This window comes from Thalassophryne amazonica, chromosome 7, assembly GCF_902500255.1.
Source record: "Thalassophryne amazonica chromosome 7, fThaAma1.1, whole genome shotgun sequence".
Lineage (NCBI taxonomy): Eukaryota > Metazoa > Chordata > Actinopteri > Batrachoidiformes > Batrachoididae > Thalassophryne > Thalassophryne amazonica.
In genome coordinates, this window is record NC_047109.1 from 90,035,372 (window position 1) to 90,107,460 (window position 72,089).

At 41.0% G+C, this 72,089-nt stretch overlaps 1 protein-coding gene and 1 long non-coding RNA gene across 2 annotated transcripts in view; one reads left to right on the top strand and one right to left on the bottom strand.

The window, feature by feature from the left end:
- LOC117514520 overlaps window positions 1–11,355 on the top strand; it is an 11,831-nt gene extending 476 nt beyond the window's left edge. Inside the window, exons 2-4 of the long non-coding RNA XR_004561894.1 lie at window positions 3,068–3,072; window positions 7,970–7,975; window positions 10,397–11,355. This is a non-coding gene — a long non-coding RNA (uncharacterized LOC117514520). The remainder of the gene's footprint in view (window positions 1–3,067; window positions 3,073–7,969; window positions 7,976–10,396) is intronic.
- Window positions 11,356–12,474: 1,119 nt separating this feature from the next.
- On the bottom strand, window positions 12,475–51,598 carry macc1 (MET transcriptional regulator MACC1). Its single transcript, XM_034175021.1, has 5 exons — window positions 51,470–51,598; window positions 30,490–30,612; window positions 28,349–30,393; window positions 28,042–28,230; window positions 12,475–12,700 (listed from the first exon to the last, which is right to left on the bottom strand). Exons 1-5 carry the CDS (start codon window positions 51,537–51,539, stop codon window positions 12,497–12,499), a joined length of 2,631 nt encoding a protein of 876 aa, XP_034030912.1. The 5' UTR covers window positions 51,540–51,598; the 3' UTR covers window positions 12,475–12,496.
- Window positions 51,599–72,089: the final 20,491 nt, after the last annotated feature.

Here is a 72,089-nt window from a genome sequence, read left to right on the forward strand (position 1 = left end):
TGACGGCAGAGGGGAAGAAACTGTTCTTATGGCGGGAGGTTCTGGTCCGGATGGACCATAGCCTCCTGCCCGAGGGGAGTGGTTTGAACAGACCGTGTGCAGGGTGAGAAGGGTCAGCTGTGATCCGACCTGCTCGGCCCAGAGTCCTGGAGACGTGCAGGTCGTGGAGAGATGGAAGGCTACAGCCGATCACCTTCTCAGCAGAGGCCACAATGCGCTGCAGTCTGTGTCTGTCCCTGGCTGTGGCCCCGGCATACCACACCGTGATGGAGGAGCAGAGGATGGACTCGATGATGGCCGTGTAGAACTGCACCATCAGCTGGACAGGCAGCTTGGCCTTCTTCAACTGCCGCAGGAAGTACATCCTCTGCTGGGCCTTCTTGATGAGGGAGCTGATGGTTGACTCCCACTTGAGGTCCTGGGTGATGGTGGTGCGAGGAAGCGGTGACAGACCACAGTGGTGATGGGGCTGTTTGTGAGGGCGAGGGAGGGCGGGGGGGCTGTGGCTTTCCTGAAGTCCACGATCATCTCCACTGTTTTCTGGGCGTTGAGCTCCAAGTTGTTGCTGCTGCACCAGGTCACCAGCCGGTCCACCTCCCTCCTGTAGGCAGACTCATCCCCATCCGAAATGAGTCCTATGAGGGTGGTGTCGTCCGCAAACTTGATGAGCTTTACAGAGTCGTGGCTGGAGGTGCAGCAGATAGTGTAGAGGGAGAAGAGCAGAGGGGAAAGGACACAGCCCTGTGAAGATCCCGTGCTGAGAGCCCGAGTGTTCGAAACATTTTTTCCCAGCCTCACACGCTGACTCCGGTCCGTCAGGAAGTCTGTGATCCACCTGCAGGTGGAGTTGGGCACGTGGAGCAGAGAAAGCTTGTCCTGGAGCAAAGCTGGAAGGATGGTGTTGAATGCAGAGCTGAAGTCCACAAACAGGATCCTAGCGTAGGTTCCTGGGGAGTCCAGGTGCTGCAGGATGGAGTGCAGGGCCAGGTTTATGGCGTCATCTACAGACCTGCGGCTCTGTAGGCAAACTGCAGGGGGTCCAGGAGGGGGTCGGTGATGGACTTCAGGTGGGATAAAACCAAAAAAAAAATGAGGTGGGCTTCATAGATAATTGGCAAAGCTTCTGGAGAAAACCTGGTCTTGTTAGGAGAGACGGCATCCATCCCACTTTGGATGGAGCAGCTCTCATTTCTAGAAATCTGGCCAATTTTCTTAAATCCTCCAAACCGTGACTATCCAGGGTTGGGACCAGGAAGCAGAGTTGTAGTCTTACACACCTCTCTGCAGCTTCTCTCCCCCTGCCATCCCCTCATTACCCCATCCCCGTAGAGACGGTGCCTGCTCCCAGACCACCAATAACCAGCAAAAATCTATTTAAGCATAAAAATTCAAAAAGAAAAAATAATATAGCACCTTCAACTGCACCACAGACTAAAACAGTTAAATGTGGTCTATTAAACATTAGGTCTCTCTCTTCTAAGTCCCTGTTGGTAAATGATATACTAATTGATCAACATATTGATTTATTCTGCCTTACAGAAACCTGGTTACAGCAGGATGAATATGTTAGTTTAAATGAGTCAACACCCCTGAGTCACACTAACTGCCAGAATGCTCGTAGCACGGGCCGAGGCGGAGGATTAGCAGCAATCTTCCATTCCAGCTTATTAATTAATCAAAAACCCAGACAGAGCTTTAATTCATTTGAAAGCTTGACTCTTAGTCTTGTCCATCCAAATTGGAAGTCCCAAAAACCAGTTTTATTTGTTATTATCTATCGTCCACCTGGTCGTTACTGTGAGTTTCTCTGTGAATTTTCAGACCTTTTGTCTGACTTAGTGCTTAGCTCAGATAAGATAATTATAGTGGGCGATTTTAACATCCACACAGATGCTCAGAATGACAGCCTCAACGCTGCATTTAATCTATTATTAGACTCTATTGGCTTTGCTCAAAAAGTAAATGAGTCCACCCACCACTTTAATCATATCTTAGATCTTGTTCTGACTTATGGTATGGAAATAGAAGACTTAACAGTATTCCCTGAAAACTCCCTTCTGTCTGATCATTTCTTAATAACATTTACATTTACTCTGATGGACTACCCAGCAGTGGGGAATAAGTTTCATTACACTAGAAGTCTTTCAGAAAGCGCTGTAACTAGGTTTAAGGATATGATTCCTTCTTTATGTTCTTTAATGCCATATACCAACACAGTGCAGAGTAGCTACCTAAACTCTGTAAGTGAGATAGAGTATCTCGTCAATAGTTTTACATCCTCATTGAAGACAACTTTGGATGCTGTAGCTCCTCTAAAAAAGAGAGCTTTAAATCAGAAGTGCCTGACTCCGTGGTATAACTCACAAACTCATAGCTTAAAGCAGATAACCCGTAAGTTGGAGAGGAAATGGCGTCTCACTAATTTAGAAGATCTTCACTTAGCCTGGAAAAAGAGTCTGTTGCTCTATAAAAAAGCCCTCCGTAAAGCTAGGACATCTTTCTACTCATCACTAATTGAAGAAAATAAGAACAACCCCAGGTTTCTTTTCAGCACTGTAGCCAGGCTGACAAAGAGTCAGAGCTCTATTGAGCTGAGTATTCCATTAACTTTAACTAGTAATGACTTCATGACTTTCTTTGCTAACCAAATTTTAACTATTAGAGAAAAACTTACTCATAACCATCCCAAAGACGTATCGTTATCTTTGGCTGCTTTCAGTGATGCCGGTATTTGGTTAGACTCTTTCTCTCCGATTGTTCTGTCTGAGTTATTTTCATTAGTTACTTCATCCAAACCATCAACATGTTTATTAGACCCCATTCCTACCAGGCTGCTCAAGGAAGCCCTACCATTATTTAATGCTTCGATCTTAAATATGATCAATCTATCTTTGTTAGTTGGCTATGTACCACAGGCTTTTAAGGTGGCAGTAATTAAACCATTACTTAAAAAGCCATCACTTGACCCAGCTATCTTAGCTAATTATAGGCCAATCTCCAACCTTCCTTTTCTCTCAAAAATTCTTGAAAGGGTAGTTGTAAAACAGCTAACTGATCATCTGCAGAGGAATGGTCTATTTGAAGAGTTTCAGTCAGGTTTTAGAATTCATCATAGTACAGAAACAGCATTAGTGAAGGTTACAAATGATCTTCTTATGGCCTCGGACAGTGGACTCATCTCTGTGCTTGTTCTGTTAGACCTCAGTGCTGCTTTTGATACTGTTGACCATAAAATTTTATTACAGAGATTAGAGCATGCCATAGGTATTAAAGGCACTGCGCTGCGGTGGTTTGAATCATATTTGTCTAATAGATTACAATTTGTTCATGTAAATGGGGAATCTTCTTCACAGACTAAAGTTAATTATGGAGTTCCACAAGGTTCTGTGCTAGGACCAATTTTATTCACTTTATACATGCTTCCCTTAGGCAGTATTATTAGACGGTATTGCTTAAATTTTCATTGTTACGCAGATGATACCCAGCTTTATCTATCCATGAAGCCAGAGGACACACACAAATTAGCTAAACTGCAGGATTGTCTTACAGACATAAAGACATGGATGACCTCTAATTTCCTGCTTTTAAACTCAGATAAAACTGAAGTTATTGTACTTGGCCCCACAAATCTTAGAAACATGGTGTCTAACCAGATCCTTACTCTGGATGGCATTACCCTGACCTCTAGTAATACTGTGAGAAATCTTGGAGTCATTTTTGATCAGGAAATGTCATTCAAAGCGCATATTAAACAAATATGTAGGACTGCTTTTTTGCATTTACGCAATATCTCTAAAATCAGAAAGGTCTTGTCTCAGAGTGATGCTGAAAAACAAATTCATGCATTTATTTCCTCTAGGCTGGACTATTGTAATTCATTATTATCAGGTTGTCCTAAAAGTTCCCTAAAAAGCCTTCAGTTAATTCAAAATGCTGCAGCTAGAGTACTGACGGGGACTAGAAGGAGAGAGCATATCTCACCCATATTGGCCTCTCTTCATTGGCTTCCTGTTAATTCTAGAATAGAATTTAAAATTCTTCTTCTTACTTATAAGGTTTTGAATAATCAGGTCCCATCTTATCTTAGGGACCTCGTAGTACCATATCACCCCAATAGAGCGCTTCGCTCTCAGACTGCAGGCTTACTTGTAGTTCCTAGGGTTTGTAAGAGTAGAATCGGAGGCAGAGCCTTCAGCTTTCAGGCTCCTCTCCTGTGGAACCAGCTCCCAATTCAGATCAGGGAGACAGACACCCTCTCTACTTTTAAGATTAGGCTTAAAACTTTCCTTTTTGCTAAAGCTTATAGTTAGGGCTGGATCAGGTGACCCTGAACCATCCCTTAGTTATGCTGCTATAGACGTAGACTGCTGGGGGGTTCCCATGATGCACTGTTTCTTTCTCTTTTTGCTCTGTATGCACCACTCTGCATTTAATCATTAGTGATCGATCTCTGCTCCCCTCCACAGCATGTCTTTTTCCTGGTTCTCTCCCTCAGCCCCAACCAGTCCCAGCAGAAGACTGCCCCTCCCTGAGCCTGGTTCTGCTGGAGGTTTCTTCCTGTTAAAAGGGAGTTTTTCCTTCCCACTGTTGCCAAGTGCTTGCTCACAGGGGGTCGTTTTGACCGTTGGGGTTTTACATAATTATTGTATGGCCTTGCCTTACAATATAAAGCGCCTTGGGGCAACTGTTTGTTGTGATTTGGCGCTATATAAAAAAATTGATTGATTGATAAAACCAGGCGTTCGAAGGTCTTCATGACTACAGACGTGAGAGCCACAGGCCTGTAGTCATTAAGTCCAGTGACGTGTGGTTTCTTGGGGACTGTAAAATAATATTAGTCCTATCAACGTTCTGTTTTGGACTAATATTTTTAGAGAAGCTACATATATTAGCAAACAATGCTGAACAATGGACAATGTTATTTGCATTCTGGACTCACACGCCAATCCAGCAGGGGGCAGTAAGTCATCTATATATTAAAAAGTGTGAGTGTGTGATTTTATTTAGTAAGTTCAATGTAATTACATAATTGTAAATACAATAATACTGACAATAATAGTAGTGTGCAAATGATAACAAGAACCTAAACAATTTATAAATACATTAAGACAGTAAATTAACATTAAAAAATTATATAATTAACAGGAAATAAAAGGGTGAGTTCTTCTTCTATAAAATGTTTAGGTCTAATGCCTAAGGTTCTGAAAATGTTCTGGACTCACATGCCATTCCAACTCATTATAGAAACTTTGAATAATTTATTACCACCCTTGAACACTACCCAATCTAGAGCCCGTGGATCCCCAAGAGCAACGTGCTAGTAGTATTACACTCAACAAAAATATAAACGCAACACTTTTGGTTTTGCTCCCATTTTGTATGAGATGAACTCAAAGATCTAAAACTTTTTCCACATACACAATATCACCATTTCCCTCAAATACTGTTCACAAACCAGTCTAAATCTGTGATAGTGAGCACTTCTCCTTTGCTGAGATAATCCATCCCACCTCACAGGTGTGCCATATCAACATGCTGATTAGACAATGTGATTAGTGCACAGGTGTGCCTTAGACTGTCCACAATAAAAGGCCACTCTGAAAGGTGCAGTTTTCTTTTATTGGGGGGGGGATACCAGTCAGTATCTGGTGCGACCACCATTTGCCTCATGCAGTGCAACACATCTCCTTCGCATAGAGTTGATCAGGTTGTCAATTGTGGCCTGTGGAATGTTGGTCCACTCCTCTTCAATGGCTGTGCGAAGTTGCTGGATATTGGCAGGAACTGGTACACGCTGTCGTATGTCCAGAGCATCCCAAACATGCTCAATGGGTGACATGTCCGGTGAGTATGCCGGCCATGCAAGAACTGGGACATTTTCAGCTTCCAAGAATTGTGTACACATCCTTGCAACATGGGGCCGTGCATTATCCTGCTGCAACATGAGGTGATGTTCTTGGATGTGTATGGCACAACAATGGGCCTCAGGATCTTGTCACGGTATCTCTGTGCATTCAAAATGCCATCAATAAAATGCACCTGTGTTCTTCGTCCATAACAGACGCCTGCCCATACCATAACCCCACCGCCACCATGGGCCACTCGATCCACAACATTGACATCAGAAAACTGCTCACCCACACGACACCACGCACGCTGTCTGCCATCTGCCCTGGACAGTGTAAACCGGGATTCATCCGTGAAGAGAACACCTCTCCAATGTGCCAAACGCCAGCGAATGTGAGCATTTGCCCACTCAAATCGGTTACGACGATGAACTGGAGTCAGGTCGAGACCCCGATGAGGACGACGAGCATGCAGATGAGCTTCCCTGAGACGGTTTCTGACAGTTTGTGCACAAATTCTTTGGTTATGCAAACCGATTGTTTCAGCAGCTGTCCGAGTGGCTGGTCTCGGATGATCTTGGAGGTGAACATGCTGGATGTGGAGGTCCTGGGCTGGTGTGGTTACACGTGGTCTGCGGTTGTGAGGCTGGTTGGATGTACTGCCAAATTCTCTGAAACGCCTTTGGAGACGGCTTATGGTAGAGAAATGAGCATTCAATACACGAGCAACAGCTCTGGTTGACATTCCTGCTGTCAGCATGCCAATTGCACGCTCCCTCAAATCTTGTGACATCTGTGGCATTGTGCTGTGTGATAAAACTGCACCTTTCAGAGTGGCCTTTTATTGTGGGCAGTCTAAGGTACACCTGTGCACTAATCATGGTGTCTAATCAATCAAATAATCTTGATATGGCACACCTGTGAGATGGGATGGATTATCTCAGCAAAGGAGAAGTGCTCACTATCACAGATTTAGACTGGTTTGTGAACAATATTTGAGGGAAATGGTGATATTGTGTATGTGGAAAAAGTTTTAGATCTTTGAGTTCATCTCATACAAAATGGGAGCAAAACCAAAAGTGTTGCATTTATATTTTTGTTCAGTGTATAAAAGGTTAAGCTACAGTGTGTAGAATCTATGCAAGTTGTACTGTACATATAATTAAAAAACCCTTAAAAGTATGTAACATCCAATTAACATTTTTTTTTTATGTTAATGTTCAGCTTTCAGTTATCAGTTATTGCTCCTATTTGCAACTTGCTGAATAACTGTGCTCTGTCATGATTCAGCCGGGTTGGGCCTGGCTGTTATTGTTTTGAAGCCTTTTTTCCACGTTTGTGCTCTCCTTCATTCCATGTATCATTGTCATGCTTTTGCTGGTCTTGTTTCTTGTCTGGTTATTTTCCTTTAGTTATTTGTTGCACTCTGCCATTTATTTAGTGTTACTTTATTGTGCTTTAGTCACAGGGTTTTGTTACTATTTATTTTCAGTGCTTCTTTTCTGTATGTTCAATTTGTTATTTATTGCACCTTCTGTTTATCAGTTATCTTGCTCCTGGTTATGTTCCTTTAGTTATTTGGTGCACTCTGTTTGCCATTTAGTTTGTGTTACTTTATTATACTTTAGTCACAGGGTTTTTTGTTATTTACCTGCAGTGCTGCTTATTTGATTATGTTCCCTTCGTTAGTTATGGCATTTTCTGTTTATCTGTTATCTTGTTTATTGTTTGCATTATTCTGTTTTTCAGTTTATTTTGGCTGCTCTCAATTGTGATGTCTGTTACGCTTTTATGTCTGGTTTTGTTCTCATGTTCATGCTCTATTCTTGTCCTGTTTGATTTCTGTTGTTTGCCCTCACGCCCATCCGTCTTGGTTCATTTCACTTCACTGTACCTGCCTCACGTCTTTCACTCACACTCTTGCCACTAGCTCATGTGTCTTTGTCTTTTACATCACTCCACTCAGTTTCCCTTCCTTCACTATCTTGCACAGTGTTTACTCTTTAGCCAGAAGCCACACCCCTTCTAGATTGTTCCTCACGTGCACCTTGTTTACACCACCTGTCCCTCGCTTCTCACTAATTAGCCCACAAGTATTTAAGCCTCCACAGTCTCACTGCCAGATTGTAGTCTTTGAACTCTTTCCAGCGCCATTCAGGCTTGTTTTTGTCTTGCCTTGTTCTGAACATTGCTCTGTACCTCCAGCACGCCTTTTGCTTCATCCCGGATGTCTGAGTTTGCTTGTGCCTCTGAACCCTGCTCGTTTGTGACTATGCCTCAGCCTAATCCTGTTTGTACCTCTGCCACGCTGACTGATAACCTGTCGAAAACAAGCCTGGAATAAAGACCATGATTTCTCCCACACCAAAGCCTTGTCCGGGGGTTTGCATTGTGGGTCCAGCCGTCCCTGGTGACGGGCTCCTGCCCACCCTGACATGCTCATAGTGTATAAACATTATTAATGCTTTCTGGAGGATTTTCCTCTAAAATTAGCAATTTTCTGAGGAAAATGTATTTTTTAAAATAAAGTCAGGTTACATTTACTCTGCTTCTCGCTACAAGTCTGGGCTATGAAGTGACTGATCATAAACACTGAATACAATAACCACTGAGTATTACTGATAAGTCTTTTGTATAAAATTATCAAACTAGATTTATCTGTACCAGGAAACCGACGTACGGCTAATATATTAAATCATATCAAAGTCTGCTTGAATAGGTTCACTCAAATGTGTGATAGCATTTTCCTGACATAATTTACTTTTCCCGAGGTGAACTGTCCAAAACAATAGCAGGTTGAGACTCTGTGTTGTTTAATAGTGAACCACAGCATGAAACTCTCAACTGAAACTCGCTTAAACAAGCAAAGCAGGGAAAGCAAACAAATGACATAAATGATAAAGTCCACAGGGAAAAGAAAAACTATTTAATGGCTGGATTTAGCACTGGCCAAGAGCTGGTCTCTGTCAAATATATCCAATATGAAAACTTGATTTATTAACATTACAAAGTTGTGGAATGCACACAAATCTTATAATAATGCCCTCAGATGAACAACTGTTATTTCACATAGTTCTCTATTCATTTAAAGGCAAACAAAATATTCAAAATGTCACATGTCTCACCACATTTCAGCATCAAGGTTATCAGTTACTAGAGTTAGTAAAATCACTGAGAACATGGCACCACACAAAACACTGAGGTCTGCAACTGGCATTTAAGAAACAGTAAAAAAAAAAGAATACTAATAATAACATAACATCTAAAGTAGAATAACAAAACTCTGTAGAAAAGCAACAAATACACAATTTTCATAACATGAACTTCATGACAGATAGCTTTACAAAAATTATTACTGGCATCGTGATCATTAAAGCTTTATTTTTATTTGAGAGAAATTTCATACAAACCACATTATCGAGGGTTTGCAATGGGGTTGTACAAGGGGACAAGGGGTGTGGTGTTCCAAACGTTTCATAATTAAGCATTCCTACTAGCTGTTTAATTCACTCAAATATAAAAACTGTTTTGTTGTGTAACTTTCCAAAAGACTGTGAGATACAAAGAAAACAAAGTGGATTTCAGCTGTGACGAATGACAATGACCCCAATCTGATCAGCATTTACAGTCAAAGCTTTGTAACAAATTTAAGTTGTCATTGTGACAAATTAATTTTCAATAGGTCTGGCGTTATTGTGGTACAGAAAATTAGCACACAAGAAGGATAATTACAGGCATTTTTCAGCCTGACTTCAAAATATCATTAAAATGTGTTGGTCATTTTTGGAAGATTTTCTGTTGTTGTAATATTTGAAAATGTTCTGACGCTGTGATCACAGTGACGCTGTAATCTATTAAGCAAATTTAGAAAAAAACAAACAAACAAAAAACCATAACCATAGCTTTAACTGGATTCTGATCAGAGTCCAAGCAGCTGTCTTTTTTATTTATTTATTTTAAATGAAATTATTTTATGGCTTTCAGGTCAGATGGACAAACAGACTGCAAATTATATTTTGTTGAATTTGAATATTATTTCTGTTTACCTGGGAAAAGTGAGGCAGTTTCCCCAGCTTTTATGAAGTTTATTCAACATGTTATAATTTCTAGTGTAGGACAAGGATCTGCTCCACAGAAGCTTTATTTTTAAAATCAGAGAAACCCAAAGCTGTATGATCAAAGCCTTGACAGTGTGTTGGCATTTTGTATCATTCAAAATTACTCTTCCAAATAACATCTATGCAACTGAAATTTCCACAGCGACAACACTGTGAGGAAGAGTGATCAACAAACTTAGGTTTAAAATAGAGCATATGGCGTGACAACGTCCTGTGCAAATCCTCTACAAGTTAATGGAGTATCAGAATGCCTAAAACCCTTGATGATGATCACATTCAGTGGTTTTGTGACTCCTCCTTCAGTATGCATCACAAAACAAAGACCTCCAAATTCCACAAACATTAACAGGATCCACAAAGGTGACAGATTTTAGCAGAAAGGAACTGAATGTTTAAGTGGACTCTAAATTTTGCCATTTAAAATAATTTAAGAATGATGTGAAAACATGTTTTAAAAACCTGGAAAGGGTAGTCATGTGCACTGTCCAATTTGCATTAAGAAATGAGCAAAAGTAAATAATTAGCTGTGTCCTGCTCTTTAGGTCATGTTGAACAGCATAAAGATTAAAGTTGTTGCATAAAGATTAAGTGCTTTAATTAACTACAGCTGAAATCACTGATACTCTGTAAAATTCAGGCTGGTTTTAAGTATATGTAACTATTAACAGCATTTCAAAAACTGAAAATGACCTATCAAAATTCAATTCCACATCACATCTTAGTGACATTAAACAAATAAAAATGATGATTCATATTTCACTCTTTTCAAACTCATGTTTGTTCACAGCTCAAACATTTTGGGACTAAAAGTGAGATCTAAAAGTACAGTGCACACATCGTACTACAGGTGTAATTGAAGAAACATTTATCTGTGTGTCTGTCTGTTCCATTAAGTCCCCAAGGTTCTAATTTTCACCAAACTTTCTGGCTGCATGTAGACTGACCTCTGAATTACCCATAAAGGGCTTGTTTTGGCAAAGGTCAACGTCTCTGAGGTCAAAATAATGGTTTATCTGTCTGTTTGTTCCCCTAATCCTCCCAGGTCTGAATTCCAACAAACTTGTGTAGTTGACAGTTAACCCAAGAATTGCCCTGAATGGGTTTACTTTGGAAAAGGTTAAAGTCACTGGGGCCAAATTTGCCACAGATATGGAGCTGGATTTTACAGTTGCCCAAGCAAGGTCAAATTTGCCAAAGATCAGCAAATGGGATCAAGGTCATAGGGGTCAATGGTCTAAATTATGATCCCCCCCCACTCCACTTGGCACCAAAATAGGCACACATATACGAGGTCTATTAGATAATAAACCGACCCTTTTATTTTTTTTTTAACTATATGGATTTGAATGACGTGCGATTACACCAATCATGCTTGAACCCTCGTGCGCATGCGTGAGTTTTTTCACGTGTCGGTGACGTCATTTAGCAACCCGTCTAAACTGAGGGATCAGGGGAGAAGGGCCTTAGTCAGGGAGGTGACCAAGAACCTGATGGTCACTCTGTCAGAGCTCCATCATTCTTCTGTGGAGAGAGGAGAATTTGCCAGAAGGACAACCATCTCTGCAGCAATCCACCAATCAGGCCTGTATGGTAGAGTGGCTAGATGGAAACCACTCCTTAGTAAAAGGCACATGGCAGCCCACCTGGAGTTTGCCAAAAGGCACCTGAAGGACTCTCAGACCATGAAAAACAAAATTGTCTGGTTTGATGAGACAAAGATTGAACTCTTTGGTGTGAATGCCAGGCGTCATGTTTGGAGTAAAGCTGGCACCATCCCTACAGTGAAGCATGGTGGTGGCAGCATCATGCTGTGGGGATGTTTTTCAGCGGCAGGAACTGGGAAACTAGTCAGGATTGAGGGAAAGATGAATGCAGCAATGTACAGAGACATCCTGGATTAAAACCTGCTCCAGAGCACTCTCGACTTCAGACTGGGGTGATGGTTCATCTTTCAACAGGATAATGACCCTAAGTACACAGCCAAGATATCAAAGGAGTGGCTTCAGGACAACTCTGAGAATGTCCTTGAGTAGCCCAGCCAGAGCACAGACCTGAATTCATTCAAACATCTCTGGAGAGATCTGAAAATGTCTGTGCACCGACGCTGGCCCATCCAACCTGATGGAGCTGCTGCAAAGAGGAATGGGCAAAACTGCCCAAAGATAGGTGGACCACGTTTATGGCATCATATTCAAGAAGACTTGATGCTGTAATTGATGCCAAAGGTGCATCAACAAAGTATTGAGCAAAAGTTGTGAATACTTAAGTACATGTGATTTCTTTATTTTAATAAATTAGCAAAAAAAGAAAAAAGAAAATACATTTTTCATGTTGTCATTATGGGGTGTTGTGAGTAGAATTTTGAGGGAAAAAATTAATTTATTCCATTTTGGGAAAAGGTTGTAACATAACAAAATGGAAAAAGTGAAGCGCTGTGAATACTTTCTGGATGCATAGAAACCTAAAAAGTGACATTGCGTTTCGATACGAGTGTGAGAGCTGTTTTACCACTCCTGCATATTTAGAAAAGGTTTAGATTTTTGGGTATGCAGTGGCTCGAAAGATATCAAGACAATTCACAGTGACGAGAGCACCAGTCAGCTGCCTCCACTGTCTTGTGGCAGGATTTTTCATTTTATCCAGGACCAGGTGGAGCTCCTGGATCATGTCCCTGTAGCTCTCTCCATAGCACAGACTCCATGAGTAGAGAAAATCGTAGGCAGGTTTCCACATTGACTAAATTGGAAGACAAAACACAAAACCCATTTGTAAAAGAGCATTCAGAAACCAGAGCCTTAACTATTCTGAATGACATTCACTGTACGGGGCAAATCGTAGTTTATTTATTAACTATAAGATTTTGAACAAGAGATCTGTGGGCAAGATAATATGCTCCCCACCCCCCAACACTGCCATACTAGCAGCATGCATGTATTATACTTCGGTGGTAGTAAACTGTTTGTGATTAAACACATGTTCAGCAATAAAGTACAAAATAAATAACAAATTAAGATACAGAAGTACAAAAAATATGGAGGAAAAATGAAAGTAAAGTACATTTCGTAGAGAAATAATAATGTAAATCCTATTTGTCACAGATGTCACACGCAATGCCTTCCTAGCTGTCTCCCTCACCACATCTGCAGCAGTTCACTTGACCAGAATCACTTCACCTCCATCCAGTGCCTGTCTCACCTCCTCCCTGAATTTCACAGTCTTTGTCCTTCAGCCTCCACCATCTGGTCCTTGTTTCAGCTTTCTCACTCTCTAGTCTAGTTATGCTCTTCCCTGCAACCTGACAGACTCCAATTTCTTTGAGGTTGCATCTCCTACACAGGATCTAGTTGACCTCTGTGCACCTTCCCCCAGTTATATGTCACACTGTGCTCCTGGTTCTTCTGAAAATAAGCATTATGAGACCCTTTTCCATCCTTTTTGTAAACTCTACCACCATCTGCCCTTCTGCATTACTCTCCTTGATATTACATCTGTCCATTACATCCTCATCACCTCTGTTCCTTTCACCAACACATCCATTCAGATGTATTATTATTATTAATTACACTCAACAAAAATATAAACGCAACACTTTTGGTTTTGCTCCCATTTTGTATGAGATGAACTCAAAGATCTAAAACTTTTTCCACATACACAATATCACCATTTCCCTCAAATATTGTTCACAAACCAGTCTAAATCTGTGATAGTGAGCACTTCTCCTTTGCTGAGATAATCCATCCGACCTCACAGGTGTGCCATATCAAGATGCTGATTAGACACCATGATTAGTGCACAGGTGTGCCTTAGACTGCCCACAATAAAAGGCCACTCTGAAAGGTGCAGTTTTATCACACAGCACAATGCCACAGATGTCGCAAGATTTGAGGGAGCGTGCAATTGGCATGCTGACAGCAGGAATGTCAACCAGAGCTGTTGCTCGTGTATTGAATGTTCATTTCTCTACCATAAGCCGTCTCCAAAGGCGTTTCAGAGAATTTGTCAGTACATCCAACCAGCCTCACAACCGCAGACCACGTGTAACCACACCAGCCCAGGACCTCCACATCCAGCATGTTCACCTCCAAGATCATCCGAGACCAGCCACTCGGACAGCTGCTGAAACAATCGGTTTGCATAACCAAAGAATTTCTGCACAAACTGTCAGAAACCATCTCAGGGAAGCTCATCTGCATGCTCGTCGTCCTCATCGGGGTCTCGACCTGACTCCAGTTCGTCGTCGTAACCAATTTGAGTGGGCAAATGCTCACATTTGCTGGCGTTTGGCACGTTGGAGAGGTGTTCTCTTCACGGATGAATCCCGGTTCACACTGTTCAGGGCAGATGGCAGACAGCGTGTGTGGCGTCGTGTGGGTAAGTGGTTTTCTGATATCAATGTTGTGGATCGAGTGGCCCATGGTGGCGGTGGGGTTATGGTATGGGCAGGCGTCTGTTATGGACGAAGAACACAGGTGCATTTTATTGATGGCATTTTGAATGCACAGAGATACCGTGATGAGATCCTGAGGCCCATTGTCGTGCCATACATTCAAGAACATCACCTCATGTTGCAGCTGGATAATGCACGGCCCCATGTTGCAAGGATCTGTACACAATTCTTAGAAGCTGAAAATGTCCCAGTTCTTGCTTGGCCGGCATACTCACCGGACATGTCACCCATTGAGCATGTTTGGGATGCTCTGGACCGGCGTATACGACAGCGCGTACCAGTTCCTGCCAATATCCAGCAACTTCGCACAGCCATTGAAGAGGAGTGGACCAACATTCCACAGGCCACAATTGACAACCTGATCAACTCTATGCGAAGGAGATGTGTTGCACTGCATGAGGCAAATGGTGGTCACACCAGATACTGACTGGTATCCCCCCTCAATAAAACAAAACTGCACCTTTCAGAGTGGCCTTTTATTGTAGACAGTCTAAGGCACACCTGTGCACTAATCACGGTGTCTAATCAGCATGTTGATATGGCACACCTGTGAGGTGGGATGGATTATTTCAGCAAAGGAGAAGTGCTCACTATCACAGATTTAGACTGGTTTGTGAACAGTCTTTGAGGGAAATGGTGATATTGTGTATGTGGAAAAAGTTTTAGATCTTTGAGTTCATCTCATACAAAATGGGAGCAAAACCAAAAGTGTTGCGTTTATATTTTTGTTGACTATATTTACGTATTCATTCATTTTCTAATGGGTCACGGGGGCTGGAGCCTATCCCGGCAGTCAGAGGGTGAAAGGCAGTGAGGTAGACCCTGGACAGTTATTATTAGTAGTATTTATTAATTAAATAATGAATTAATTAGTCTCACTTTGAAGATGTAGAACTATATGTTGTGAAAGTGTAGTTTATCGGGGTGACGACGGTAGAAATCGGCCAGGAGGGCCGGATCCAGGATGAAGCTCCTCTTCACCCAGGAGCGTTCTTCGGGTCCATACCCCTCCCAGTCCACCAGATACTGGAACCCCCGGCCCATTTGACGGACGTCCAGGAGCCGGCGCACTGTCCAGGCCGGCTCCCCGTCAATGATCCGGGCAGGTGGCGGCGCCGGACCGGGAGCACAGAGGGGTGAGGTGTGGTGTGGTTTGATCCTGGAGATGTGGCATACCGGGTGGATCCAGGAGCTGGAGTGGAGCTTCACTGCGGCAGGGCTGAGGACCTTGAGGATTTTGAAGGGTCCGATGAACCTGTCCATCAGTTTCGGTGATTCCACCTGAAGCGGGATGTCCTTCGTTGATAGCCACACCTCCTGCCCGGGCTGGTATGCAGGGGCCGGGGACCGCCGGCGGTCTGCATGGGTCTTGGCCCTCGTCTGGGCCTTCAACAAGGCAGAACGGGCGGTGCGCCACACCCGAGGCACCTCCAAAGGTGGGCCCGGACCGAGGGCACACAGACCTCTCCCTCAACCACGGGAAATAATGGGGGCTGGTACCCCAAACACACCTCAAACAGGGAGAGGCCGGTGGCAGAAGACACCTGGCTGTTGTGTGCATACTCAATCCAGGCCAGGTGGTTGCTCCAGGCCATCGGGTGCGCGGATGTCACACAGCGGAGGGTCTGTTCCAACCCCTGGTTGGCCCGTTCTGCCTGTCCGTTCGTCTGTGGGTGGTACCCGGACGAGAGGCTCACGGTGGCCCCCAGTTCCCTGCAGAAACTCCTCCAGACTTGAGAGGAAAACTGGGGACCACGATCCGAGACAACGTCAGTAGGTATCCCATGCAGACGGACGACGTGGTGGACCAGGAGGTCTGCTGTCTCCTGGGCCGTAGGGAGCTTCGGAAGGGCCACGAAGTGGGCCGCCTTGGAGAATCGGTCCACTATCGTGAGGATGGTGGTGTTGCCCTGGGACGGTGGGAGGCCCGTGACAAAATCCAGGCTGATGTGGGACCAGGGGCGATGAGGCACAGGAAGCGGTTGGAGCAGTCCTTGGGACTTCCTGTGGTCAGCCTTGCCCCTGGCGCAGGTGGTGCAGGCCTGGATGTCTCGCTCCCGACGGCGTTCCTCCAACCGATTGTCTAACCGTATAACGAGATCGATAAGCCCATCTAAATCCCGTGGTTCTTCCTTAGCTACCAGGTGCTCCTTCAGGACCGACGACAGTCCGTTTATGAAGGTGGCGCGGAGCGCAACGTTATTCCAGCCGGACCTCGCAGCCGCGATGCGGAAGTCGACTGCATATTCGGCTGCGCTCCGGCGCCCCTGTCGCATTGACAGCAGCACTGTTGAAGCGGTCTCTCCTCTGTTAGGGTGATCAAACACTGTTCTGAACTCCCTCACAAACCCAGTATAAGAGGTAAGGAGCCGTGAGTTTTGCTCCCAAAGCGCTGTAGCCCAAGCGCGTGCCTCACCACGAAGCAAGTTAATAACATAAGCCACCTTGCTGGTGTCAGACGCGTACATCACGGGTCGTTGTGCAAAGACGAGCGAACACTGCATCAGAAAGTCCGCGCACGTCTCCACACAACCCCCGCATGGCTCTGGGGGACTTATGTATGCTTCAGGGGATGGTGGGGGGGTTCGTTGAACGACCAGTGGAACGTTAATATCCGGCACCGGGTCGGCAGGAGGAGGAGCCGCAGCAGCGCTCTGATCGCGCGCTTCCACCTGTGCGGTGAGAGCCTCCATCCTGCGATTAAGGATGACGTTTTGCTCGGTCATCAAATCCAGCCGAGCGGTAAAGGCGGTGAGGATTTGCTGCAACTCACCGAGCACGCCTCCTGCAGACGCCTGTGCACCCTGCTCTTCCATTGGCTGTCCAACAGATGGGTGACGCCCCTCGGGATCCATGACGCTGGCCGAGATATCCTGTTGTGAAAGTGTAGTGACACGGACCCACAACAGGGGGCGTAAATGAACGGACAATGAAAGAGTCGAATATAAACACTTGACTGTTGTGAATAAGCACAACACAGAGGAATGTGAAATTTTGTAGACAGTCAATCACAAGGGTGACGTGTGGGCAGGCTCGAGGATAGAAGACGTCTGTCCTGAGATGAACCGGAACCACACGATTTCCTCCGCCACCGAACCCTGAGAATACTGGAGCCGCCAAGTCCCGAGTCCCCAGGTGGCCACCGCCTTCGAAGGTCGGATCTGGTACTGCTGGCAGGGAGCAGAGACAATAAGATATGGGTGTGTGCACACCCAGTAACAACAACGGTGGGAATTCCACCTCCACCTCTAACACACACTCATGCAGCTCCTGTCTACCACTTATCTGGTAGTGGTGTGAAGCGAAGCTGTCGCTGTTCACACCAAACGCCGGTCTCTCAGATAAGGAACACCACAGGTAAGCAGCTGCAAAAAAGAGTTCAGACTGACACACAATTTACTTTAAGGCTGAGAATAGTACCTGAACGGTTCGACGATATCTCGGCAATGAGGTGGAGATGACGTCCAGGTTTTATGGAGTGAGATGATGAAGCATGGATGGGTGACAGCTGTCAAGAGATAATGAGTGACAGCTGTCACCCCCGGCTGTGTCCGTGGCGGCAGCGCCCTCTCGTGCCTGAAGCCCGCACTTCAGGCAGGGCGCCCTCTGGTGGTGGGCCAGCAGTACCTCCTCTTCTGGCGGCCCACACAACACTATAATTACTTTCTGCCTAGCATATCTTCAAATGGTGTGCTATCATTGTGTTAAAGTCCATGAACACATAGAAAATAGCGTGATTCCCACCCACCCCCACCCTCACAAAAGCTAAATAGTTATGTCTTAACAACAAAACCTGCCTTGTGCAAGTTTGTCAACTGAACATACCCCAATTTGTAGGCCCTTCATGGTGTGTTTGCAAAAATTACTGATGAAAATAAGCATTTAGTAACTTGTAAACAAACAATAGAAGCTTTACCTTTCAGGGATAGTTGTGCTATCTCATTTATCAGAAGTTATTTCGATCAGTTTCAGAGTAATAACAGGATCCAAACTATTTTGCCCTTCTGTAGAAGGGATATACCGAACCAACTTAGCTATCTTTACCTATCTTTAGTTTACGTTATAGACAGTTTATTTTTGGATTTTGGTCATCTCAAACAGACCATCTGTCATAGGCAGCATGCAAGAGCCTTTACTCTCTTCAAGCAAAATGGTGCACAGTGCCTCCCAAGTGATACAGCTAATTTCCACCCTGTGCAGTTGCAGTTTTAAAGCCCAGTGCCTCTACTGCGGTATTGTATCAATTCCTGTTCCGGAGCACAGCGGTGTTTTGCTGTATCTGTTAGCTGTTTAATCTGCGCAGTTAGATTGATCTAGTTATCTAGATAACGATTTGTTTCCCAGTGTAATCTTCACGTGCCTTAACTAAAGCACTCCTTCTGCTGAATCACCTCTAAATTATTTACACATTATTCACTTTGCGTGTTTTTAGGAATCCGCTAGCTTAGCGCAGCTACTAGCTCTTAGCCGATTTAGCATGGCGGCTTCTCCTGTCTCTCCCGCACTTTTCTGCTCTGGGTGTGAAATGTTTAGTTATGCCTCGGCCTCCTTTAGCAGTAACGGTACTTGTAATAAGTGTAGCTTATTCATAGCTTTGGAGGCCAGGCTGGGCGAACTGGAGACTCGGCTCCGCACCGTGGAAAATTCTACAGCTAGCCAGGCCCCTGTAGTCAGTGCGGACCAAGGTAGCTTAGCCGCCGTTAGTTCCCCTCTGGCAGATCCCGAGCAGCCGGGAAAGCAGGCCGACTGGGTGACTGTGAGGAGGAAGCGTAGTTCTAAACAGAAGCCCCGTGTACACCGCCAACCCGTTCACATTTCGAACCGTTTTTCCCCACTCGACGACACACCCGCCGAGGATCAAACTCTGGTTATTGGCGACTCTGTTTTGAGAAATGTGAAGTTAGCGACACCAGCAACCATAGTCAATAGTCTTCCGGGGGCCAGAGCAGGCGACATTGAAGGAAATTTGAAACTGCTGGCTAAGGCTAAGCGTAAATTTGGTAAGATTGTAATTCACGTCGGCAGTAATGACACCCGGTTACGCCAATCAGAGGTCACTAAAATTAACATTGAATCGGTGTGTAACTTTGCAAAAACAATGTCGGACTCTGTAGTTTTCTCTGGGCCCCTCCCCAATCGGACCGGGAGTGACATGTTTAGCAGCATGTTCTCCTTGAATTGCTGGCTGTCTGAGTGGTGTCCAAAAAATGAGGTGGGCTTCATAGATAATTGGCAAAGCTTCTGGGGAAAACCTGGTCTTGTTAGGAGAGACGGCATCCATCCCACTTTGGATGGAGCAGCTCTCATTTCTAGAAATCTGGCCAATTTTCTTAAATCCTCCAAACCGTGACTATCCAGGGTTGGGACCAGGAAGCAGAGTTGTAGTCTTACACACCTCTCTGCAGCTTCTCTCCCCCTGCCATCCCCTCATTACCCCATCCCCGTAGAGACGGTGTCTGCTCCCAGACCACCAATAACCAGCAAAAATCTATTTAAGCATAAAAATTCAAAAAGAAAAAATAATATAGCACCTTCAACTGCACCACAGACTAAAACAGTTAAATGTGGTCTATTAAACATTAGGTCTCTCTCTTCTAAGTCCCTGTTGGTAAATGATATAATAATTGATCAACATATTGATTTATTCTGCCTTACAGAAACCTGGTTACAGCAGGATGAATATGTTAGTTTAAATGAGTCAACACCCCCGAGTCACACTAACTGTCAGAATGCTCGTAGCACGGGCTGAGGAGGAGGATTAGCAGCAATCTTCCATTCCAGCTTATTAATTAATCAAAAACCCAGACAGAGCTTTAATTCATTTGAAAGCTTGACTCTTAGTCTTGTCCATCCAAATTGGAAGTCCCAAAAACCAGTTTTATTTGTTATTATCTATCGTCCACCTGGTCGTTACTGTGAGTTTCTCTGTGAATTTTCAGACCTTTTGTCTGACTTAGTGCTTAGCTCAGATAAGATAATTATAGTGGGCAATTTTAACATCCACACAGATGCTGAGAATGACAGCCTCAACACTGCATTTAATCTATTATTAGACTCTATTGGCTTTGCTCAAAATGTAAATGAGTCCACCCACCACTTTAATCATATCTTAGATCTTGTTCTGACTTATGGTATGGAAATAGAAGACTTAACAGTATTCCCTGAAAACTCCCTTCTGTCTGATCATTTCTTAATAACATTTACATTTACTCTGATGGACTACCCAGCAGTGGGGAATAAGTTTCATTACACTAGAAGTCTTTCAGAAAGCGCTGTAACTAGGTTTAAGGATATGATTCCTTCTTTATGTTCTCTAATGCCATATACCAACACAGTGCAGAGTAGCTACCTAAACTCTGTAAGTGAGATAGAGTATCTCGTCAATAGTTTTACATCCTCATTGAAGACAACTTTGGATGCTGTAGCTCCTCTGAAAAAGAGAGCTTTAAATCAGAAGTGCCTGACTCCGTGGTATAACTCACAAACTCGTAGCTTAAAGCAGATAACCCGTAAGTTGGAGAGGAAATGGCGTCTCACTAATTTAGAAGATCTTCACTTACCCTGGAAAAAGAGTCTGTTGCTCTATAAAAAAGCCCTCCGTAAAGCTAGGACATCTTTCTACTCATCACTAATTGAAGAAAATAAGAACAACCCCAGGTTTCTTTTCAGCACTGTAGCCAGGCTGACAAAGAGTCAGAGCTCTATTGAGCTGAGTATTCCATTAACTTTAACTAGTAATGACTTCAAGACTTTCTTTGCTAACAAAATTTTAACTATTAGAGAAAAAATTACTCATAACCATCCCAAAGACGTATCGTTATCTTTGGCTGCTTTCAGTGATGCCGGTATCTGGTTAGACTCTTTCTCTCCGATTGTTCTGTCTGAGTTATTTTCATTAGTTACTTCATCCAAACCATCAACATGTTTATTAGACCCCATTCCTACCAGGCTGCTCAAGGAAGCCCTACCATTATTTAATGCTTCGATCTTAAATATGATCAATCTATCTTTGTTAGTTGGCTACGTACCACAGGCTTTTAAGGTGGCAGTAATTAAACCATTACTTAAAAAGCCATCACTTGACCCAGCTATCTTAGCTAATTATAGGCCAATCTCCAACCTTCCTTTTCTCTCAAAAATTCTTGAAAGGGTAGTTGTAAAAGAGCTAACTGATCATCTGCAGAGGAATGGTCTATTTGAAGAGTTTCAGTCAGGTTTTAGAATTCATCATAGTACAGAAACAGCATTAGTGAAGGTTGCAAATGATCTTCTTATGGCCTCGGACAGTGGACTCATCTCTGTGCTTGTTCTGTTAGACCTCAGTGCTGCTTTTGATACTGTTGACCATAAAATTTTATTACAGAGATTAGAGCATGCCATAGGTATTAAAGGCACTGCGCTGCGGTGGTTTGAATCATATTTGTCTAATAGATTACAATTTGTTCATGTAAATGGGGAATCTTCTTCACAGACTAAAGTTAATTATGGAGTTCCACAAGGTTCTGTGCTAGGACCAATTTTATTCACTTTATACATGCTTCCCTTAGGCAGTATTATTAGACGGTATTGCTTAAATTTTCATTGTTACGCAGATGATACCCAGCTTTATCTATCCATGAAGCCAGACGACACACACCAATTAGCTAAACTGCAGGATTGTCTTACAGACATAAAGACATGGATGACCTCTAATTTCCTGCTTTTAAACTCAGATAAAACTGAAGTTATTGTACTTGGCCCCACAAATCTTAGAAACATGGTGTCTAACCAGATCCTTACTCTGGATGGCATTACCCTGACCTCTAGTAATACTGTGAGAAATCTTGGAGTCATTTTTGATCAGGATATGTCATTCAAAGCGCATATTAAACAAATATGTAGGACTGCTTTTTTGCATTTATGCAATATCTCTAAAATTAGAAAGGTCTTGTCTCAGAGTGATGCTGAAAAACTAATTCATGCATTTATTTCCTCTAGGCTGGACTATTGTAATTCATTATTATCAGGTTGTCCTAAAAGTTCCCTAAAAAGCCTTCAGTTAATTCAAAATGCTGCAGCTAGAGTACTGACGGGGACTAGAAGGAGAGAGCATATCTCACCCATATTGGCCTCTCTTCATTGGCTTCCTGTTAATTCTAGAATAGAATTTAAAATTCTTCTTCTTACTTATAAGGTTTTGAATAATCAGGTCCCATCTTATCTTAGGGACCTCGTAGTACCATATCACCCCAATAGAGCGCTTCGCTCTCAGACTGCAGGCTTACTTGTAGTTCCTAGGGTTTGTAAGAGTAGAATGGGAGGCAGAGCCTTCAGCTTTCAGGCTCCTCTCCTGTGGAACCAGCTCCCAATTCAGATCAGGGAGACAGACACCCTCTCTACTTTTAAGATTAGGCTTAAAACTTTCCTTTTTGCTAAAGCTTATAGTTAGGGCTGGATCAGGTGACCCTGAACCATCCCTTAGTTATGCTGCTATAGACGTAGACTGCTGGGGGGTTCCCATGATGCACTGTTTCTTTCTCTTTTTGCTCTGTATGCACCACTCTGCATTTAATCATTAGTGATCGATCTCTGCTCCCCTCCACAGCATGTCTTTTTCCTGGTTCTCTCCCTCAGCCCCAACCAGTCCCAGCAGAAGACTGCCCCTCCCTGAGCCTGGTTCTGCTGGAGGTTTCTTCCTGTTAAAAGGGAGTTTTTCCTTCCCACTGTAGCCAAGTGCTTGCTCACAGGGGGTCGTTTTGACCGTTGGGGTTTTACATAATTATTGTATGGCCTTGCCTTACAATATAAAGCGCCTTGGGGCAACTGTTTGTTGTGATTTGGCACTATATATAAAAAAAAAATTGAATTGAAATGTTACTCCGTAACGTGATAACTAAGCATGATACATGGTGCAAACTATTCCTTTTTGAAACCCTATTATTTCAACTAATAATTTGCATCACCTTTGAACAAAATTGGAGCAACTTCAACTTTTGATCCCTGTACAAACTGAAACTGAACTTTGTCACCATTCTTGTTGTTTTTACCCCACAACTCTATAGAATTCAGTCAAAGATAGTCTAAACTATACCTTTTTAGAATCTTTATAATCAGACAAATGTGGTATAATTTTCAATATGACTGGAGCATTTTTATATTTTGACCCCTATGTAATTCTTTAATTGACCCCTACGTGACCGCCTATTGAAAATTCAAGTGGCCCGTCGGTTTTTCTCAAAAGAGTAATATCTAAAGTGTACTTTTGCCAAATTTGGTGCTTGCATCACCATTTCATCCAAGTCATAAACAAACCGCAACACATGTCCAATTTCCACTGCATTGTCCCTTTTTCTTTGCATTTTCACTTTTTTTGCCATGTAATTTGCCAAGAAAACTCAGAGAGGGCTGTCTCCGGATGTAGGATTATTGCATCATATTTTAACCCTTTAGCGCCCGTCCTCAAACAAGACTGCGCTGCCCAATTGCACCTTTTTTTTTATGTTGTTTTGATTTCCTGTTTGTGACAAATTATACTGTATTTGTTGCCTTTCTGCCACCTGATTCTGTTTTTTTTTCTCTCTGTTTGAGGTGCACCTCCATCCAGAGATGGGATTGGTGTCTTCTTCTGCAGGCCTCCTGTCCTGTGTACCGGCATGGACTCCCAAAATTTCCTGTATATTTGTTTTGTCAATTGTGTCAGTACCATGGGCCAAGCAGAGGCTCACCCCTTTGAGTCTGGTCTGCTTGAGGTTTCTTCCTCAGTATCAACACATAGAGATTTGCTTTACCACTGTCACCTGTGTGCTTGCTCTAGGAGTTGGTAGGGTTCCAATCTTACTTGTGTGAAGTGCCTTGAGACAATTTTCTTGTGATATGGCACTATATAAATGAAATAAATAATTTAAATTAAATTATCACAGATGCTGCATCCTTGGGTGCCTTGGAGACTGTATGTAGGAGCATCATAAAAGCAGTATGGGCATGCTCAGTATGCTGCGCTATATAAAATAAATAAATTAAATTGAAATAGGAACAATAATTTTACATGGCTCTGTGTGCAAACACAGCTGGAGCAAAATCACAGACACCACTTTCATGGTATGTAATCATTATTATTCAGTCTTATTGAGATGTATGTGATGGGTTTTTCTGTCGGTCTTTTTTCTGAATACATTGCAGGTTTACACAGAGGTGGAGGTGGTACAGTTGTATGTTAAAGTTTGGGCAGCCCTGATAATTTTCATGATTTTCTTTTATAAATCATTGGTTGTTTGAATCAGCAATTTCAGTTAAATATATCATATAGCAGACAAACACAGTGACATTTATGAAGTGAAATGAAGTTTATAGAATTTACAGAAAGTGTGCAATAATTCTTTAAACAAAATTAGGCAGGTGCATAAATTTGGGCACCCCAATAGAAAAAAAAATACATAAATATTTAGTAGATCCTCCTTGTGCAGAAATAACAGCCTCTAAACGCTTCCTATAGCTTCCAATGAGAGTCTGGATTCTGGTTGAAGGTATTTTGGACCATTCTTTACAAAGCATCTCAGGTTTGTTGGTTATCGAGCATGGACAGCCCACTTAAAATCACACCACAGATTTTCAATAATATTCAGGTCTGGGGACTGACATGGCCATTCCAGAACATTGTACTTGTTCCTCTGTATGAATGCCTTATTAGATTTTGAGCAGTGTTTAGGGTCATTATCTTGTTGAAAGATCCAGCCCCAGCGCAACTTCAACTTTGTCACTGACTCATGAACATTGTTCTCAAGAATCTGCTGATATTGACTGGAATCCATATGACCCTCAACTTTAACAAGATTCCCAGGACCTGCACTGGCCACACAGCCCCACAGCATGATGGAACCACCTCCAAATTTTACTGTAGGTAGCAAGTGTTTTTCTTGGAATGCTGTGTTCTTTTTCAGCCATGCATACCGCCCCTTGTTATGTCTAAATAACTCAATTTTAGTTTCATCAGTCCACAGCACCTTATTCCAAAATGAAGCTGGCTTGTCCAAATGTGCTTTAGCATACCTCAGGTAACTCTGTTTGTGGTGTGTATGCAGAAAAGGCTTCCTCTGCATCACAGCATCATACAGCATCTCTTTGTGCAAAGTGTGCTGTATAGTCGAACGATGCACAGAGACACTATCTTCAGCAAGAGCATGTTGTAGGTCTTTGGAGCAGGTCTGTGGGTTGACTATGCCTGTTCTCACCATCCTTCGTTTCAGCTTATCTCAGAATTTTCTTGGCCTGCCACTTCAGGCCTTAACTAGTACTGTGCCTGCCAGAGGTGGGAGAAAGTTACTGTCAAGTCATTCTCAATCATGAATCGGCAAGTCTCAAGTCACAAGTCATAAGTCTCAAGTCAGCTTGCTTACAATTGGTGTCATTATGACTTGACACTTGACTTGGGACTTGACTTGAGACTTGGGACTTGCTGATTCATGACTTAAGAGTGACTTGCTGGTGACTTCGTCCCACCTCTGGTACCTGTGGTCTTCCATGTCCTCACTATGTTCCTCACAGTGGAAAGTGACAGCTGAAATCTCTGAGACAGCTTTTTGTATCCTTCCCCTAAAACATGATGTTGAGCAATCTTTGTTTTCAGGTCATTTGAGAAGTGTTTAGAGGCTCCCATGTTGCCACTCATTAGACGAGATGCAAAAAGGGGAAACATTTGCAAATGGCCACCTTAAATACACTTTCTCATGATTGGATTCACCTGTGTAAGGAGGTCAAAGGTCAATGAGTTTACCAAACCATGTACCATGTCTCTCCCACATGACTGCAGGGATAGGCTCCAGATGTTTTAGAAACACTCTTTGCAAAATTCAGAGTATAAAGTAAGCCAGCAAAACCAAATGTGAACTTGACACTAAAAACCAACTTTACAAGTATTTGCTAGTTCAACATTTTTGTATTTTGTAAGGTTTCTGAGTATTATACTCAACAAAAATATAAACGCAACACTTTTGGTTTTGTTCCCATTTTGTATGAGATGAACTCAAACATCTAAAACTTTTTCCACATACACAATATCACCATTTCCCTCAAATATTGTTCACAAACCAGTCTAAATCTGTGATAGTGAGCAGTTCTCCTTTGCTGAGATAATCTATCCCACCTCACAGGTGTGCCATATCAAGATGCTGATTAGACACCATGATTAGTGCACAGGTGTGCCTTAGACTGCCCACAATAAAAGGCCACTCTGAAAGGTGCAGTTTTATCACACAGCACAATGCCACAGATGTCGCAAGATTTGAGGGAGCGTGCAATTGGCATGCTGACAGCAGGAATGTTAACCAGAGCTGTTGCTCGTGTATTGAATGTTCATTTCTCTACCATAAGCCGTCTCCAAAGGCGTTTCAGAGAATTTGGCAGTACATCCAACCAGCCTCACAACCGCAGACCACGTGTAACCACACCAGCCCAGGACCTCCACATCCAGCATGTTCACCTCCAAGATCGTCTTGGATCGTCCATGATTTCCAAAAACAATCTTAAATGTGGACTCATCAGACCACAGCACACTTTTCCACTTTGCGTGTGTCCATTTCAAATGAGCTCGGGCCCAGAGAAGGCGGCGGATGCTGTTGATGTATGGCTTTCACTTTGCATGGTAGCGTTTTAACTTGCACTTGTAGATGTAGTGATGAACTGTGTTAACTGACAATGGTTTTCTGACGTATTCCTGAACCCACGTGGTAAGATCCTTTACACAATGATGTCAGTTTTTAATGCAGTGCTGCCTGAGGGATCAAAGGTCACGGGCATTCAATGTTGGTTTTCAGCCTTGCCGCACGTGTAGAAAGTTCTCCAGATTCTCTGAATTGTCTGATTATATTATGGACTGTAGATGATGGAATCCCTAAATTCCTTGCAATTGAACATTGAGAAATATTGTTCTTAAACTGTTGGACTATTTTTTCATGCAGTTGTTCACAAATTGGTGATCCTCGCTCCATCTTTGCTTGTGAACGGCTGAGCCTTTTGGGGATGCTCCTTTTATACCCAATCATGACACTCACCTGTTTCCAATTAACCTGTTCACCTGTGGAATGTTCCAAACAGGTGTTCTTTGAGCATTCATCAATTGTCCCAGTCTTTTGTTGCCCCTGTCCCAGCTTTTTTGAAATGAGCAAATACTTGTACAAACAAAGTCTATCAGTTTAAACATTAAATATCTTGTCTTTGTGGTGTATTCAATTGAATATAGGTTGAAGAGGATTTGCAAATCATTGTATTCTGTTTTTAATTTACATTTCACACAACATCCCAACTTCACTGGAATTGGGTTTGTAGCACCTGTCAGTTTTTAAAATTGTTTATGGAGCTGAGTTTCCACTCTTACAAAAAGTACACTGCAAGCACTGCCATTTTAACCACCAAATTATAAGGCCGAGTGGCACTTCTTCTTCATCAAGCAATCTTTACTGGGGTTGGAAGACCTTAACTGACAACAGCTGTACAGAGTGTTACATTTTACTGCAGCTTATGGAACATATCTCCAGTTACAACCTAATCAAAATTGTGGGTCTTGTAATTTGAAAACTTCACTTCACTGAAATTGCATTTTCTTTCAAAAATGATTAATCATTCAGCCCTACTACAAACAAATTCAATGTAAACTGACCTGGGGACTGACTTCACCATTTTTCCCTCTGTGTGGTGCCTCAAAACTGGCTATTTGAGCACTGGACAATTTTCCAATCTTCTCAGCAACCTCCCGCCAGCGATTTCCTAACTCCACTGCCGTAGACAAAATGACGGTGTTCTGAATCAGCTGGGCCACAAGATTAACAGAGTCCATTTTCAACAGACCCTACAGTGATAAATGCATAGATAAACTTTCATGGAATCACTGAGGAACATCAATATGAAGTCAAAGAAGAATTCTATTGAAACTGCAATAACAAGAACTTAAAATGTTTTGAACTTACAACCATGAGTTCATGCAGGAACTTTTTCTTGATCTTCTCAGCATGGCAGTCTTCTTTGAGCTTTTCCAGGACACAAGCCACCTTATCAGCCTCTGTTTCAGCTTGTCTCCATGTAATTGCATGAAGTGATACGTTGCAGTACCCTAGAGCATCAGCAAAACCTCTCCAGCTAGTTATGTGTTCTGTCACCATTGTCTGGATGGCAGAGTACATGTAAGTAAGCTTATTAAAGGGCAGCGTCATGTTATCCAAGAGGACCTCAGTTGTGAGTTGAATACCAGTGAAGTCTATCACCTGCTCTTTAGTTATGAGTTTGACATTTTTGCAGTGAATCAAACCTGTCCTACCTCTGAGAAACCCAATATACCACTCCTTTACCTTTGAGTTGCCCACTGACCTAACAGTTTCCCTGGAGAGAAGAGCCACCGTTTCCCCCTTGAAGTACTCCAGGAGGTACTCTACACGTGGCTGACGGAGAACAGATTTTAGGGCGACGCCATACCATTGCAAGTTCACAACTCTCTTCTGAAACTTGGGGAGATCTGGAACACTTTCTTCAGGAATTGGCAAAGATTTCTGCATGTCATTTTGCCTCTCCATTGCCCTTGGTGCACACCTTTCTAATCGAACAGGTGCAGCAACAGGAGAAGGCACTTGGAAATGTGTCACAGTTACAGCATTTGAATCCTTCAGATGCAAGTCCAGTTTAAAAGGAACCAAATCTGCATTCCCAGTAGAAGATAATGCAACTGGTAGATGCAAAACTGTCCCTATTTTGAGTTGACTTTCTCTCACGTCTTTCATTTTGTCCTCATCTTTAATTTTAAACATAGAGCCTGTGACACTACTCATAATAATCAAGTTAAATTTGTCTGGTTTGAACTGGTGTTTTCCCCAGAGCTGTAGTACAGTTGGAGGCAGGTTTTTGTTGCCTTTGCAGATATCTGAAAATGGAAGTCTTGTTGGAATGTCATGACAGCAGACAACTATTACAACCTTGAAAGCTGGATGGATGTATCTGGGACCATAAAGTGCTACAGTGATTTGGCGGTCAAGGTAATCCCAGACTGATTTGGCAGGGGACTGGATAGCTGAAGCCTCTGCAATAGCAGTAACAAAAAAATGTGTCTTCAGGTCCTGTAACTTCATATGCATGACATTTTTTTCAGTGTAACAGTCCTTCACTTTGGCATAAGGTCCCTCTCTTTTGTTGGACACTAGGCCCACAACAGTTGTCATCACCTGGCTTAGTGAATCTCTCTTAACCTCTCCAGACAACTTCATCTCCACACCGATGCTCTCTTTTGTGTTGATGTTGCTGAGCATGACTTCTATAAGTGGACTCAGAGTTGTGATGTAGTTGCTGTTGAGTCCAGGAGGGGCATCTAGTGCTGCTTTCAGTGTCACTTCCTGGATCTCTCCAGGAGAAACATGGCCTTCTGGAAAATGCATGCTAAACACAGAGTCTGGCAACTTCACCAATCCTCCCATGTGGCCAATCTTGCTAATAACCTGAAAGTCAGTTGCCTGTGTCTGAGCCCACCCAAGACTTTGGCTTATCACACCCAAATCAAGGCACGACCGGGTTAACTGTCGGTGGCTCAGCCAGGCCATCTTATAGGCCTCTCTGTCATTTTTAAGCCACTCAAAATCTGGGTTCAGAACTAGACCAGGTGGTTTGATGCTATTCTCCTGGTTTGGCACATTTCTCTCCAAGTCATCCAAAATGTCTGAAGCACTCTTCCATCTCCCAGATCTGTTGGAGGGTTTGTGTTTGCTCTCCAAAAAATTCCCCACATTGCCTTCGTCTGAACAAATACTTACGGCATCATGATTATTTGTGTCCACAGTCTTTTCAGGATCTTGATTCACATTAGAAGTCAAAGAAATATGTTTTTCTGCACTTCTGTGTAGAATTTCATCTAAGAAAGGATTAGATGCAGACAGTTTGTCCCAAAAAGGATTTTTTGTCTGAGAAGCATGTGTAACCTCTGGATGTAGAAGTGGCCACTCAGAGTTTTTTCTTGTTTGTGAAACATATCCGCCTGTGAAAATATTTTACAAAGTATGTTAGTTAGCATTGCCAACATGTTTGCAAACTGAAGTCACATGAAACTTGTGTTTCAAACTGAGGATTTTACCATTCAGGTTCTTGCTGGTTGGACTACTGTCATCAAGATCAATCAATGTGCCCTCAGATTTGCTCCGCATGAGACTCCCGACACGGCGGAAAGAACCTGCTCTTTCAGCTGCCATATTTTCATCTGTAAAAAATAAATTCAAAAATTATTTATATGTATTTACACGCACTCAGTACAGGCATGAATATCAAGATCATTTTGGGCTTTTAATGATGTCCTTCAGCTATTCTTTTGGCAGGGTGGAATGATTGTACAACATACGTCATTAATGACTTTAAAAACAAGAATCAGGTGCACAAATTTTAATTTATTTTGTATCAAAATTATACATACAGGCTCAAATATATAATGCACATACAATCACTTAAAATGGTGCTGAATGTTCTACAATGTTTCATAATGTGACAAGGCCAAGGCGTACTTACTCCTCCTTAGTGATCATGACTGACTACAACTGGTAGATTTTATTTTACAGCATAAAAAGGATGTGTTTGAACAACAGGAGAGCCCAAGGGACTCAGTGACATTACAAGAAGAACAGGAAATTGTGGATGCATTAGGATTTCGGCAATGCATTCAGGATTCGACGCACATTAGTAGAAATACCCTGGATCTGGTTCTCGCACGTGGTATTGCTGTCACGAATATTGACATCATGCCTCTTACATCAGTGGTGTCTGATCACTCACTTATTAAGTTTACAGTTTCACTGCCGTGTTTAGTGGAACAACAACCTTATATATCATTACGGCGATGCATCAACTCCTCAACTAAGACTGAACTCGAAGCAAGACTGCTTGATGTCTTAGCTTCACATTTGACAAATACCCAGTCAGTAGACAGACTTGTGGATAGTTTAAACTCAGTGCTCAAAACTACACTCCACATGATTGCACCACCTGTGTTAAAACCGTGCTCTCCCAGATCACAGTCACTTTGGTTCAATGATTATCTGCGTGACCTCACGCATAAAGCAAGAGGTCTAGAACGGAAATGGCGTTGTTCAAAATTAGAAGTATTTCACCTTGCGTGGCGTGATGCTATCTTAGACTATAAGCATGCATTATTGGCTACAAAGCGGACTTACTACTCTGATTTGATCAACAAAAACAAGCATAAATCAAAGTTCTTGTTCGACACGGTAGCAGCACTTTTGCATGGAAAACCGCCTGTAGTTCGCTCTCCTTTTACAGCACAAGATTTCTTGTATTACTCTGGGAAGAAAATAGAAGACATCAAGTTAAACATATCCCTGCATGCCTTAATCTAGCCACTACACCCTGCTATTGATGTGGGTGCCACTACTGAGGTATTACCTAGATTTACAGAATTTGACAGTATCTCACTAGACATGCTGACAAAACTCGTAATGTCAACAAAAAGCACAACCTGTTTATTTGATCCTATACCAACAAAACTGTTTAAGGACCTGTGGCCCACTCTTGGGCCGACTGTGCTGGAAATTATTAATCTTTCTTTAACTTCTGGATCTGTTCCTAAATGTTTCAAATCTGCAGTGATTAAACCATTATTTAAGAAACCTAATCTTGACCCTAGTGTACCCCTAGTGCTGACGTCATACTTGACCAGTCGTTCTCACTGTGTTTTGTACAGTAACACTACCTCTAACCTTAGTGACATGAAATTTGGGGTTCCACAGGGGTCTGTCTTAGGCCCCCTGCTTTTCTCCCTTTATATAGCACCCCTTGGGCACATATTGCGGCATTTTGGGATTACCCTTCACTGCTATGCAGATGATACTCAGTTATACATGCCGATAACTGCTGGTAATCTCGTTCACATAAAATCCTTAGAAGATTGCCTTCCAGCAGTGAGAAGTTGGATGTCTAGAAACTTCCTACTTTTAAACTCTGATAAGACTGAAATGATGGTTCTTGGTCCAGTGAGACATCGGCATCAATTTGACCAGTTAACGCTCAGCCTAGGCTTGTGTGTCATACATCACGCTGACAAAGTGAGGAACCTTGGGGTAATTTCTGATCCTTCGTTGTCCTTTGGCCTCCACATTAGAAATATTACTAGGATTGCTTTCTTCCACCTGCGAAATATAGCGAAGATTCGTCCCATCCTGTCTATGGCTGATGCTGAGACCCTGATTCATGCATTTATCTCTTCTAGACTGGACTATTGCAATGTTCTATACTCAACAAAAATATAAACGCAACACTTTTGGTTTTGCTCCCATTTTGTATGAGATGAACTCAAAGATCTAAAACTTTTTCCACATACACAATATCACCATTTCCCTCAAATATTGTTCACAAACCAGTCTAAATCTGTGATAGTGAGCACTTCTCCTTTGCTGAGATAATCCATCCGACCTCACAGGTGTGCCATATCAAGATGCTGATTAGACACCATGATTAGTGCACAGGTGTGCCTTAGACTGCCCACAATAAAAGGCCACTCTGAAAGGTGCAGTTTTATCACACAGCACAATGCCACAGATGTCACAAGATTTGAGGGAGCGTGCAATTGGCATGCTGACAGCAGGAATGTCAACCAGAGCTGTTGCTCGTGTATTGAATGTTCATTTCTCTACCATAAGCCGTTTCAGAGAATTTGGCAGTACATCCAACCAGCCTCACAACCGCAGACCACGTATAACCACACCAGCCCAGGACCTCCACATCCAGCATGTTCACCTCCAAGATCGTCTGAGACCAGCCACTCGGACAGCTGCTGAAACAATTGGTTTGCATAACCAAAGAATTTCTGCACAAACTGTCAGAAACCGTCTCAGGGAAGCTCATCTGCATGCTCGTCGTCCTCATCGGGGTCTCGACCTGACTCCAGTTCGTCGTCGTAACCAATTTGAGTGGGCAAATGCTCACATTCACTGGCGTTTGCCACATTGGAGAGGTGTTCTCTTCACGGATGAATCCTGGTTCACACTGTCCAGGGCAGATGGCAGACAGCGTGTGTGGCGTCGTGTGGGTGAGCGGTTTTCTGATGTCAATGTTGTGGATCGAGTGGCCCATGGTGGCGGTGGGGTTATGGTATGGGCAGGCGTCTGTTATGGACGAAGAACACAGGTGCATTTTATTGATGGCATTTTGAATGCACAGAGATACCGTAATGAGATCCTGAGGCCCACTGTTGTGCCATACATCCAAGAACATCACCTCATGTAGCAGCAGGATAATGCATGGCCCCATGTTGCAAGGATCTGTACACAATTCTTGGAAGCTGAAAATGTCCCAGTTCTTGCATGGCCGGCATACTCACCAGACATGTCACCCATTGAGCATGTTTGGGATGCTCTGGACCGGCGTATACAACAGCGTGTACCAGTTCCTGCCAATATCCAGCAACTTCGCACAGCCATTGAAGAGGAGTGGACCAACATTCCACAGGCCACAATTGACAACCTGATCAACTCTATGTAAAGGAGATGTGTTGCACTGCATGAGGCAAATGGTGGTCACACCAGATACTGACTGGTATCCCCCCCCAATAAAACAAAACTGCACCTTTCAGAGTGGCCTTTTATTGTGGACAGTGTAAGGACACCTGTGCACTAATCATGGTGTTTAATCAGCATCTTGGTATGGCACATCTGTGAGGTGGGATGGATTATCTCAGCAAAGGAGAAGTGCTCACTATCACAGATTTAGACTGGTTTGTGAACAATATTTGAGGGAAATGGTGATATTGTGTTATTGGAAAAAGTTTTAGATCTTTGAGTTCATCTCATACAAAATGGGAGCAAAACCAAATGTGTTGCGTTTATATTTTTGTTGAGTGTATTTTCTGGTTTACCGCAGTCTAGCATTAGGGGTCTCCAATTGGTTCAAAATGCTGCAGCCAGACTTTTCACACCAAGCAGAAAGTTCGACCACATTCCACCCATTTTGGCATCCCTTCACTGGCTTCCTGTCCCAGTGAGATCAGATTTTAAGGTTCTGCTACTAACCTATAAAATTATTCATGGACTGGCACCTCCCTACCTAGCTGACCTAATTAAACCTTACGTACCGGCCCGGTCTTTACGTTCTCAGGGTGCAGGACTACTTTGTGTCCCTAAGATGAATAAGAAGTCTGCTGGTCACAGAGCTTTCACTTATCGTGCCCCTGTTCTGTGGAATGATCTCCCTGCGTCAATAAAACAGTCAGATTCTGTGGAAACTTTCAAGTCCAGACTTAAGACGCACTTAATTTCCCTTTCATATGGCTAGCATACTGGTACAGTTTTGTTTTATGCATTTTACTCTTTTAATTCATTTATTAGTAATTGGAGTGGGCCACGGCCTCAACTTTACCTAAATTCTGGATCTTTTGGTGAAGTTTAGGGCTAGTGGCCGGCGATCACCTTAGTATTTCTGTTTTTCTTGTTGATTAATGCTGGCAAAATATACAGTATTTTTTTTGTCTTTCTGATGCCTGATTCTGCTTTTTCTCTCTGTTTAAGGTGCAGCTCCATCCAGAGATGGGAGTTGTATTCGTGTTGGCGATCCTCCTGTCCTGTGCGCCAATAGCATTTCTTATTCGTCCGTGAATTGTTCTGTAATTTATGTTTGTAGCATGGCCCAAGCAGAGGGTCACCTCTTTGAGTCTGGTCTGCTTGAGGTTTCTTCCTCAGAGGGAGTTTTTCCTTGCCACTATTGCTCTGGGGGTTGGTAAGGTTAGACCTTACCTGTGTGAAGTGCTTTGAGGCAACTCTGTTGTGATTTGGCGCTATATAAATGAAAATAAATTGAAACTGAAATTGAAACAGAAGTTGGGAAGGTCTCTTGGAGTCATTTCTAAACAACTCTTGATTCCAAGATCATCAGTTCAAACAACTGTATGCAAGTACAATTTAGTTGGATATGTTTCCACTTTGTCAAGGTCTGGAAGAAGACCCAAACTATCACCTTCAGATGAGAGGAAATTGGTTAGAATCGTGGAATAATCCAGGAACGACCAAGGTTCAGACATGCCATGAATGGCAAACAGTAAATGGACTTCATTTAGATAGTGCTTCTCCATCTTTATCAGAAACTCAAAGCACTTTACAGTAATGCCTCACATTCACCCATTCACACACACCCTCACACAGCAATATCAGAGTGCTGCCATGTAAGGCACTCACTACACACTGGGAGCAACTAGCCAGTTCTGCTTACCAAAAGTGGCCTGCTAGGCTCGTTATTTCATTGACTGCTGGAAAACCAGCATCACTGTCCACAGTGAAGTGACTTTTACATCACCATGGACTGAGAGGATGGTGACCAAGAAAGAAGCCCCTGCTCCAAAATCATCACCTTCAAGCCTGACTGAAATTTGCAGCTGCCCACAGGGACAATCCAAACTACCTTCTGGAGAACAGTTTTATGGTCAGACGAGACAAAGTTTGAGCTATTTGGCCACAATAACAAGAGGTACATTTGGAGGAGTAAAGATGAAGCTTTCAAACATAAGAACACTGTACCAACTGTCAAGCATGGTGGTGGTAGCATGATGCCCTGGGGCAAGTGCATTGCACAAAGTGGATGGAATCATGTAGAAAGTGGACTCATTCCAAATTCTTCAACATCACCTCAAATCAACAGCTAGCTGGATGAAACCTGGCCACAATTGAGTGTTCCAATAGGACAATGATCCCAAACATTGTCCAATAGGACAATGATCCCAAACACACATCAAAATTGGCTGTGGGTTGGATAAAGTAGGCAACATTAAATTTCTGGAATGACCTTCCCGAAGCCCCAACCTCAACACCACTGAAAATTTGTAAACTACTTTTAAAATGTGGATCCATGCTAAGAAACCAAACAATTTAAATGAACTCGACCAATTCTGCCAAATGAGTGGTAAAATATCCAGCCAGAATTATGCCAGAAGCTTACTTGGTCATGGTGGAGCTTGCTGAGAGACATTTAACCAAATATTACCACAAATTATTATTTTGATAATCAAATAGTCACTGACTATTTTTTCGATTAATCGACTTACTGGATCATACGTAAATTGCAGCTTATCGCACCTGCATGCAGCTGTTATTTGCCTGCCGAGGTGTGTATGTTGTTGGCTTGGTAAGTTGTCCAGTGAAGAGGAACGTATTTTTTAGCACATTTCCTATTCAAACATAACATCGCTGTTATAACGTTACAGAAAACACAGATGTGTGCTAAGGCTAATGAAATCGTTATCGTTAATGTTAACGTTTACAGCTATCAAGTAGCTCACTATAGATGGTAATGTTAGTGAGGCACTGTTTGTGTGCATGCTGGTTTACTGAAGCTGTGTACATGGACGTGGGACATCTCCATGTCGCTGTTTTTACAGACTGCCTGGACATGGAGATGGATTTGTTACATTGGAAAAAGTCAGAATACATTATTTCTAGGAGTTAATGGACTTTATAAAATTTTATTACAGAGATTAGAGCATGCCATAGGTATTAAAGGCACTGCGCTGCGGTGGTTTGAATCATATTTGTCTAATAGATTACAATTTGTTCATGTAAATGGGGAATCTTCTTCACAGACTAAAGTTAATTATGGAGTTCCACAAGGTTCTGTGCTAGGACCAATTTTATTCACTTTATACATGCTTCCCTTAGGCAGTATTATTAGACGGTATTGCTTAAATTTTCATTGTTACGCAGATGATACCCAGCTTTATCTATCCATGAAGCCAGAGGACACACACCAATTAGCTAAACTGCAGGATTGTCTTACAGACATAAAGACATGGATGACCTCTAATTTCCTGCTTTTAAACTCAGATAAAACTGAAGTTATTGTACTTGGCCCCACAAATCTTAGAAACATGGTGTCTAACCAGATCCTTACTCTGGATGGCATTACCCTGACCTCTAGTAATACTGTGAGAAATCTTGGAGTCATTTTTGATCAGGATATGTCATTCAAAGCGCATATTAAACAAATATGTAGGACTGCTTTTTTGCATTTACGCAATATCTCTAAAATCAGAAAGGTCTTGTCTCAGAGTGATGCTGAAAAACTAATTCATGCATTTATTTCCTCTAGGCTGGACTATTGTAATTCATTATTATCAGGTTGTCCTAAAAGTTCCCTAAAAAGCCTTCAGTTAATTCAAAATGCTGCAGCTAGAGTACTGACGGGGACTAGAAGAAGAGAGCATATCTCACCCATATTGGCCTCTCTTCATTGGCTTCCTGTTAATTCTAGAATAGAATTTAAAATTCTTCTTCTTACTTATAAGGTTTTGAATAATCAGGTCCCATCTTATCTTAGGGACCTCGTAGTACCATATCACCCCAATAGAGCGCTTCGCTCTCAGACTGCAGGCTTACTTGTAGTTCCTAGGGTTTGTAAGAGTAGAATGGGAGGCAGAGCCTTCAGCTTTCAGGCTCCTCTCCTGTGGAACCAGCTCCCAATTCAGATCAGGGAGACAGACACCCTCTCTACTTTTAAGATTAGGCTTAAAACTTTCATTTTTGCTAAAGCTTATAGTTAGGGCTGGATCAGGTGACCCTGAACCATCCCTTAGTTATGCTGCTATACACGTAGACTGCTGGGGGGTTCCCATGATGCACTGTTTCTTTCTCTTTTTGCTCTGTATGCACCACTCTGCATTTAATCATTAGTGATCGATCTCTGCTCCCCTCCACAGCATGTCTTTTTCCTGGTTCTCTCCCTCAGCCCCAACCAGTCCCAGCAGAAGACTGCCCCTCCCTGAGCCTGGTTCTGCTGGAGGTTTCTTCCTGTTAAAAGGGAGTTTTTCCTTCCCACTGTAGCCAAGTGCTTGCTCACAGGGGGTCGTTTTGACCGTTGGGGTTTTACATAATTATTGTATGGCCTTGCCTTACAATATAAAGCGCCTTGGGGCAACTGTTTGTTGTGATTTGGCACTATATAAAAAAATTGATTGATTGATTTAATGTGACACAATCCTGAGAGAACTGAAGGTGGAGCTGCAGCTGGCGATTGCGCGTGTGCGTGCATGGGGACCTCTCTGATTGTTTGGAAATTGGGACCATATGTTGTCAAAATTTAAAAATGTTCCAATCATGTTGAAAACTATACCACACTATTTGTGTAATCATAAGGATTCCAAAAAGGTATAGTCTGAACTATCTATGACTGAATGTTCTGTAGTTATGCGGTAAAAACAGTAAAAATGGTGACAAAGGTCAGTTTCAGTTTGTACAGGGGTGAAAAGTTAAAGTTAGTTCAATTTTGGTCAAAAGTGATGCAAATTATTGGTTGAGAGAATAGGATTAATAAATGGAATAGTTTTGACTATGTTGAATGCTTGGTCTCCAAAGTAAAGGTCAAAAAAAGGTTGACGTCCATTGGATTCTAAGACATGTGACATGCACAGTAGTGGGCACAGCTAACCAAAAAGTTAGCTTCAATAACCATTAATCCGATAACTGATAAGTGCTAAAAAATACATATCTTTATTACAGATAACCGATAACTTTTATTATTGATTCGGATGCGGCCACCTCAGATTACACTGTCGGCATCTGATAAACCAGTTTCACTTTCACTTTCGCTGCTGGGTAAATTCAAGGATCACAAACACATAAGAATGCATGAAAAATGAATGAATAAAAAAATAAAACCCCAAACACTGTTGTCATCTTTCAAAAGCAGTAAAACACAGTATTAGATGTCACAGTTTATCTCTGTATTAGATACACAGTCATTTACAAACTAAAAAGCTGTTGCTTTTTTGACATGCTTTCAACCCTGCGGCTTAAACAACCGAAATACGTCCATTAATGCATTGATTGGCACAGTAAAATACACGTAGTAAATATAAATTCTTACATGTTAGTTTCAGTTGGGATTCATCTGAATAAATAATCCACATAAAGCGTCCTTTTTTATAAATCCAAATCATAGGTACTCCAAACTATACCTTTTTGGAATCTTTATGATCAGACAAATAATGTGGTATAGTTTTCAACATGATTGAAGCATTTTTAAATTTTCACCCCTGTGTAATTCTTTACTGACCCCTGTAGCTCATTAGAGGTCAGCTCCAGAATGTCTCCATATCTGAAAATAAACATTAATTCATTTAGAATATGTGTGCCAAATTTCATGCTTTTATCACAAACTACTGTTATGGAAATTTTAGCTAAGCTGCACCATTATTTTGTCTGTTCAGTTATTTCGTCTCCCTGCACTCTGTTTCTCCCACGCAAGTCTTAAGTTCCACCCCTCGTTTGCCACTCACCTGTTATTAATTTCACCTGGGTTATTTAAGCACTTCCTTGTTTGTCAGTCAGTCCTGGTTCATTGTTAATGCTTCTCCCTGTCTACTTTGGTTTGTTCATGAGTATTTTACCAGAATCTGTGTTTCTTTGAAGTTTGCTGTGTCTTGATTCTGATTTGTTTTTGGAGTGTGTTTTCTATTGCTCTGTGGATTTTTTGTGTGAGCTTTGTCACGTGCACATTTGAGGCTGTTTTGGATTTTTGTGAGATTTTTGGAGACTTGAATAAATCACCTTGTTTTTGCACCGTATCAGCTTTTGTTTTCTGGCCTTCAAAGTTGGGTTTGACGAGACCTTTTAGAAACCGTAACAATTCCATTCAAGCTCACACTGGGACACTTCTAATAGTCACGTCACCTGTCGGAAACTCACGAGTACTTTGTTTTCAGAAGTCTCTGTAGCTGTTTGTTGCAAATGCCATATACTTTGAAACCACTCACGGAAGTGCACAAAGTAATTCCGGTAGATCATCAGATGGTCACTAACATCCTAAATCTATGATTTCGGTGAAACATGTCCTTTAAAAGCCCAAAATTGCCAGGATGCTCATGTCCATGATGAGTGTATGCAAGCTTCCAACCACAACTATACATGCAGGTTACAGTAGAATGTGTCAAAAAGTTTAATTTTAATAACACTCAAAAATGTTGTTCCAATAGTGTATGATGAATTTTGCTTGTTAAGCCAGTTTGAATGTTTGGTGTCTGAACAGATCAAAGCAAATCATGTACTAATTTATAATATCAAAGTGAGAGAATTAGCAAATCCTCATAGCTCGGATGCTGAAGCAAGTGAAGAACTGTGTTTTCTTTCTGTTTTTAAATTAAATGTACAACCCCAATTCCAATGAATTTGGGACGTTGTGTAAAATGTAAATAAAAACAGAATACTCGTACAATGATTTGCAAATCCTCTTCAACCTATATTCAACTGAATACACCACAAAAACAAGATATTCAAAGTGATAAACTTTGTTTTTTTTTTGACTGTTCCTACATGTCTAATACTTCTGCTAGTCTTCCAGTGTAACTGCTGTAAATTTTAATTCATTTATTTGCCACCGGACACCGGACTTTGGTGATAGGGGTTCTATCACCAGCAAAGTCAGGTTACAGACGCCGGCGGACGTTAAATGTATTCCTGGGGCCAGAGCTCCCGACATTGCATCCCATCTTAGGATGCTGACGCTGCAGAAGAGAAGACAGACTAAGGAACATGACATAAGATACAGTCACATAGTTATTCACTTTGGTACCAATGATTATCAGGATGAAGCACTCAGAGCTCACAAAAATGGACATAGAGAGGACTTGTGACCTTGCCAGAAAGATGTTTCGGCATCGATTAATAGTCTCTGGTCCCCTCCCCTCCCGGGGTACTGATGAGGCATTTAGCAGGCTGACATTGTTAAATAGGTGGCTGGCGCAATTTTGTAGACAGCAAGGCTTTAGCTTTATTGATAACTGGCCTTCCTTCTGGGGCCGCCGTGGCTTGCTGATGCCGGACGGCCTCCACCCTACTGGGGAAGGCGCCGCCATCTTGGCTGCGAACATAGACAGAGCTCTACAGGGAGGGTAACATTAAGAATTTACAGTAGGCCATGGAGCAGGTGATTAGAGATCCTGCAAGGCTTATGACAAATGTGGGTGTGGAATCCATTAGCTTAGCGTGGAAATTAGTGCAGAAAATCTAATATGGTGATAGTGCAGTTTATGTGCCAGGGAGGGAAATTCAACAAATTGAGACTATGGCCTGCTTCTGTAGACGTGTCCATAAAAATCATAGTGGATGATGTTGAAATTGAGGATGGCCCAGTGGTTGTTCCAGCAATAGCAAATATTTTGTGTCTGCTACCTACAACCCACATGGAATGTCTCAAACCTAAACCTACTTCTAGGCATCTTATATATGCTACTCTGGAACCACCCCTAAACCCAAACAGTTCAACTGTCAACCCCACTGAGGTCCTTAGACTGGGTCTCATTAACATAAGATCACTGTCCTCAAAATCACTGTTGATCAGTGATCTAATTATTGATCATCACTTAGATATGATTGGGTTATGTGAAACCTGACTTAAACCTACAGCTGTCCTCCCCTTAAATGAGGCCTGCCCGCCAGCATATACATTTAGTCATGTCCCTCGTGATGCGAAGTAAGGCGGTGGTGTTGCTCTTATTTTATAAATCTAGTTTAGCTGATTAGCTGTTGGGAGTCACAAATATAACTTGTTTGAGCATCTGATTCTCTGCTCTACTCAGGATATTATGCATTGCCAAGGTCCGAAGAATAAAAATCAGCCATATTACTTTGTCACTGTATATAGGCCTCCTGGCCCATATTCTGAATTCTTAGATGAATTTGATGCGTTCATCTCTAACTTGTCAACTAGTGCAGATAACATTCTGATCATTGGTGACTTAACATTCATATCAATAAGCCTTCTGATCCCCTCTGCAAATCATTTATGGAAATTGTGGATGCATTAGAATTTCGGCAATGCATTCAGGATTCGATGCACATTAGTGGAAATACCCTGGATCTGGTTCTCACACTTGGTATTGCTGTCACAAATACTGACGACATGCCTCTTACATCAGTGGTCTCTGATCACTCATTAACTTTACAGTTTCGCTGCCGTGTTTAGTGGAACAACAACCTTATATATCACTACTGCAATGCATCAACTCCTCAACTAAGACTGAACTCAAAGCTAGACTGCCTGATGTCTTAGCTTCACAACTGACAAATTCCCAGTCAGTAGACAGTCTTGTGGATAGTTTAAACTCGGTGCTCAAAACTACACTTGACATGATTGCGCCACCCGTGTTAAAACCGCGCTCCCCCAAATCAGTCACCTTGGTTCAATGATTACCTGTGTGACCTCAAGCATATGGCAAGAGGTCTAGAACGGAAAGGGCGTCGTTCAAAATTAGAAGTATTCCACCTTGCGTGGCTTGATGCTATTTTAGACTACAAGCATGCATTATTGGCTACAAAGCGGACCTATTACTCTGATTTGATAAACAAAAGCAAGCATAACTCAAAGTTCTTGTTCGACATGGTGACAACACTTATTCATGGACAACCACCTGTAGTTCACTCTCTCCTTTTACAGCACAAGATTTCCTGGATTACTTTGAGAAGAAAATAGAAGACATTAGGTTAAACATATCCCTGTATGCCTTAATCCAGCCACTACACCCTGCTATTGATGTGGGTGCCACTACTGAGGAATTACCTAGATTTACAGAATTTGATAGTATCTTACAAGGCATGCTGACAAAACTCGTAATGTCAACAAAAAGCACAACCTGTTTATTTGATCCTATACCAACAAAACTGTTTAAGGACCTGTGGCCCACTCTTGGGCCGACTGTGCTGGAAATTATTAATCTTTCTTTCACTTCTGGATCTGTTCCTAAGTGTTTCAAATCTGCAGTGATTAAACCATTACTTAAGAAACCTAATCTTGACCCTAGTGTACTGAAAAACTATCGGCCGATATAAAATCTATCATTTTTCTCTAAAATTCTGGAAAAAGTGGTGTCACGGCAGCTCATAGACTATCTTACTGAGAATAATCTCTTTGAGCCGCTGCAGTCTGCTTTTAGAAAATATTCCACAGAGACGGCTCTCACTAAAGTGGTGAATGATCTGCTTACAATGGATTCGGACACCACTATGGTTCTGTTGCTGTTAGATCAATCAATCAATTTTATTTATATAGCGCCAAATCACAACAAACAGTTGCCCCAAAGCGCTTTATATTGTAAGGCAAGGCCATACAATAATTACGTAAAAACCCCAATGGTCAAAACGACCCCCTGTGAGCAAGCACTTGGCGGCAGTGGGAAGGAAAAACTCCCTTTTAACAGGAAGAAACCTCCAGCAGAACCAGGCTCAGGGAGGGGCAGTCTTCTGCTGGGACTGGTTGGGGCTGAGGGAGAGAACCAGGAAAAAGACATGCTGTGGAGGGGAGCAGAGATCGATCACTAATGATTAAATGCAGAGTGGTGCATACAGAGCAAAAAGAGAAAGAAACACTCAGTGCATTATGGGAACCCCCCAGCAGTCTAAGTCTATAGCAGCATAACTAAGGGATGGTTCAGGGTCACCTGATCCAGCCCTAACTATAAGCTTTAGCAAAAAGGAAAGTTTTAAGCCTAATCTTAAAAGTAGAGAGGGTGTCTGTCTCCCTGATCCGAATTGGGAGCTGGTTCCAGAGGAGAGGAGCCTGAAAGCTGAAGGCTCTCCCTCCCATTCTACTCTTACAAACCCTAGGAACTACAAGTAAGCCTGCAGTCTGAGAGCGAAGCGCTCTATTGGGGTGATATGGTACTATGAGGTCCCTAAGATAAGAAGGGACCTGATTATTCAAAACCTTATAAGTAAGAAGAATTTTAAATTCTATTATAGAATTAACAGGAAGCCAATGAAGAGAGGCCAATATGGGTGAGATATGCTCTCTCCTTCTAGTCCCCGTCAGTACTCTAGCTGCAGCATTTTGAATTAACTGAAGGCTTTTTAGGGAACTGATACCTGATAATAATGAATTACAATAGTCCAGCCTATAGGAAATAAATGCATGAATTAGTTTTTCAGCATCACTCTGAGACAAGACCTTTCTAATTTTAGAGATATTGCGTAAATGCAAAAAAGCAGTCTTACATATTTGTTTAATATGCGCTTTGAATGACATATCCTGATCAAAAATGACTCCAAGATTTCTCACAGTATTACTAGAGGTCAGAGTAAGGATCTGGTTAGACACCATGTTTCTAAGATTTGTGGGGCCAAGTACAGTGCTGCATTTGATACAGTGGATCATCATATTTTACTTGATAAGCTGGAAAATCATTTTGGGATTACTGGGAGTGCCCTTGCATGGCTGACGTCATACTTGACCAGTCGTTCTCACTATGTTTTGTACAGTAACACTACCTCTAACCTTAGTGACATGAAATTTGGGGTTCCACAGGGGTCTGTCTTAGGCCCCCTGCTTTTCTCCCTTTATATATTCACCCCTTGGGCACATATTGCGGCGTTTTGGGATTAGCTTTCGCTGCTATGCTGATGATACTCAGTTATACATGCTGATAACTGCTAGTAATCTCGTTCACATAAAATCCTTAGAAGATTGCCTTGCAGCAGTGAGAAGCTGGATGTCTAGAAACTTTCAAACTCTGATAAGACTGAAATGATGGTTCTTGGTCCAGTGAGACATCGGCATCAATTTGACCAGTTAACGCTCAGCCTAGGCTTGTGTGTCATACATCACGCTGACAAAGTGAGGAACCTTGGGGTAATTTTTGATCCTACCTTGTTCTTTGGCCTCCATATTAGAAATATTATGAGGACTGCTTTCTTCCACCTGCGAAATATAGCGACAATTCGTCCCATCCTGTCTATGGCTGATGCTGAGACTCTGATCCATGCATTTATTTCTTCTAGATTGGACTACTCCAATGTTCTATTTTCTGGTTTACCGCAGTCTAGCATTAGGGCTCACCAAATGGTTCAAAATGCTGCAGCCCGACTTTTGACACGAAGCAGAAAGCTCGACCACATTACACCCATTTTGGCATCCCTTCACTGGCTTCCTGTCCCAGTGAGATCAGATTTTAAGATTCTGCTACTAGTCTATAAAATTGTTCACGGACTGGCACCTCCCTACCTAGCTGATCTAATCAAACCCTACATACCGGCCCGGGCTTTGCATTCCCAGGGTGTAGGAATACTTTGTGTCCCTAGGGTGAATAAGAAGTCTGCGGGTCACAGAGCTTTCTCTTATCATGCCCCTGTTCTGTGGAATGGTCTCCCTGCGTCAATAAAACAGTCAGATTCTGTGGAAACTTTCAAGTCCAGACTTAAGATGCACTTATTTTCCCTTTCATATGGCTAGCATACTGGTACAGTTTTGTTTTACGCTTTTTACTCTTTTAATTATTTTATTAAGAAATGGAGCATGCTGCGGCCTCAACTTTACCTAAATTCTGGGTCTTTCAGTGAAGCTTAGGCCTAGTGGCCGGCGATCACCTTAGTATTTCTTCTGTTTTTCTTGTTGATTGTCTTTCTAATGCCTGATTCCATTTTTTGTCTCTGTTTAAGGTGCAGCTCCATCCAGAGATGGTAGTTGTATTTGTGTTGGCGACCCTCCTGTCCTGTGCACCAACAGCATTTCTTGTATATTTGTCCGTGAATTGTTCTGTAGTTTATGTCCGTAGCATGGCCCAAGCAGAGGGTCACCCCTTTGAGTCTGGTCTGCTTGAGGTTTCTTCCTCAGAGGGAGTTTTTCTTTACCACTGTTGCTCTGGGGGTTAGTAAGCTTAGACCTTACCTGTGTGAAGCACCTTGAGGCAACTCTGTTGTGATTTGGCACAATATAAATGAAAATAAATTGAAATTGTTTTGTGCAAATATTTGCTCATTGCAAAATGGATGCCTGCAACACATTTCAAAAAAGCTGGGACAGTGTTATGTTTACCACTGTGTTACATCATCTTTCCTTCTAACAACCCTCAATAAGCATTTGGGAACTGAGGACAGCAATTGTTGAATCATTGTAGGTAGAATTCTTTCCCATTTTTGCTTGATGTATGACTTCAGTTGTTCAACAGTCCGGAGTCTCCGTTGTTGTATTTTGCACTTTGCGCCACACATTTTCAATGGGCCACAGGTCTGGACTGCAAGCAGGCCAGTCTAGTACCCACACTCTTTTACTACGAAGCCACGCTGTTGTAACACGTGCAGAATGTGGCTTGGCATTGTCTTGCTGAAATAAGCAGAGATGTCCCTGAAAAAGACGTTGCTTGGATGGCAGCATGTGTTGCTCCAAAACCTGGATGTATGTTTAAGCATTGATGGTGCCATCACAGATGTGTAAGTTGCCCATGCCATGGGCACTAACACACCCCCATACCATCACAGATGCTGGCTTTTGAACTTTGCGCTGGTAGCAATCTGGATGGTCTTTTTCCTCTTTTGTCCAGAGGACACGACATCCATGATTTTCAAAAACAATTTCAAATGTGGACTCATGAGACCACAGCACACTTTTCCACTTTGTCTGTCCATTTCAAATGAGTTCAGGCCCAGAGAAGGTGGCGGCATTTCTGGATGTTGTTGATGTATGGCTTTCGCTTTGCATGGTAGAATTTTAATTTGCAGATGTAGCGACAAACTGTGTTAACTGACAATGGTTTTCTGATGTGTTCCTGAGCCCACACTTTAAGATCCTTTACACAATGATGTGTGTTTTTAATGCAGTGCTGCCTGAGGGATCGAAGGTCACGGGCATTCAATGTTGGCTTTCGGCCTTGCCGCTTACGTGCAGAAAGTTCTCTAGATTCTTTGAACCTTCTGAATATTTTATGGACTGTAGATGATGGAATCCCTAAATTCCTTGCAATTGAATGTTGAGAAACATTGTTCTTAAACTGTTGGACTATTTTTTTCATGCAGTTGTTCACAAAGTGGTGATCCTCGCACCAACTTTGCTTGTGAATGGCTGAGCCTTTTGGGGATGCTCCTTTTATAGCAAATCATGACACACACCTGTTTCCAATTAACCCTATAAAGCCCACCCTGTAAAATAATTGTCAGAAAATTCTAATTTTTTGAAACAAGAGTCTTTATTGGACCTTTTAACAAACCCACCAGAAAAAAAAAAAAAAACCTTTTTGCATATATGAGTTTTTATTTGTGTCATATTTGCTACATTGGGCGTTCTACCATAAAAACATCCATTTTAAATCCAGAGCAAACATAACATTTCAAACCTATAAAATGCTGCATTTTCTTAGGGAAATTACTGTGGATCACTTGTTTCAGGCAGCCATTATAAATGTCTCATCTGAAGGCCCTCTGATGCATAAGATACTGACATCTGGTGGTTTGTCTGTGCACTACAAGTATCTCATTGTATACGATGGTTTTTTTGGGGAGAAAATATCACACTGATGAAGCAGACATCTCAGAAAACCCTGTATCAAATATGATACACTTGGCATTATAGGGTTAACCTGTTCACTTGTGGAATGTTCCAAACAGGTGTTCTTTGAGCATTCATCAACTTTCCCAGTCTTTTGTTGCTCCTGTCCCAGCTTTTTTGAAACATGTTGCAGGCATTCATTTCAAAATGAGCAAATATTTGCACAAAAACAAAAAAGTCTATCAATTTGAACATTAAATATCTTGTCTTTCTGGTATATTCAATTGAATATAGGTTGAAGAGGATTTGCAAATCATTGTATTCTGTTTTTATTTACATTTTACACAATGTCCCAACTTCATTGGAACTGGGGTTGTAGTTAACTCTGGCTGAGTCACCTACTTGAGCAGGTTGTCCATTAATCCAAAGTTTGGTGGTTTAGTCCTTTGCTAAGTGTGTGTGTGTGTGTGTGTGTGTGTGTGTGTGTGTGTGTGTGTGTGTGTGTGTGTGTGTGTGTGTGTGTGTGTGTGTGTGTGTGTGTGTGTGTGTGTGTGTGTGTGTGTGTGTGTGTGTGCTGAAGTGCTGCTGCGAAAGATACTGATAACCACATTGCTCCCAGTGTGCAGGTCAGCAGAATGTATGGAAGCTTCTCATATTCTATCCATCCATTTTCTATACCTGATTACTCCAATTAAGGGTCACGGGGGGCTGGAGCCTATCCCAGCAATCATAGGGCATGAGGCGGGATTAGTTTCTCATTGTTATGAGCAAATGTGAGACCAACTGGAAATCACTACGAATGAAAACATCTGTTAAATCATGCATTAACTATGTACAGTCCATCCATCCATCCATCCATCCATTTTCTATACCTGCTTACTCCAATGAAGGGTCACGGGGTGCTGGAGCCTATAACTATGTACTGTCAATTAACAAAATTATTGGCATCTTACTTTTTTCAACTATTTTATCCTTAACTTTGTTTTGGTCCACAAAAATGGCACTACTATGGCATCTAGTCGCAGAAAAATTATTCACCTTTAACACAAGTTTCCAGCTAATTTTCCAGTTATATACAAAACATATTCTGAGTAAAGTCAAGTAAATCAGGATATGTTGTGTGTGTGTGTGTGTGTGTGTGTGTGTGTGTGTGTGTGTGTGTGTGTGTGTGTGTGTGTGTGTGTGTGTGTGTGTGTGTGTGTGTGTGTGTGTGTGTGTGTGTGTGTATAACTGCTTGAAGGACCAGATCTTCAATTTTCCAGCCTTTAGTTCTAGCAAAAGTATTAAAATGCTTATCAATCTAGCCTCTGGGTGCTCTACTCACATTTGGCAATTGCATAGTATCAGAGAATTCCCTTTTTCCACAAATTACTAAAACGGAAATACATGGTATCAGTCAGACTCCTGTAGTAGAACTCCAACTTTTTTTCTTTTTTTTTTTGCATTTGGCTTGCCCCAGTTACTTGAGGTTGCTACAGTGGATTTGGTTTTATGCTGGATGCCCTTCCTGGCGCAACGGTAGTTCTACATGGAGAAACACACGTACAGCCTCTGGTGCTCCTATGGTCTCCGAGCCAAGTACTAATCAAGACCTATTCTGCTTAACTTCTGAGATATGAAGAGTGTGCACAGAATGGAATGGCTGCACTCAAACTTTGTTCTTCTGAAGCTTAACAATAGAATCTTGCATTTACAACATATGACTCAGGAGGTTGAGTCTGGAAGCATGCGTTGCTATTTCCACACACTACAGAAACATCCTGTGCTCTTCATGGCAACCATCCTGGCAAACAACCGGTCCACTGGGGTTGTTTCAATGCCAAATTTTTATTTGGTAAACTTTAGTAGTCAACAGAAATACTTGTCCAGAGGGGCTTACTTCTTATTGTTCTTATTTCCAATAAATACATTGCCTCACAGTCAGGTTTCTCTGACTCCACTGTATGTGCTGGAAAAACACTACAAAGCTCTTAGTCAGGCTTGGCATATGCATGCTTCAAACACTGTACAGGTGCTAGGCTGCCAAATTTGTTCGTTTGATGGGCAACTGTCTACACAGCTGATGGAATAACACATCACTCATCTTCAAACAGATCTGGATTTGTCTTCTAGGTGTTTTGCTACATTGAGTTATCCTTTGGTGTGAAATACACAATGGCACATTTGCAAACTGCTTTTGCAAATCTATTGCTCCTCATCCACTTTGCATACTTTGTAGTTTTTATGACTTTTTTTGTTGGCCAGTTAGAGTGGAGCTGTTGCTCCTGCGGGGGTCCTTGTTTTTCTGTATTTGATATCTAATGATAGTTGTGGAAAACCTGTGCCCTCTGTGCTGATGATACTACCAACATGGCAAAAAAGTTATCATCACATTTTTAGAATTTTTGTTATAGACTTGGTCCGAAGTGTTGGTTCTTGTGGCATCCCTACAGTCCATCCCCTCAAGAATAGGTAACTAGGTATTTGCCACAGCCAATTGAAATGTGAGGATCCACTTGGTCTTCTGCACCTGTTGGGGTTCTCAACACTGAGGGACTTGCATACTGTATCGTTCCCAGAATAAAAGGTGCAACATGGACAAAATGCCGTAGCTGATGTTCTCTCACAATATGATATACTTCATCTGAGTCTCCCTACATAGGCATTTAACAGTTATTCAAGTGGTACCCAAGGATCCTCTGAAAAGACCAAGAACTAAGCTGTCACCTTAGATCCAATACTGCAGTTGTGGTGACATTACTACATTTCTAAAGAAATTATTTATCTACAGGTGGAAGTTGTACTATAAACATCTGCTTAAGATTCAATGTCTGCCTTTGTTATATAATCTTAGAAAAAAGGTACAGCTGCTGTTTAATATGTATGTTGTATAATATGTTAGTAATAAATTCAAGACAAAAGGTTTTTGACAAAGCAAAGATCCATTTGCGATTTTAGTGTTAGTTCACTGACATTTTGAACATAGAGTGAATTTTGTAATTCCCAGGATGGCCGCCCCATTCGTGCTCATTCATTCTTTCCAAAATACGTTTTTCAACAAGTATGTATTTCACACAATGAAGCAATTGTCAAATATGTGGAGAACACTCAGAGACTTGATTGTTACTAATGTTTTACTATTATGAGTCCTTTTTAAAATCTATACTCCTTAGTATCGGCAAAACAGCACTGTTGATATGACATTCATTTTGAAAAATTCTCACCCTTGAAAAAAAAATTCCTCAAAATAATAAACCAGTGAGCAAAGTTTTGGTTGTTTTCTTCAGTTTGTGGACCTCGGTCGGGGTTTGTGGTTCTCTGTTCCAAGTGATGAACTGAACTCTTCAGACTGCCATTTGTTTGAGTAATAGGACGTGATCCTTTTATGTCTGTCACAGTGAGTCAGTCATTAATAATGTGGTTTCTTACACCAGTGCACAAAAACAGGTTGGTCTTGTCAAGCCTATGAGACAGTATTTTTTTTTTTTTTTTTTTAACCATTCAAAAAGCACTGCAACTGTACTCTGACAAAGTCTATTAGGGTTAAATACTGAATGGTCTGAACAAGTACAGTAAATATGCTTAGTTTACTAATAAACTGCCCAAAGCACTTTGCCTAACATAGCCCAGTGTATTTAATATTAATATAAAAAATGCTTTACACATAATACAAACACATTAATACATATTCTGGAACACAAATCCATCCAGTTTAAACCAAACTCCAAGAGTGTTCAGTGTCCCAACAGGTGTTCGATGAATACATTCGGTAGTTACACATTAATGACGCATTTCCTTCATAATTCTTGTGACTTTAAGTGGACAGAAGAGTCGAACTTTAATCTTACCTTTGTTGTGAGATGTTTTGTAGTTTTTGTTTGGGCGCGTTGGCAGTGAAAGAGACCAGTCCACTATCATTTACACACCACACAGGGCGGATCTACAGACTTCACCTCCTCAGGTTACAGCCGCACGCTCTGTTTGCTAACAGCCACCGAGCATTTCGGGACTCGAAGTTTACACTACAGCTGGAACCGCGATAGAGGAGTGGCCTCTTTAATATATCGGACTACAACACCCACAATTCAACTGCGTTACCTTCACGAGATTACGCCTGAAAACGAACGATAGTTGTAGTTCTTTTTTAAACATTTTATTTTGATTAACCGATTTAATTGATAATGGATTGAAGTTTTGTTTTTAGCTTGACTTAGTACTGATTTCCCTCCTAAAGAAAGTTCCTACATTTTCACAGGTCTTACTATCTGTGTTCATATGACATGACAGTCTTTGTATCATACCTAATTAGATCCTTGTCTGTTGATTGGTGGATTGTCAAGTGACATCGATTATTCGTCTCATTCTATAGACAAGATATCTATGTTCAAGTTTAAGTGGGCTTCTGGCAAAATTTTAATTAATTTTATTCTATTTTATAGCACTGTGTTATGTATTTTAGCATTATTTATTTATTGAAATTGCTGCATTTTATTGATTATCTTGCTTTTAAAATGTACAGTACTTTGGTCAACCCAGTTGTTTTAAATATGCTCTATAAATAAAGTTTAAGTCAAGATAAATAGTCCACTGCATACAGCAAAATCGCCAATGTTAGATTAACGCAAAATGTGTCTATATGTGTCCACTCTTTACAGTGTCAAATTAACACTTTTGTACATCTTCATTGTTTAACACCTACCTAGAGCTATTCTGACACTGACCGTGTTGACAAATTAACACTAAGTAGTGTTAATACTTTACACTAGTGCCAGAAAATAAGCACCACCATATTACACTTAAAATCTTTTAATGTAACACTGACAGGTTTAACCTAGTGTCTTGCTGAACATAAAGTAGATGCATAATATAACCAGTGATGATATATTATTATATTGTACATTTAGACATTTCTTCTTTTTTTCATTTTCCACTCACTCATGGATGAATTTTAACACATGTAGAGGTAATTTAACACTATGGTGTGACACCAGTGTGGTGTAAATTTGTTTGAAACACTTTACACTGACATGCCTTCACACTGGAAACAATGACTGACATTATTTACCATGTATTTTTATTCCATATGTTTTGCTCCATTGAACAACTTCATTAGATTTTCATAAAAATGTGTCCATGATATAAGAGGAAGCTCCATTCAGTACACCACAAGCCGAGAAGCTTACACAAGGTTCACTAGAACATATAGAAGCCTTATGAGATGAAGAACTGGACAAGTTCCTATTGTGAGTTTTCGTTAGACTGAGGAGCGCAGACACGTGCTTCCACTCACTCTCCGCTTCGGTCCTCAGTGGCTCTCGCTCAGGTCAGTGGTATGTTGATGGCTTACTTACCAGGCGTGCACAGTTATCTCTCTGCCCTGCTACTTTCAACTTCTTGTTATGAGAAGAAACTGCTGTCTAGTTTTAAGTAAAATATGAAATGACAAGGATCTGTTTAGTCTGTCATATAAAACAAATAATGAGTGTTTTCCATTTGTGCCCATGCAAACATTCTTATCATTGCTCTCATAAACTTTCATTATTTGCATACTAGTGTGAAATCATCTCATTTTGAAGTCCAACCTGGTTTACAGTAGTTTTGGACACTGAGCAGCCAACAGTCTGCCAGACATCACAAACTGGGGACTTCTGTAGACCCTGTAGCTCTACAGAAGACTCCAATGTCTTCCCATAAGGACTGTATTGATCTCTTTAGCTGCATCACAAGTATACCATGTCCTACAGTACCACTGGAACTGGGATCTAGAGACATTCAAACCCCATGTTTTTGCAAAGTCAAGAAACACTGAGCCATTATCCCACTGTTACCATCTCCCTGAGGACCAGTCTTCAAAACCAACCTTATCACAGTTGCTGATCACATTGAAATCACCAGCAACAGTGGATGGAGTGTCACCTCATTCAGCATTGTATCATAGTCAGTGTAGACTGACAAAACACTCTGGACAGCCAAAGAATGTCCATCTGAGCCTTTAGCATCCTTTGACAGGTCTAATACCTGACACAAGAGGTGGGTGGATTGATTCTAATATTGATACCAACGCTGGTATTGATATTGAACGATCCTTGTGTAAAAACATCGATACTCAAGCTTTTTTTCTCTCCCGCATGCACTGACTGCTGTGCATGCAGATTCATCAAAGTCTACTCTCTGTCTGTAAGAACAGCGCTGCACTGTGTCACACAACACGGAGCAGCACATCCTCCCCTCTCTGAGCTTTGTTGTTGTGCCATCACGTGGCTCAGCGGCGCCAGCCAACAGCCATGCAGGTAGGCTCAGTCTGGCCCGCCCACTCAGTTGTGTTGAGTGATATTTAGTAAACAAAAATGTTGATTGTGATAATAAAGTATTTTCTTGTCAAGTACAATGTTTGGCGAAATTCTATCCTAGGTCTTTTGGATCCTTTGGATCTATGAAGCTTAAATATGAAAAAGTATTGGTATTGATATTGGTGATACTGGGCCTGTATTTACTTGGTATCGCATCAATACCAAAATTCCCGGTATCGCCCACCTCTACCTGACACCACTGGAAGGAACATTGCGTGTGTTCTCTTCTCTTTACTGGTCTCTCATTTTGAAAATTATATTTATTTTAGACTGTGCAGTCTGGTGGTATCAGATTCAATTGAACAGGAGCCCCAGAGTGCAGACTGTTGCAGCACACATCATATTGGAAATCTTTCCACAGCCTAAAAAAAAGCAAACAAGCTACAAGCACATAATAAGTATCCTGATTTAGATCACTTGCTAATCTGTGACATATATTGCATATGTATTTTTATAGCTACATTTGATTTTTTTTAAGTTTTATTAAAATGTATCATTCTGTTTGTTCTTGTTTTTAATTTAATTTTGATTGTGTTTTGCTTACTTGCAAAAGAGATGCTAATCTCAGTGTGATTTTCAGTGGTTGAATAATGTTTTTTTTTTTCTTTTTGCTGCCCCCATTTGTACAGTGCCCCCACAGTGGATCCAGTACAAACTTGTATTGGGATTAGGATTTGGTACTGGTTTTACACTGGATGCCCTTCCTGATGCAACTCCAGTTCTACCTGGTCCTAACTGGCCTGCAGGCCAAGTAAGCAGGATCTAATCTACTTCTGAGATCTGATCAGGATCATACAGAGCAGACTAGTGGTCAGAATGACTAATGATAAAATCAAATAATCTGGAAATGTAAAAACAAATCCAATTGGATATTCTTAGATACACTTTGGCCCACATGCATTTGTGGAGATACAGTAAATCAAGGAGGTATCGAATGTCCGTCAATGCTTCTGTGGACTCACAGGTCGGAATTTCCTTATCATTCCAACTCATCCAAAGTCCCACTTTCCTGTGAACATTGGTAACAGTGATCTTTATGTACACAATCAAGCTGTAACAAGTGCACTAATGCTTGTTCTTCAATTGAAAACAAGGTTGTTTGCTGACACACTTTGACTAGAAATACCTTGCTGACGCATTTCTATTGCTTTATGTATTTATTATTATTATTATTTTACATCTGTCATGGAAATCTGAGCATGTACATGCACAATTATATCTGGAAAGTTTCAGCTGCAAACAATGTAAATGCAGAGATGTTCCACTTAATCAGCTGAAACTTCAAATTGGGCATGAAGGCCTTTAGCGTAAATTCCCAAATATGAACTCTCGTAACATACATTGCAGGAGTTGAATAGACAGTCTCTGTCGTCAGTTTTGGTTCTAGCAGAACTGTAGGACTTTGCAAATGTTTAACATGAAGATCAGCAATGTTTATATGTCAAAAATGATTTTGCGCAATATGGTCCCTTTAACAGGCAGCACGTTGGATTAGTGGCTACCACTGTTGCCTCACAGCAAGAAGGTCATGGGTTTGATTCCCACCTGTGGCCTTTCTGTGTGGAGTTTGCATGTTCTCCCCGTGTTTGTGTGGGTTCCCTCCAGGTGGTCCGGCTTCCTTCCATATCCAAAGACATGCAGGTTAGGTGGATTGGAGACTTTAAATTGTCCGTATGTGTGCGGGTGTGAATGTTTGTCTATATGACAGACTGGTGTCCTGTCCAGGTTGTACCTGCCTCACACTCTGTGGCTGCTGGAATAGGCTCCAGCCCCCCACAACCCTTAATTGGAATAAGTGGTTGAAGGTGTGTGTGTGTGTGTGTGTGTGGTCCCTTTAACTGTATACATGTATCCAACCATCCATTTTCTATACCTGCTTATTTCAATTAAGGTTCACGGGGGGACTGGAGCTTATCCCAGCAGTCATAAGGCACCAACCATGTGGGCTTTATTGCAGAGTACATGAAACAGCATGCTGTGGGCTTTAAACCACTGGCTCACAGGTCAGAAGATTGATATCCCTGATTAAATCAATCTTTATTGTGGTTTAAAACACACAATTATAAAAAAAAAAGGAAACCAGAAGGTTCTGTCAACAAATAAAAGTAAAGTTATTCAGTTAATTCCTATTTCAAGTAATCTTCAAAGACACACAACTGAAAACATTGTTGACCTCTAAAGTTAAACTTCTGCATGCCAAATTTTATTAGTAATGATAACCTTAAATGCCAGTGAGGAACACATTTATGGAGCTGAATTATCATGCAAACGTGTGGTCGGAGTACTGCAGGTTTTGGCATTGTAGTGCTCATGGAATGCAATTATTCACTCACGTAGATTATGAATGTTGACTTTTATGTGGAAAATATGGTCATGGGCTGCTGCAGTTTGGAACTCTTCAACATTGCCTGATAAAGAAATGAGCATATGTTGTACAAAATGCTTTCATTTTGCACAAAGAGCTTTAAAAAAATAAGTGTTTATTCATTTTTTGTCATTAAATGTCCCACTGTTTTGCAAATGGTTCTTAGGAATATTTGAAATATGAAGCAACAAAAGACTTACATACCTGCCATAATCTATCAAGCACAATTCTGTCATAACTGTATCATGCAAAATAGTTACTAAAAGTAATTTTTTATGTGCTTTATGTTACTGTGTAATTTCAAATCCATTTCAATAAGCATTTTAACCCCTTAACGCATATTGTCGCATATATGCTACAATATTTGACTCAAATATGCAACATACCAAATTGACCAGTATGCCCGTTGTCGCAAATTTGCAACATACCATTATTATAACATAAATTATTACCCAAATACCAAAATTACTATTTATTTTTTGTTCAAAAGTGTAATTAATAATCTCAACATTATTTACCATCTACTTAAAGACAAAAACACACCAAAAAATTTTTTATATACAGCTATATAAATTCAGGCGTTAAGGGGTTAAGTTACATTATTACACAAGTGTTGCAATGAATATGAAACACATTAATGTGTGTCTGCAATATCTTTCCACAAATTTCAGCAGAATTCAGTTTACTAAAATTATTATGTACAACTTTCCTTCATTACATCAAAGCCACTGTGCTAACTGTTCTTCATGTACTCTGTAGTGTTATTTTTAGAATGGCTGTTTCCTTTTTGCAGATACTGCTAATAGAGTAATCTGGGGAAAAAAAATGCAAATCAATAGCAAGGACAGGCATCAATATTTTCCATAGGTCAGTGTAACTTAAACCACATAGAGAAATTTCATATCCTGTTTACAGTCACACAAGATATTCAAGAACTACATTTCAGTTTAGATTAATTTTATTGAAGTTAACTGAATCAAACTATATTTCATTTGTACAATGTGAATGTGCATGCATTTATATATATATATATATATATATATATATATATATATATATATATATATATATATATATATATATATATATATATATATATATATATATAAAATAAAAGTAGGGGTGGTGGCCAAGTGGTTAATGCACTTGGTTTCAGTGCGGTAGGTTCCCGGTTCGAATCCCATCCCTACCACATTTCTCCATGTAATGTGGAGTTGCGTCAGGAAGGGCACCCGGCGTAAAATTTGTGCCAATTCAACATGCAGATCCACCTTGGATTTGCTGTGGCGACCCCGAGTACAAAACAAGGGAGCAGCCGAAGGGACTTACTTACTATAAAATAAAAAATACATTCTACTGCCAACTGTTCTGCATGTGCCATAATTTATTGTGCATCATTTTGCTTTTCCCAAATGCAATATATGGGTAACTCTAACAAATAGAAATAACACTGAAAGGTTTTTCAGAACACAGCTGAATTGGAATTACTGATAAAATAAATATTCTATTCAGCTTTATTCTGTCACATTCTAGTTCACGTTTTCGAAAAGTAAAATGATACATTTGTGTGGTAATATCTTATGATTTTGGAGCATACAAATGTATCATACATTTTTATTATTTAAAAATAATTTTTAAGCTTCAAATATTTGAAGACTAACGTGTTCACTGGTTTGGTAAAGTACCCGCCTGTTATTCAAAGCTTTCTTAAACCATTTGGATAATGAATTATATCATAGTCAAGCAAATACTTTTGTCTATAAAGAGAATATTTTGCAGATAAAATGTTTTAATTTGACGGAAATTATGTGTTTATGTTGTTGCCTTTATAACAAATGTCTGAATCATACACTTTTATGCCACTTGGTGGAGTTATTTCTCTACCGTTCATATGATCTAACAACATTCGTGCTTCTTTCACAAGACTATCGCTTTACATATTGTTGACTCAAAATGTGTTATTCTCAACGAAGCAGAGCCCATTTAAAGGTTATTTAGTAAAAGGAACTGCCTGTACAATGCAGAACGTCAGGAATGATATAATAAAATGTTGCACAAAATTCATCTGAAATAACAAAACACTAAATGTATCCTTAAAATGGGCATATTTATATTTTTTACAATTAGTTGATAATAAGTGACTGTTGCTTGCACTTTATACTTTTTAATACTGTCTAATATCAAATTTATGGCTGAATACTGAAAGAATAATATCTGAGGAATTTGGAAGGTAAATTTTAGAAAAAAAAAGTTTGAAAATTACAAGTATTTAGTTTGTTTTTGAGAAATTATTTATTTTTAAAATATAGTCTGAGAAACTACTCTTGTTCCATTTCCCATCATTATGAATGATTGAATTATTTGAAGGACATTAAAGGAAGTCACTCAGTTTGGCAGCATTTCCATTGCAGTGACTAGAAACTACCTGCAACATAAATCAATTTAAACTGTGGAAAATATTGTATAAGTGCACATGTCAGTGCTGCAGAAATTATTAATTATTTTGCCTACAGTGCATCCAGAAAGTATTCACAATGCTTCACTTTTTCTACATTTTATGTTACAGACTTATTCCAAAATGGGTTAAATTCATTTTTTTTCCTCAAACGTCTGCACACAATACCCCATAATGACAATGTGAAAAAGTTTTTTTTATATATTTTTGTAAATTTATTAAAAATAAAAAACTAAGAAATCACAAGTACGGAAGTATTCACAGCCTTTTGTTGTGTGGGCCGCCAGAAGAGGAGGTACTGCTGGCCTACCACCAGAGGGCGCCCTGCCTGAAGTGCGGGCTTCAGGCACGAGAGGGCGCTGCCGCCACGGACACAGCCGGGAGTGACAGCTGTCACTCATTAATTCCTGACAGCTGTAACTCATTCTTCATCATCTCACTCCATAAAACCCAGACGTCATCTCCACCTCATTGCCGAGATATCGTACTTCTTTGGAGATAACTTTCTCTGCCTATATTAATTGATTCTAAGAGCTATTGTTTTGCAGCTGTCAACCAGAGGACCGGCGTGGGTCGCGACTGTTTCGTCCTACGTCCGTCAGATAAGTGGTTAAACAGACGCTGCATGAGTGTGTGTTAGAGGTGGAGGTGGCATTCCCACCGTTGTTGTTACTGGGTGTACACACACCCACACTTGACTGTCTTTGTTCTTCGCCAGCAGTACCAGATCCGACAGTCGGGGACGGTGATCACCTGGGAATTCGGGACTTGGCGGCTCCAGTATTCACCAGGTTCGGTGGCGGCGGAAATCGTGTGGTTCCAACTCTTCTCAGGACAGACGTCTTCTATCCTCAAGCCTGCCCACACGTCACCTTTGTGGATTGACTGTAATCATATTCTGTGATTGTCTGTGTATTCGTTGTGCACCTTCACAACATTAAATTGTTACTTTTTGGCTCATCTATTGACCGTTCATTTGCGCCCCCTGTTGTGGGTCCGTGTCACTACACTTTCACAACACCTTTGCCATGAAGCTCAAAATTGAGCTCAGGTGCATCCTGTTTCCAATGATCATCCTAATTGGAGTCCACCTGGGGTCAATTCAGTTAATTGGACATGATTTGGAAAGACACACCTGTCTAAATATAATGTCTCACAGTTGACCATGCATGTCAGAAGCACAAACCAAACAGGAAGTCAAAGGAATTGTCTGTAGACCTGTGATACAAGATTGTCTCGAGGCACAAATCTGGGGATGGGTACAGAAACATTTCTGCTGCTTTGAAGGTCCCAGTGAGCATAGTGGCCTCCGTCATCCATAAATGGCAGAAGTTGGGATCCACCAGGACTCTCCCTGGAGCTGGCTTCCCATCTAAACTGAGCGATCAAGGGAGAAGGGCCTTAGTCAGGGAGGTGACCAAGAACCCGATGGTCACTCTTAACCTCAGACTGGGGTGACAGTTCATCTTTCCAGTCCATCAGGAGTAAAACCTTGACACAAAAGCAGGTTCTATCCATCTGTAACTAGATTTATAATGCCAGACACCCCCATTTACCTTGCCCCCCCCCCCCCCCGACTCCCACAAGGTACAGACTGATCATCCCTAACTTTTCATCTGCATGCCTGCACAGCCCCATTCCACTATATCTATTTGACAGTAAACTTAGTTTTGCTCATTTGTCTATTTGACTGCTTTACTTCTTACACAAGTATTTCTCCTTTTCTTTTTATTGTTGTTTATGTACCAATGACACCAGATCAAATTCCTTGTATGTGAGAAATTACTTGGCAATAAATTCGATTCTGATTCAGCAGGACAATGACCCTAAGCACACAGCCAACATATCAAAGGAGTGACTTCAGGACAACTCTGTGAATGTCCTTGAGTGGCCCAACCAGAGGCCAGACCTGAATCAGACTGAACATTTCTGTAGAGATCTGAAAGTGGTTGTGCACCGACGTTCCCCATCCAACCTGATGGAGCTTGAGAGGTGCTGCAAAGAGGAATGAACAAAACTGCCCAAAGATAGGTGCACCAAGCTTGTGGCATCATATTCAAGAAGACTTGAGGCTGTAATTGCTGCCAGAGGTGCATCAACAAAGTGTTAAGCAAAAGGTATGAATGCTTATGTACATGTGATTTCTTAGTTTTTATATTTAATAAATTTATCAATTTTTTAAACCTTTTTCATGTTGTCATTATGGGCTGTTGTGAGCAGAATTTTGAGGGAAAAGATGAATTTATTCCATTTTGAAAGGCTGTAACATAGCAAACTTTGGAAAAAAAAGGGAAGCGCTGTGAATACTTTCTACAACCCCTGGCAAAAATTATGGAATCACCGGCGTCGGAGGATGTTCGTTCAGTTGTTTAATTTTGTAGGAAAAAAGCAGATCACAGACATGACACAAAACTAAAGTCATTTCAAATGGCAACTTTCTGGCTTTAAGAAACACTATAAGAAATCAAGAAAAAAAGATTGTTGCAGTCAGTAACGGTTACTTTTTTAGACCAAGCAGAGGAAAAAAATATGGACTCACTCAATTCTGAGGAATAAATTATGGAATCACCCTGTAAATTTTCATACCCAAAACTAACACCTGCATCAAATCACATCTGCTCGTTAGTCTGCATCTAAAAAGGAGTGATCACACCTTGGAGAGCTGTTGCACCAAGTGGACTGACATGAATCATGGCTCCAACGCGAGAGATGTCAATTGAAACAAAGGAGAGGATTATCAAACTCTTAAGAGGGTAAATCATCACGCAATGTTGCAAAAGATGTTGGTTGTTCACAGTCAGCTGTGTCTAAACTCTGGACCAAATACAAACAACATGGGAAGGTTGTTAAAGGCAAACATACTGGTAGACCAAGGAAGACATCAAAGCATCAAGACAGAAAACTTAAAGCAATATGTCTCAAAATATGAAAATGCACAACAAAACAAATGAGGAACGAATGGGAGGAAACTGGAGTCAACGTCTGTGACCGAACTGTAAGAAACCGCCCTAAAGGAAATGGGATTTACATACAGAAAAGCTAAACGAAAGCCATCATTAACACCTAAACAGAAAAAAAACAAGGTTACAATGGGCTAAGGAAAAGCAATCATGGACTGTGGATGACTGGATGAAAGTCATATTCAGTGATGAATCTCGAATCTGCATTGGGCAAGATGATGATGCTGGAACCTTTGTTTGGTGCCGTTCCAATGAGATTTATAAAGATGACTGCCTGAAGAGAACATGTAAATTTCCACAGTCATTGATGATATGGGGCTGCATGTCAGGTAAAGGCACTGGGGAGATGGCTGTCATTACATCATCAATAAATGCATAAGTCTACGTTGATATTTTGGACACTTTTCTGGTGCCAATAACACCACAACACACAGTCATTTATTGTAGCACACTGATCTTTAAGCTCCCCCCCAAGATTCCACATTCTGTGCATTCAGAGATGCTCTTCTGTAACCTGTGTTTGTGGCAATGGTTGACTTACTGGTGCCTTTCTATCAGCTCAAACCAGTCTGGCTATTCTTCTCTGACCTCTGCCAAGGACAGGACATTTTTCCCAGAGAGAACTGCCACTCACTGAGTGCTTCTTTCATTTGGGGCCATGATCAGCAGTTTGTGACATACTCAAACCAGCCCATCTGGCACCAGCAACCATGCAAAAGTTCAAAGTCACAAATCATGATTCTTTGCCACTCTGATGCTTGGTTTGAACTTCATCACATCCTCTTTGCCATGTCGATCTGCTGAAATACTTTGAATTTCTGCCATGTGACTGTTTGATTGGATATGTGTTTTAATGAGCAGTTAAACAGGTGTACCCAGTGAAGTGGTCAGTAAGAATATACACTGTGCTTTTTAGATCCAAACTTTAAAATACATGTATAATCATCAAATGACCATTTTACTTTCCTTAAAATGTGCACAATATCACCCCTTTAATAAGAATTCAAGGCAGTCATTGGTCCATGTTGCTCTTCAAAACACTGTGAATAATGGTTTATTTCATTTAATTCAAAATAATTCCACTCATCCATTCATTTTGGTACTTACTGATTCTGGAGCCCATTTTAATTATTCCCTGACAACTTTTCTTCTATCTGACAAATTCTTTCATTTATTTTTCTTCTTTTTTGAAATGAATTTTTTGCTCACGGCACTTGTTGGTGTTGCTGAAATTGCAGTTGTTGGACTTTTCTCGTGTTTGTATTCCAGCAGATCAAGCAGGCTGAACTCAAAGTTACAAAGAAGAAAATAGTGAAGTCATTGAGACTAGATGACAAAATTCAGCATTTTAATGTTTATGTGAATATTGAAGATGTAGGTTTTAAAACTGTATTCAACTTAAATTTTAAGCTGAGCCACATTAATCCAAATTGATAATGCCATATTCTATAGATGCTAAAATGCATCTATAAGTTATATCCCAAGGGTCAGAGCACTTCAGAAAATTTCTACCAGAAGGACTCAGAAGGCAAGTTGAAGTTGATCATTTTAATCCAACTGTTATGTGTCGACGCGGGTTGAGGAGCGGACCTGCGTCAGACAGGACCCAGCGCTAAAAATAACCAGAAAGCGGTTCCAAACAGAAACTATTTATTATTCACCTGTGCTTAAAAGTGTAAAAACATAAAAACAACGTCCCTCTGGTGGAGTGATTCGTGGCTCGCTCTCCAGCGCCCGCAAGGATTAAAGCCGGCGCTCCTGGACTTCCTACCACCGCCAAACACCCCCCAGGTGGACACGACAAACTGATTCTCTGTGAAGCAAAGAGAAGGTGAGGTAAGGCAACAGATACAACTATATCTTCCAATAAACACACGCTATCAGCAACACACTCAGGTCAGTGTCCTTTTTTTTACTTTATGCAAATGAGCAGCTTCTCACAACAAGTGGAGGATCACTTATCCTTCACGCCACAGCAGTGAGAAGCAAACTGCACAATTCTCTTCACAATTCCAGTATACTGTGTAACAAAACACCAAGTTACTATCAACAATTACTTAAACACTTAATTACCTTTCGTGTGTGCTGACAGCATGTGTCCTCACCCCTCCCTGCTTCACGGGCTCGATGTGTCAAAACCCAGGCGCGGTCCTCAGCGTCTCACAAACGAACGTCACAAGGTCGAGTTCCCGGCAGTTCTGCTTGAATCACACATGACTTAAATGCAGAACGCCATCCAATTATCTGCTTCAGCTGCAAGTCGTCCAGGTTGCACGTGAGCACCACTCACAGGTGCTTTCCATGATGTTAATGAGGGTGAAGACTCTTCAGCCAGCACCTTCTTCACAGACAAATCAGCCCTCATGCCACCTGGAGAGCAAAGAAAAGAAAAGAACACCAAAACATCCAGCCACGCCCCCCCCCAACACACAACACCAACGTTACACTCTGTTGTGAATTAGATTTGGTGGTGGTACCTATCATGGCAGAAAACAGACTGGAAATGATCACAAATCCTGTAGTTGGAAATAGCAGGGGCAGACCAACTGGTGGCAGTGGGGGTGGAAGAGGGTATGTCTTGACAGTGATCTGTAAACAGCGAGAGTTAAGTGAGAACACTGATGTTTTAAGGAATGTCTGTGGTTCCTATTGGTCGAGAGCTGATGACTAATGGAAACACCTGCTTGATTTAGAAATTAAACGCTATGTTAATTAACTGAATCTGTGTGACTACTTAAAAATCTAAGTCCTCTGGTACAATTTATTTGTTCTGCTTTTTTTTTTTTTTGCCAAGGTTCATGGTGTGTTGCAATGTGCAGTAATGGTACATCAAATCTACTAGAATTTAATTGATAAAGTTAAGGTAACTTTTTCCGCATAACTTTGTCAGTTAAGTGCAAAAGAATATTGGGATTTAGGTAACAATTAATTTCAGCTACAATATTGTTTTGCACTTAATTGACAATGTTATGTGGAAAAAGTTACCTTAACTTTATCAATTAAATTCTGGTAGATTCAGTTTGTGCCTAAGAGTGTATGTTTAATTTCTTAGAGTGTAAAATCCCTGGGGTACCATTGTTAGTCTTACATATTTTAAACACTGTGAATGTTCTTTTGTATTTTAACGTTCACATTTATTAAAACTGTCAGGTTTTGGCCCTGGACCTGCACAGCATCTGGTTTTGTCCCCCAGTCTCCGTCTGTTTCCCTCTTTGTCCTTCTGTCCGATCCTGAGTGTTTATTTTCTGTTTCTTCCACTTTGGTCTTGGTTTTATGATCTGTTACACTTCAGCCATGTTAAGTTCTGTTCTAGTTTAGTCTCTGCTTTTTATTTAGTCATACTGTGTTATTACATTAGGTTTTGAGGATTATCTGTTACACTTCAGCCACTTATTGAGTTCTGTTCTAGTTTAGTCTTCATCCTTTACTTTCTGGTTATTCAGTCACTCTGTCTTGAGCACATTTGTCCCTCAGGTTTTTCTTTACACTCTGGCCACTTGTTGAGTTCTCATCTAGTTTAGATCCAACCTTTAATTTTCTGTTTCTGCTTTTTCACTTGTTTATTCTGCTTCCCTCACATTTGTATTTTAGGTATCATATTTCCTAATTGTTTAACATTTGCTCTGTCACTATCACTTTCCTCTTTTTGCTGCTTTTGTCTGACACGCCCACCTGTCACTCCACCTGTCTTGTCCAGCCACGCCTTCTTCCCTGCACCTGTATCTCATCAAGCCCTGATTGTCCTCTGCTTTTAAACCACTTGTTCTCCACAACTCACTGCTAGTTCGTTGTGCATTCTGCCTCGTTCCAAGCCACCTGTATCCTGTCTTAGTCTGTGTTTTTGCCGTTCTCGACCTCTGCTTGTCCTTGACCACGTTTTTTGCCTGAGCCTGTTAACCTGCTTCTCTGTGCCTGAACCCTGCTTGTTTTTTGACTATGTTTTTGCCTCCTCCGATACATCTGTTTGCCCGTGCTGGAACTCCGCTTGTTACTGATCACGCTGCCACCTCAAGACTGTCTGAACCGCCGCCTGCCTGCTTGTGACCCTGTGTATCGACCTCAACCTGTTTTTTTTTTTTTATTAAACCTTTTTCTAACCTCTAAGCAATGAGTCTGCATTTGTGTCCACCCGCCTGTCGTGCCAAGTCCTCACAGTTCCTGACGAAAACTTTATGCAGTGGCTGCATAAGCACATGTCTTCATGTTGTCTCACTTTTTGATAACTCAATTAGTGGAAGACAGCCTCACACTTTACAGCATCTTGAAAACACCCAAGCACAAAAACAGCAAAAGGACACATAAGAACAGCAGGACTGCTGCTCATCATTTTAACTGAGGGAGGTGACAGTGATGTATTATTTTTTGACACAGGTGGAGGAACAATTTCAAAGTTGAAAAAGTGTGTATGAATGGGCGGGGTGGGATCTCTGGCCTGATCTCTAAAAATTATTATTATTGTATAAAAATGAATTTTTTAACAGTTATTTTTTGTTAAGTTATGACTTAAAGGTGATCACTGAGTTACCACTTATTACAAAACAACACAACTATACAGTGATTCTATAGTGAAAATATCACTCAAATTTATTTAAGAATAATTTACAGCGCTACTTTGGCTGAATAACAACTGCCAATGTGTCAACTGTGTTTAAGTTTCATTTCAAAATAAAAGCCCATCTTGTGTATTGTATTGAGATTTTTGTACTGTATGTTGGAAAATTCTGGTGTGGATTTGGAAAAGAGGAGGACCTTTCAAATGATATAGTGAGTCGGTTGAACTGATAAGTGGTGCTTTTCTGAATTGTTGTTGGATGTTCTGGGCTGGAGGACAACTGATGAGCTGCAGAGAATCAAAAAAGTGTGGGGATTTTGATCGTCATTTGTTTTTTAAACTTTGGAGAATGTGGATGAACACCGCAGAGTTAAAGCTGCACTGTTCCATAGCGCCACTTATGTACTAGAGGTGCAGTGACATACTCTGTGCACTGTATGACAGTACTTTGTACCCAAGGCCATCATAATATGGCCTCGGGTATAAATAACATGTTCTCATATATTATGTAAAAGTAAAAGCTAGCAAGAAATAAACACTTTACTCTGTTTTTGTAACCTGAAAACACCTCTGGAGTGATTTGCAAGACATCGCGTGGACGTCAGCGTGCATGTTCATCAGATGCAGTCAAAGGTCATGTTCGCTCTTTTCAAAAGCTCATGTATGCACGCACACACACGCCCTTCTCTAGATGCCATTAAGGGCCCCTTTACACAAAGTGCAATACGTGCAACTCCAAGGCGGCTCATGGCAGTAGAGCTCGTATGAGTGCACCACGAAATATTGCGTCGACGGTCAGGTGTTCACGATGCCGGTGCGACAGTTCGTGCATGTGGGAGCACAGTGCCAGCAGCTGTGCGATGTGTAACAACATCGTACAGCTGCTGGCAAGAAAAAAAAAATACATGCTGCGACAGTTCCGTGCACATGGAACACAGCAGCTTTTCACAGCAGCTACGCGATGTGGTTGAAAATAAAAAATATATATAACAATTACATGCCAACCATAGGAATCGAATCCCCACTTCCAAAAGCTCTGATTTCCAGTCAGAAACTTTACCACTGAACTGCCATCACTGTCCTGTAAAAGCTGCAGGAAAACTACCCAATATCAGAAAGGACATGGATGTATTTAAAAACATAAATAAAACCACACAACATATAAAAATGCCACATTTATCAAGCGGGCAATACAAATATGATTCGTTTGTTCCTCTGTAGATGACCCATGGTCACTGACGTACAGTCATGAAATGACATGAAGCAGTGATCATGTCCACATCTGCTGGCCCATGCGTGTGTCGAGCCGGCGTGCCACAGGACAGACACCACATCATGTGGAGCAGAGGTCACATGGGTGACATGACAGTGAGATCACCCATTGTGTGTTATGATCTGACGGTCCGTTTCAACCTGGCGGCAGCCAGTCTATGGGCTGCAGCCTGTTGCCAAGCAATATATGTTTTTATTTATGTCCATGTAATGACAGCAAGCAGACACACACTCGTCACAGTGAGCAGTTATTAGTTGATGTCTGTCCAAACACAGTACGTGTTGTCCAGCGGGGATGTCCAGAACGACAGATCTCCACAGCTGCTTCTGTCGGTGGCCACACCTCCTGTCAGTTCTGCGCACAGACCAAAGCCACACTCGTGGGGCACTTAGACAAATTTTACTGCCGGCATGACAATGATTGTCTGCTGACTGTCGTGTTAATAGTGCGAATGGCCACAGATTTTCTAATTGCCATGAGAGCGGTGTTAGATATTTGTGTGTGCTACCTGGAATTTGGCCGACACCTGCCGCGAGAGGGATTGATGGGTTCGCACAGCGCACACTCTGTCTTTCAGCTGCTGGTGTGCGCAAATAGTAGTAGCAACAGGTGTACGAGGCAGCTACGATTTTACACGTTTTGCACACGATTCCTGCTTCATGCGCACTTTATGCACAAATCGACCAAATTCGCACTGTGTGAAGGGGACCTAAACATTAAATAAAATATTGTTTTTGATTGACTGATTGAGTTTATTCTTCAACATCAGTATAAACATACAGAGGTGAATGTGTCAATGATACACAGACCGTACATAAACGCTTATTTCCATTGTGGTCCTTGTGAAATTATCACATGACAAAATAGAGGGGCTTGATTGAACATGTACAAATTGTAAATAAAACAATAGCATCTTAATAATTAAATAATAAATGTCATATATATATATATATATAGTTTGAACTTTGATACCAATTAAACAACTGCAAATTATAAAAAAGACAATGTTGATACAGCCAAGGGTATTTTAGCATTGTGTTATACTTTTAATTCCGGTTGTCTATTAGTTTATGATTTCAAAAATGAAAATTTTAAAAATACCTGGATATTAAGTATATATTTATGCTGATCTGAGAAACATAGGTTACTGCATGTAAAGTTCAAAGTTGTCGTTGCTATCGATACCTCAAAGTCAATATCAGGACTCTCCCCTCTGCACAGTTGTCCCCCAGCCTGCATTCATCCATCATCTTCTTCAAAGCAGATTATTTCTTGATCTTATCTCAGTAGCCTCTGCACAGCCGGCGTCCACGACGTTGATGTGATGCTCAGCCTTGCCAGATTATCTCAGTGTTGTTTCCATTACACCTGAAGTGCATCAAAAATATCTCAGCATCCTTCTTCTGATGAAATCCAGCAGCCATTGAGTTGTGTCAATCCATTCCACATCTTCTGTGTTCAATGAAAGTTCCGTGAATTTAACTCTTCCACTTTCCTGCAGTTGAGAAAATCAGTGCATCAACCAGCTGAATTTTGGTGACTGATATAATTTTATTTATTCATATCTTTTCCGGTGACCTCTTCACTGTCTGAGCTGACTCTCACTCCATCCTACTTTTCACGTCCACCAGACCTGCTTAGGTAGCAGAGTGTCTTTCAGAACTGTATTGTCTACACTGTAGTGAGTCATCCTTTCTCAGCATTTTAAAATAACTCTTTGTTGACTGGCATTTCTACCTCACGATTCAGCACCATAATTTTTTTTTTAATGTGCACTTCTATAAAAATGTACACCTGCGTGATTGTTGTTTCTGTATTTTACTTTTTTCTTCAGTTGTTACTTGGGGATTCAAGCAAAACAAAATATGGTGCAGACTGTAGACAGATCATATATGTTCATAAAAATCATAAACCTCATTGCCAGACTTCAAAAAGACACACATCACTGAATCTGTGGAAAGAAATGTCTAAACACCTTGGTATTGGCACCTTAATAATTAAAATACAGCAATACTTTATAGTAGTAATTTAGTAATCATAATTTTTAGCACAGGTGCACTTGCGGACCCGTTATAAGAAAATCTTTTCTACGCCCCTGTTGATGACGTATTTTAAGCAGAATCTAGTGTTATAAAGCGCTGTGAGATATTTGATGATTTTATTCATGTTCATTTCTCGTTGTTTGACTTTAACAGTGTCAGTCTGTAATTGAAAGGAATCATTTAATTAACAGTAGCACTGCAAAATAACATTTACTAAATTAATTCAGTATATTTTTCTTTTGCTGTCTTTAAAGACGTCAGAGCACCAAAAAAGAAAAGAAAAAACAGATGATGCCGAGGCTCAGAGTGGATTAAAGTTGAAAAATAAAATGTTCCTCCGTTAAAAAGGTAGGCGCTAGATGGCGCTGAACAGCTATATGTGAAAACGTTCAACAGTTTTAAGAGGATGCTGTCAGAATTTACAGTCCAACACACACACACACACACACACACACACACACACACACACACACACACACACACACACACACACACACACACACACACACACACACACACACACACACACACAGAAAAATCACAAATCTTCAAAACTAACATGAGTAAAATAATTGATATTGTGCGCTCAAACATTTGCGTCAATGCGCACAGTATCTTAACTTTAAATGAATTTGTGTTTTTAAATGAATGTGTTTTAATGTTAAAACTCCAGAAAGTGCAAATGCAAAAATGAAAATTAAAAATAAAATGACTGGGTTTTCTTCCCCATCCACGAGGGAGGGGAGGAATTAAACCCAAAAGACAGAAAAGCCCAAAAATGTGATTCATCCACAGTTAATAAAATCCAGCTACACCACTCACTTTTAAGCAAACAGCCACAAACAAATAAAATATAAACTTATTTTAGTCAATTAATTCAAACAATTTGCATTTTTGGAAATCTTTTGAATTGTATTTGTGTTCGTTTGAGTCCTCATATTTCAGCTGCGTTAAATGTCTATTTAACACTTAGAAACTCTCCAGGTTTTTTTTTTTTTCCTGTACGCTTCACAATCTATTGCACGTTCCTTAAGAGCAAATATTTTAAATAAACGCACATTAAAATTGGAAGAAATTCTTCAGAATGAAAGAAAGTTTGGTTGTCAGCAAAGAAAATAACCTGAAGGAGGAAAAAAAACTAAAATGCCACTGACAATACAGTCGACATTTACTTGATATTTAGAAAGTTTCATAAAATATTAGTAATTGTGAATACAAGGTGCTGTTGCATACATGCGCTAGATTTTGCCCTCAGAAGTCAGAGACTTTATTTACTGGAATACTGAATAATCCTTTCGTTAAAAAGTAGAAGTACATCAAAACAGCTTTTTTTTTAATTGCCATAGTATTATTTGCAGTAGATATTACATTCAATAGTAAAATATTTGCTATTTAAACGAATTCGTCTGCAAGGCCTTATAGATATTATGGGGGGTTTGTGCCAATTTTGGAAAGGCCAATATTTTTAGAACATGCGCCCTTTATTTTTTTCCCCACATTTAACTATACAAAAACACAATTAACGAAGAAAGTAGTAAATAAACTCATATGCACCGTTTCCTGTTTTTTTTTTGGGGGGGGGGGGGGGGTGATTTTCGACTCAATAATCAAACTAAGTCGATTTTGAATCTGAATTCATACTGTCTTTATTGAGTGGCTCACATAAAAAGCCTTTCTCGGGAGAAAAAAAATCATTGTAAATAAAAAAATCACTTTACAACATGCTTGTTTAAATTAAAACGAATGGATAAACAGTAAAAGATTTCCAAATCTTACAAATAAATTCAAAGTGCGCCTAATAATAGATCCCTAAATACAAGAAAACTCGTGGTTAAATAGCTCCCACAATACTTTTCATATCATGTCAAGGAAAAAAAAATCGAAGTACATTTTTCTGTATATTTGCAAATATTTACTACAGTCCATGTACAACTAGAATCCCTATACAAAAATCGTCTCCTGGACAAATACATTATTCACCTTTACATTGGCTGTAATGACTCTAACCTACGTCTCTCTTTATATACAACACAAGTAAAGTGTGAGTCAGCTGGACAAACTTGTTTTAACTGTAGGCTGTGAAGGTGTGATAAAAACTTCTACTGAAGGGATCAGACAGATAAGAATATTAGAAAACCATCACCACCACACTCTGTTTCTATAGCCCCCAAATCAACTTTTTTTCTGCTCGATTCTAAAGTGCCAGAGTTTGGTTGAAAGCACATCTTTCCACAGCAGTATTTAAATCATGCTGCAAAAAACTTGTGCCCTGTCATAGATGTGCCACAATAACTTGATTACACTTTCACACGCGGATGGTACAGTTATGGATTTAGTCTGAACACGTGAGAAGTCAAAACGCGGTAAAGTGGCGCTCGTGATGGAGCGTTTGCGCGTACCCGCAGTATTATTCCCCTTGTGTTCTTTTTTTGGGGGGGGGGGGGGGGGCATTTAGAGGCCGTTCTGCCCCA

What these genes read in the sequence shown, in the direction of transcription:
- macc1 (XM_034175021.1), bottom strand. Translation starts at nt 51,539, where the DNA reads ATGATAGTGGACTGGTCTCTTTCACTGCCAACGCGCCCAAACAAAAAC. An exon ending in CAAAACATCTCACAACAAAG is followed by an intron (nt 30,613 to 51,469) that starts GTAAGATTAAAG and finishes TATTTTTTACAG; the next exon opens with ATGAAAATATGGCAGCTGAA. An exon ending in ATGGTGAAGTCAGTCCCCAG is followed by an intron (nt 12,701 to 28,041) that starts GTCAGTTTACAT and finishes CTTCCAATTTAG; the next exon opens with TCAATGTGGAAACCTGCCTA.